Source organism: Lolium rigidum, chromosome 6 (assembly GCF_022539505.1).
Source record: "Lolium rigidum isolate FL_2022 chromosome 6, APGP_CSIRO_Lrig_0.1, whole genome shotgun sequence".
In the NCBI taxonomy this organism is placed as follows: Eukaryota; Viridiplantae; Streptophyta; class Magnoliopsida; order Poales; family Poaceae; genus Lolium; species Lolium rigidum.
In genome coordinates this window covers 181,079,746-181,151,834 of record NC_061513.1, presented here as the reverse complement: position 1 = coordinate 181,151,834, position 72,089 = coordinate 181,079,746, and the positions used below count along the sequence as shown (strand labels likewise).

Here is a 72,089-nt window from a genome sequence, read left to right as displayed (position 1 = left end):
CATGGTTAAGAATGTATGGGAAAGACCAGTATATGCCAGCAATCCGGTTCTAAGGTGGAATAAAAAAATGCGAGCTCTTCGCAAACACCTTTCTGGTTGGGCAAGTCATACTGCTGGTGTCCTTAAGAAGGAGAAGCTTCGCTTATCGAGCATCATTGATGAGCTAGAAGCGCTTGCTGAAGTAAGACCGTTAACGAGTATTGAATTGGATTTGAAAATACAATCCAATACTCAGATAGCGAGCCTTCTTCGGGAAGAAGAGTTGAAATGGTATCAACGTTCAAAAGCCCAATTCATTTTGGAAGGAGATTCTAATACGAGATATTTTCATGGGATTGCCAATGGCCGTCACAGGAGAAAACGTATTCAATCTCTCGGTACAAGAAGAGGGTTTAATTGAAGGCCATGAACAACTCAAATCCTACATCACTAATTATTATAAGAATCTATTTGGCCCTCCAAGTTGAGAGTTCTTTCACTCTCGATGAGTCTCAAATAGATGACATACCCCAAGTGTCTCAAGAGGAGAACGCTATCTTAACAGCCCCTTATACGGAGGAGGAAGTTAACAAAGCGGTCTTCCAAATGGAACATAATAAAGCACCGGGTCATGATGGTTTCCCTGCTGAATTTTATCAGATTTTTTGGGAAACCATTAAGGGGGATCTTCTAGAAATGTTCCGTGATTTACACGATGGACAACTAGAATTATTCCGTCTAAATTTTGGTGAGGTTATCTTGTTACCCAAAGTTAAAGAGGCGAACGGATTCAACAATATAGACCCATTTGCCTCTTAAATGTGAGTTTCAAGATATTCACGAAAGTGGCCACCATTAGACTGAATTCTGTGGCTGATCATGTGGTAAGGCCTTCGCAAACCGCTTTCATGCAAGGACGCAATATCCTAGATGGGGTTGTGATTCTACATGAGGCGGTTCACGAATTGCATACCAAAAGATGAATGGGGTAATCTTAAAACTCGATTTTGAGAAAGCTTATGATAAAGTGAACTGGTCTTTTCTTCATCAGACACTCCGGATGAAAGGTTTTTCACCGGAATGGAGAGCGTTGATCAATAATTTTGTGTATGGAGGAAGTGTTGCGATTCGGGTCAATGATGACACGGGACGTTTCTTCCAGACACGAAAAGGTTTACGCCAAGGCGATCCTCTATCACCACTTTTATTTAATATAGTGGCGGATATGCTCGCTATTCTGATTGAACGTGCTAAAACGGATGGCCAAATTGATGGAGTGATTCCACATCTTGTTGATGGTGGTTTATCAATCCTTCAATATGCCGATGATACAATTTTATTTATGGAGCATGATCTTGATAAAGCTCGAAATCTTAAGCTAATTTTGGCTGCTTTTGAGCAATTATCGGGACTCAAAATAAACTTCCATAAATCTGAATTGTTCTGTTTTGGCGATGCTCAGGACTCAATCGTCGAATATTCCGAGCTGTTTGGTTGTGGGCATGGACAGTTTCCTATCAACTATCTGGGTATCCCGATTCATTATCGGAGATTGACGATGGCTGAATGGAAACTAGTCGAAGAAAGACTTCAAAAGAGACTTAGTAGTTGGAAAGGTAAATTACTATCCCTTGGAGGAAGATTGGTTCTATTAATTCAGTACTCACCAATATGGTGTTGTATATGATTTCCTTCTTCATTCTACCAAAAGGTGTCTTACACAAACTCGATTATTATAGATCGAGATTCTTTTGGCAAGGGGATAGTGAAAAAAAGAAATATCGACTGGTCAAGTGGTCTGTTGTATGCCGACCTAAAGATATGGGTGGGTTAGGAGTTCATGACCTTGAGGTCAAGAACTCAGCCTTATTGGGAAGTGGCTATTTAAGCTACTTACCGAGGATGGCATATGGCAGACCATACTTAGAAGAAAGTACATAGGTCAAAAGGCGTTATCCCAGATCCTTTGGAAACCGGGAGATTCGCATTTTTGGGCTGGCCTAATGGCAACGAAGAAATTCTTCTTCAGATATGGTACTTTCATTATTAAGGATGGATCGCGGATACGGTTACGGGAGGACACATGGCTAGGGAATAGGCCTCTCTCAGAACAATATCCAGCGTTATTTAGCATTGTCCGTCGCAAAAGTGATACCATTGCTTCTGTTATGGCAACCTCACCTCCGAATGTGACGTTTAGACGAGATTTACTTGGTCCGAGACTTATTGCATGGAATGCCCTGCTGTTGCATTTGGCATCCGTTCAGTTGTCGGTAGGGCAAGATGAATTTCGATGGAACTTACAGTCCAACGGAAAGTTCTCTGTAAGTTCTTTGTACAATGCCATTCTCCAACCAGTCATACCAGTTGATAAGAACAAGAAAATTTGGAAGATGAAAATACCGCTTAAAATTAAGATTTTTTGCTGGTATTTACGTCGAGGAGTAATCCTAACCAAAGATAATCTTGTGAAACGGAATTGGCATGGGAGTACGCAGTGCGTTTTTGTCAACAAAAAGAGACGATTAAGCACTTGTTCTTCCAATGCCGCTTTGCCGGATCCATATGGTCATGCATCCAAATAGCTTCTGATCTGTATCCCCCGACTAGTGTGGCCAATATCTTTGGTAATTGGCTTCATGGTATCGATCACAGATTTAGAACGTTCATTAGGGTGGGAGCGTTTGCCTTGATATGGTCGCTATGGCTGTGTAGAAATGACAAAGTTTTTAATGATAAAGTTTGTTCTCTCCTGCAGGTTATCTACAGATGCACAGCTACTCTCCGTTCATGGTCTGCTCTACAGAAGGTGGAGAACCGAGACCTGTTTATGGAGGTCTGTACACGGTTGGAGGATACGGCGAGGGATACTTTTTCCCAACATGGGTGGCAGCATAATCTACGGATTGGCCCTCCACTTTCCTCCTAGGCGTTTTTACATTCACTCTGCTTGTTATGTAATTCGCCTCATTTTTATTCCCATCACTTTTGAGACTCGTTGAACGGCTGTGTGCATCTTAGTTATGCAGAGGTCGGGTGTAATTGCTTTTGAGTAATAAAGCGCCCATTATCTAAAAAAAATGCAGTCTAGATTATCTATTTTAATTTGTGTACTCATCTTTTATATCGATACGTCAGACCTCTATGCTGCACAAAGATACAATTATGCCAATTGAGAGGTGTATATATCTTATTGTACTCGGATTCCATTTAATGAAAATCACCATGACACCAGCTACTCTGTTTTTCCGCAGGTTCTCCACTCCTCATCAAACACTTTGTTGTGCTGATCAAACTTAGTTATACTAGCAAGCAGTCGCCTCAGCTTTGGTCACCCCTAATTGAAAGGTGAACGCGCCATCGTCTCCTACATGTCTTATGTGTATTTGTGTACATGTAACTTTGCATGTCTATGTTTTCTTGCCATATGTTATTTGGTCGCTGACAAATTTTGGGTTTTTGTATGCAGATAGGATTTGGTTCAAGGTCTAGGTGAGGAGGGGATGCATTGCCTGTCCAGTGTCAGCCCCTGAATATTACAAGCGAACCAACATGGCAGCGAAGTAATTACAGACTGCAACTTATGCCTTGCTTGGTACCAACGAGGCTAGGTATCTTCTCCATCTCAAGTACTCCGTCCCAATATGATTGTTGCATGCTAATTCTTCATGATGACCAAAGGTAGACAATAGCATAACTCTGTTTATTTTGCAATTTATCCTTTTTACCTCTTGGTTCGCAACTTTACTACAGGAAAAATGTCATTTTCTTCGCATTGTACATAACAAGATCTTTCCCTCTGACATCAGGCTAACTGTTGACCTGCTCCTGGATAGTTTTATCTGGTTGTGGCATGCCATGGCATATCCACAGCTGCTAATAGTTTGTGCTTACTTAGTTCAGTAGCTTATTTGATATTTATATTATGGAGTTTGCCTGGTGTTTTCTCTGTAAACAAATCATATTGAGTAATAAAGTACTAAAATACATTCATATTAGGGTCAATTAATATGAATTTGAGGAGTAATAGAATTACAGTTTAAGTTGCAGCTTACTATCCATTCACTACCTGCAGCGGAACACATATAAAGAAAAAGGCAATAGCCAGGTCAAACTCAAGATATATTTCAATCAAATAGGAGAAATATTTGTAGACCAAATTAGCATTGATTTTATAAGTTTTACAATTAGCAATGTGATGTATGCTCCAAGATACATACTGGTTTACTATCAACATACCAAGAAGTCAAAGGTATTTTTAGACCTATTACCCTCAAAGATACACATGTTCTGTAGACATCAAAATCAACTAAAGGGCGCGACGTGGTGTTTGTGGAAATAAGATGGTCGGTTCAATGCCTTGGATTCCATTTTACCGCATATCTTATCATCCATTGATTTAACATGATTTAAAGCATCCCTTATTCTTTAACTCTGGGCCAGCGCGGCGTGCCGCCGCGCCTATCCTTGCTAGTATGGGTATATGCTAACTAATCTGGCAATCTGTTGCGCTGCTTTCATACCATCTATATATTAGTCTGACTATTAGTTTCTTCTCTTCTTTTACGATGATAACTAACTAATCGGATTATTTAATTGATTTCTTTCCAGCTTTATATTAATCTAACTATTGCAGCGTGATCTCTTGCCCAATGAAAATTGATGGAAACCAATCAGGCGAATCGATATGTACATGTAATCGTTTTTTTGTGAACACACATGTAATTTGGGGAAAGGATACATGCATCGTGCTTGTTATGGTATAGAATTCGGTTTAACCGATTGTATCGGGCGAGCTGAAAATTTATATTAATGCAGGATTTGGTCCACTCGATTCAAGTTTTCACGGTTTGGCGCCAGCCTTGATCTACCCTTCCCGCCAATCCAATTAGCAGCGCTAAATTGCTCCAACGCCTCCTCTAGCATATAAATAGAAGAGGCCCGATGCTCTACCACCACCACTTGCCGCAGCTATGGCTCCCACCCTCCCACTCTTTAATCTTCGTGCCTTCTCTGACAACCTGATCCTCATCTCTGACGACATGGACGACCAATACCAATAAGTCATTGATCTCTCCGACGATGATGGCGACGTGATAATGGTCGAAGCTGAGGACCAAATCGTCGTTCTCTCTGACGACGAGGATGACGAGATGATCTCTAGCGACAGTGGCGGAGCTGGTATAGAATTTGAACCCAACGAATTTCATGAAACCCTCACTAGTTAGTAATTACACCACAATGATTTACTTCTTTCTCTAGCAATGTTGTCTCCATGGAGGAGCAACATTCTTCACTAGCTCATCGCGGCACCCGGGCTGTCCGTGCATGGACGCGGTAGTTAGAGAATTGGAAGGATGCACGACGGCGGGTTCCAGACCGATGCTTGGATGATGCCAAGGGTAAGAATGGCTACAGCTGACCGCTAAGTGCATATCACTGCCTTCTTCTGTTAAATCGCTTGAACACTCTTTAGTAGAGTTGCTAGCCACTTCAGTTTACTAGATTATCCTCGGTAATTAAATTGTCCATATCCTAAAGTAAGTTGTTTACTACTCATTTTTATTAAGTTTTGTTTTGATGCAATATCCATGCTATGTTTCACTTTAGTAGAGTTTCTAGTCACTTAATTAAGTTGATTATCCATGGTAGTTAAGTTTCTCATACCCTTAAGTAAGTTTTTTGCTGCTCATTTTTATCAAGCATCGACGCTACGTCTCAGGGATTTGCCGATTAGAGAGCAATTTTTGAGCTGAAATGTTGATGTCTATTACCTCTAGTAATTACTGATTCTTGGCAAAAATGTTGGGTGAATTGTTTATGTCCACTACCTTATTAGTACTGATTTTGGGGTACTCCCTCTGATCCATAGTAAATGTCATGGTTGTAGTTAAAATTTAACTAAAAATGAACTAAAACCACGACAATTATTATGGATTGGATGTCGTAAATGTGTTCTGCCTTATTAATGCCTATTTCAAAGAATGGTTTATTTGCTTACCGATTATGATCAAGTTGTTTTGTTAATATGATGATGTTTCTTATTAGTTTGTAATTAAGTTACTTTTTTTTTCTATATGCATCATCTTATAGTTTTTAGCTTGATGCTTAGCAACATCATTTTTAAGTTGCATATTGATTTCGGTTAAGTTGTTTATTCAACATGTGTAAGTTGGTTTTTGTTTTTAACTAAATTAATTTTTGTCATCATGTTTAAATTGATTTTTTCATGCTTACGTTTGAGTTACAAGAAAATTTCCCGAAGTAATATGCTGAATTCAGCCAAGTTACCTTTTTATTAGCTAGCTTTTTTAAAAATGGGGGAGTCCCAGCCTCGGCATCAAAGCGATGCATACGGCTTTTATTTCAACAATATGCTAAGTTGTTTTTCGACAAAATGAAATAAAATTTGACTTGGCTTCATTATTAAGTTGCATCTTGTTTTCGGACTAAGTTGCATCTGGGATACTTCTGTTTACTACACCTATATGCATGAAGGTGGGCATAAGGTCAAGTTAAGTTGAACTTCCCTCATGATTTAAGTTGTTTTTTTTCTAAATACCTAACTTGCATATGAGATAGCTGCTTTTAGTAAAGCTAATTCATAAAGGTGGGCACAAGGTCATTTTAAGTTGATTGCCATCATGAATATGTTAATTTTTGCTAAATACCTAAGTTGCATATAGGCCAGACTGTGGGGATTTTAGCTTGCGGTGCATATTCCCTACTCGTTTTTATGTTTACTCGGTCCCGTTCCTGCTGATTCGGCTATGTAGGATGTAGATGTCCTGTAAAAATCATCATAATGCCCACGATTTTGCTAGGTATTTGATCCTATAGTGCTATTGTCAAACGAAATCCTAGTGATAGTGAACATTCATGTGCACGATGTTGCCATGTATGACAAATTTCACTTGTGAGTAAGGGATGCCTGCCACATTAATCGCATTTCCATCCAGCTAGCACCTGTATCATTGAATCACTAGACACCAAGTGTTCCACTTATTTGCATTGTTGCAAACACGTCTAGCTGTAAGTACCACTTTACATCCATGACAGTTCATATATAGTATTGGTCTGACTGCAGAGTGTACATCTTATGTTTTTTTAGTTGTCACATCTTTGTATTTTGTAGGCAAAGTGAGTATTTTCACTACATGTATAGATGAATTGTTTTCTCAAGGATATCTCTATAGGAGAAGTGAGATGATTCTGCATAAATACAAAAGATATGTAAAGGGTGCCCGTGCTACTATATGTTCAGAATCCTATAAAATTGTCAACCGCTGAATTGACCCATTCTGCAATATCGGTCGTCTTGTTCTTCGCTGGTGGTCACCTGCTTGAGCTGTTGTTGCCCCCTCGAACTTAGGTGGTAAATTTTAAGTTGCTTTTTGACTAAATGGTTGAGTTGCTTCTGCTTTCAGTAAATTTGATTGTTCATCATGCTTAAGTTGGTTACAAAAAGTAACTATGTTCCTTTTTTGCTTTTTATGGTTCAACATGCTTAAGTTGCATATTGTTTTTCATCGAGTTGTTTGTTTAAGTTGTGTGCTGCATATAGATAAGTTTGATTTTCACATCATGGGTTTAAGTTGCCATGGGTTTTTTCCTATGAGGTATAAATCCACCTCTAGCTTTTCGAGACTTCTCCTTTTCATCAACATGCATAAGTTGGCTCATGGTTTTACTTAAGTTGTTTCAATTGTTATGGTTAAGTTGGTACTGAATTTGGTTAAGTTGATTCTTACAAAAAAAATTGTGCTTTATATTATATCTAGGTTTTTATTTCCCTCAGCCAAGATATACAAGTTGGCTCTTATTTTTAAGTTAGTTGCCTTTGTTAGTATGCTCAAGTTCAAAGATGAATGTTATTAAGTTGGTTTTCCTGTTAGTCATGTTTTTCCTTTTTTTAGTTTGTGCTTCACATTGTAGGTGGTTGGATACTATAGTTTACTGTGTTGCCTTGCCAGCATGCTTAAGTCGAGTAGTGAAATTAATTAACTTGATTCCTTCCGCATGCTTAAGTTGTTGGTTATTAGTACAGTCTATCTGGTTTTCGTTTTCGAGCGATATGTATAAGTTGGTCACTAGTCTAATTAAGTTGCCTTGTCAACATGCTTAAAGTTCTTATCTACGGCCGCACAATGAGTACCATCTCGAGCATGGTGGTGGAGGAGGCCATGGTGCCTACCTCGAGCAGGTGGCGACACCCATAAAGTCCAGCGTGAGCGCAAGCCTGCCATGGCCACTGACCAACGTAAGTATCTTTCCATCTAGTTAACTTACTGATGATTTGTTAAGTTAATTTCTTCTATGTTTAACTTGGATAAACATTGATGCAAGTTGCATTCTAGGTAGCTGCTAAGTTGCTCATTTTTTACTGTTAAGTTGTTGTACCAAGTAGCCGCTAAGTTCCTGGATCTACCATATCATTTATATCCAAGGTGCGTGTGGATGGATCTAATTTGCACACGCTTGCTTAATCTTGGTTGTTGTGTTTTAGGAATAGATTTATTCTAGAATCCTAGAGACATGCCGATCCTAACCTAAGAGTAAAAGAAGAAGATACATAAAGGGGCAATATGAGACGTTAGGTTACTTATGCTCTGTCCATCCTTTTATTTTACTAGATTTATTAAGCCTTGAATCATGCCAAATCCGGTGAATTGCAGGTTCAATGGAGATCTCCAAGAGAGGAAGAAGAGAAGACTGCTAGGAAGGTCGTCACGTGATCCTTGGCCGTGGTTGGCGCTTGCGAGCTAGAGGTAGACCATCACGTAAGGGATGGTCCAGGGTGGCGTTGGGAACCTGGTCAGCTACTGCCTACTGGGGTGAATATGTGTGTGTTTTTTTAGCGAGTGTTGGGTGGGACAAAAGAGCACCCGGATGTTGGGTTGAACAAAAGAGCACCCGGATGCTGGGATAGACAAACCAGCACCGGATGCTAAGCTAGCCACGTCCTTCTTTTAACTAGAGATATGCGCATTGCTTACACTAGCCACAATGGAAGTATCATAAGTAGTATCATGTATGCCATGTTGGTAAAAATCTGATGTGGCGCACCAATTAATGAGGTGAGCGATGAGAGTGGTATCATAATATGATACTGTATCATAGCACGTAAAACTAGAAAACTTAATGGCAAACACATGATGTACACTAATTTGCATTGAGATTCTACAAAATATTAAATATGATAATACTATGATACTATGCATTGTGGAGGTAGTATCATAAACTAGTATCATATGTATGATACTAGACGTGTGATACTATGAGTAGTCTTATAAATGGGGGCGGAGTAGAGTTATTTGGCTCCACGTGCTTAGTGGATTGGGCCGCCCTTCCTTGGCGCCCTCATCCTGGGACACGCTTGGCGTTTGGTGGCCATCGGTACTTGTAGACCAAACCCAAGCCCCAAGTGTGCTCTCTGTGTATGCTGGACTTGATTGATATGGATCGAGATCAACAACAGAATTTTCGAAAGCAAGACCAAGACAGAGGCGCTCGTGCTTGATGCCATTGTGGAAGAGGCCAATCGGTGGAAGCTAGTGGGTTTCTTCTTGTGAGATCGATCTACTCTTTCTACCTGAGTGAGGTAAGACGACCTCGCCGAGTCACCGTGCCCTTTTGCTTACCGGGAAGCTGTCGTGTCCGATCCGGCCATTTGAAACGAAGGATGTCACCGACGCCGTGACAGTCACGGTAGTCGCGCGCGGTCCAGACCAGAGTGGTGTTCATACAGTTGCGATCGGGTCGGCGCGCGCGTTCGTTGCATGCCACAATTTCCCACTTCACGGCAGACACGTCATACGTACACCGTGATAGTATTGTGATAATTTGAATGCTCCCAATCCATCCATGCATGCATGTACACAGTGCTGGTCGGCGACTTGGGTGCGTGTGCGCTAGATGTTGACCACTTGACCTCGTACACGCACAGTAATTAATCCATATAGTCCAATGTATCTATCCCTACTGCACCTTCGGTCCTACAGGCCGAGGCTGAGGCATTGCTGGCTGCAGCTAGGATTACTTCAGCACTTCATCTACGTGGCCACACCTTTCTAATGGACAGCATCATCCTCGCATCCGCAGCAGCAACAGACTTGAGAACACTTGAACAGGTTCCCTGGGAGATTAGAAGGATTATAGCAGAATACAAAAACTTGACCAGATTCTCTCCAGCTCCATCATATCACATTAAAAGAGATATCAATGGAGTAGCTCACAATTGTGCACATCAGGCTCTCAGGCAAACATTGTCTCAGCCTATCTTCAGTTGTTCTTCTTCGGCTCATAGATCGGTAGATTGTCCCATCCTATATGCAGTTCAACAGATGCAAAAGTCAAAGCTTGTATTACATGCTGTACACTGTCTATGAGTTGAATGAAAGTTTGGCACCTCCGGTGCCTCAAGTTGTTCAAAAAAAAAAAAAAAAAAAAAAAACATATAGTCCAATGTGTGTGATTAAAACGAAATCCACATGAATCCAATGTGTTAGTACATGCATATACTAGTAAGGGAGCTGTCTGATCATGACGGTGTCAACCCGGCGCCTGGAGAAGATCTTCGACTCCACGTGTTCCTTCCATGCCAATAAGAGCTTCATAATTAACTGATGCACGTCACTAGCGGACCCAAAATGGACAAGGGAGCCAACTTCTTTTTTCTACCCCTTTGTCGCTGATTTAGACATAGCGACCAACTAATGTGAAACGGAAGGAGTAGACAATAATAAAAATTCTAAGATGGTAATACTGTAGTACTATATAAAGAACTGAAAACTAGCAAGGATACATGCAAAATACATTCTTACGAGGTTATAAGAAGGGAAGTGCTAGACGTCGGTCGCCCAACAGGGAGTGGAAAAATTGGTTACTGTTTACACCATTAGATGATGATCGTACGTTCAACAGTAAATTACTCGCTCAGGTCGCTTTCCGGCTATCACGTCGCGTTCCCATCGCTTTCGTGTGCAAGTTGCTTTCCTGCTGCACGTCCCTATCGAAGCCCACCATCGTGTGTGCTACGGTTATGTGTTTACAAATTACAACACAAGTTATTCTCCAAAACGGGCTATTTACAACAACATTTCTTGATTATTTTAGCAAAAAGCATCTGTTTCAGCACAAAATAATTTTATGTGCCAAAATTATCTTTACAACAAACTAGCAATATATTTACAACAATAAATTATTAATAAAACCTACATTTTTTATTTGGATGTTCAAAGAGTTTCCATGCCAAAAATATATTTACAACAAATCGACAATATATTTACTACATTAATTAACAACAAAAACAACAACCAATTTAGGTGTTTACAACAATAGCCAGCAAAAAATTGACAGAAAAACAACACTTTCCATGCTAAAAATATATTTGCAACATTAATTAGTAGAAAAATAACAACTAATTTGGATATTTCCAACAATTGCCGGGAACAATGTTAGAAAAAAACAATAGTTTCCATGCCAAAATTATATTTACAATAAATTACCAATATATTTACAACAATAATTAACAATAAAAACAACAACAAAATTGCTACCGTACCAGCGCCCCACACTTCTTAATTTGGCCATCTCCACCGGTACCTCTGGCGTCGGCGACGGTGACGGCGACAACGCCTGCATCGACATAACCACAGTGGTACCTGCAATGGTCAGGGCGCTGCAGTACCGAAGCAGTAGAAGGTCCAGAGCGCGCTTGCCGCAGGGGGAAGGGGAGGGGGCGGGTAGGGCGCATCTGGACAGAGAGCAAAGGCCGTAGTCGCCGGGAGGAGCTGGAGGCGCTCGCCTGTGGAGGAGCAGGGCGGCGTGCTCTCCGGAAGAAGCGCTCGCTGGAGGAGGCGCTGGGCGGCGATGCGCTCACCTGGGGAGGAGCTGGGGCGACGCGCTCACCGGGGGAGAAGCTGGGGCGCCGACAGCTAGGGGAAGAGCTGGGGCGGCGACGTGCTCGCCGAGGAAGGAGATAGGGAGGCCGGAGGCGCGCTCGCCCGGGTAGGAACTGGAACGGGATGATGTGAGAGGAACACAAGTTTGTGTGGCCAGACTTAAGATAAGGAGAAGTGGGACCCACCCACGTGCGGAGCAGCAACCGATTTTCTAGCCATGATCGGTGGGCTGATCGGCAGCATTTTCCTTATAAGAAGCATATGAATTTTGATTGTACCTTTGATTATCAACCGATCAATACAGTGTTTGGAACGTGCTACGAAAAATACTTTTTTTAATCACGCACATAAGAACTATGGTACAGTATCAAGTTGCAGGCAAACAATTCACACCCTTGAAGACCACGTCCACGCAGTGGAGATGTACATGTACTCACGCAGCTAGGTCGTACCTACCAGCATCCATGGCAAAAATCCGCACGATCGAGCGTCAAAGCGTATGACATCTCTGAGGTATCCGCCCATTCTGGGAAGCGTCAGTGCGTCACTCTGCAATCAAGCGCACCAACATAGCGGAGATTACTTCTATAAATGTTGAAAGACTACCCAGCCATCCAGGGGGTCTGAGAGGGGCAAATGCATCTGGTTCGTTCGTTTGGCAATGCACAGTAAAACTCCAATACCGCTTTTCACTACAGCCGTCCGATCGGTGAATTCTTTTCTCACTTGCTGAGCTTCTCACTGAGTCAATGACGCCTGAGGCCAGCTACGTGCGGGGGCCAACGGTTAGAGACAGCCAGATACACTCGTTCGGGTCGCCTTCCGTCTCCATCCGCGGGACAGTGAAAACCTAGATCGAGAGGGGCAAAGCCGCTCCCCAATCCCCGCCCCTCCTCACCAATCCTCGTTTCACCTCCTCCCCAATCGGCGGAGTCCGGCGGCGCGCCGCCTCTCCCACGAGATCGAGCCGGTCGTGGGCATGATGAGGTGTTGCAGGAGCGCACATAGAGGAGGAGGGCGGCGGCGACGCCTCGTCCTCTCGTCTTCCTCCGTCCTTGATGTCCCACGGCTTGGGCGGCCCATTCGGGTGGTGTCGTCGGGGACGGTGGGTGGAGGCGAGGCGGGCGCGGCCGGAGACGGGCTGGTGCGGGGCGGATCCGCGGCAGCGGCGGCCGGAGGTGCCGGGCACGGCCGGAGACGGTCCGGCGCGGGGCGGATCCGCAGCCGCAGCGACCGGAGGGCGTGGCCGGAGAAGGGCGGCGCGGGGGCGGATCTGCGGCGGCAAGGCGGAGGAGGAATGGTCAAGAATCGCGGCGGGAGGGGCGGGATCCGGGGAGGACATGCGGGATCTGGTCATGCCGGTTCTCTTCTGCGTTGCTGCTTGCGGCTGCTCCCTCCTCCTCGTGGCTGCCTCGTCTCCCCCAGGTAGGAAATCAAAGGCTCCACTTCTTCTCTTTTGTTTTCTTGATTCTCAGATGGATTCATCGGGTCTGCAAACTTTCTTTGTAGGCTTTGGAAGATTTGGATGGAGCACAGGTCGGGATTGGTGGTGCACGGGCGAGCTTGGACAGGGGCATGCACGAGCGAGCTCCACCTACAGCGGGGAGCGCCACATCCCAATATCTTTCTACGGTTCCACAATTAAATATCGAATTATATTCGCTGCTTGGTTCTTATCTGCATAGGTCTGCTTGTTCTTGAATCATTGTCAGTAGATGTGAACCTGGGAATGACAAATGAATAAACTTGTTATGACTATGCTGAGCCTACATGCTAATTTAGTTCCTCTTCCTTTAACATGCTTAACCTCTGTTTTCAGAAAAGTTCATGTGAGAATTACTGTGACCAATTTATCGAGTTCAGGGAAGATGGTATTTGTTTCCTACAAATAATCATGCCAATGCGTGAGGTGTCCTCTAACTCTATGCATATGTACACATTCAATATTGAAAAGATAATGTCAATCCACGAATGTGTGCTTCCTATGCTGCAGAAATGTACACAAACTTAATGGCCTCAGAGGTATGTTGTTATTCTTTGGAAAAGGTAGAGTTTCTTCTATAATTTGAACGGAATTATGGTCCCGCATATCTTACATGTCTTACAAAGCTAGGAAGAATTTAATTTTTGGATAGTTGTGTTTCATCTCTGTACTATGATATTAGCAGTCTTACAAAGCTAGGAAGAATTTAATTTTTGGATATTTGTGTTTCATCTCTGTACTATGCTATTAGCAGTCTGTTTTGTGATAGCATTTCAGCCTCTATCTTGTATGCGTATGTTATTCTACATATTATAAGAAGACCTTAATCAAATTACATGTAGATATTCCTACTTACGGATAGTCTTTCCATCTAAGATTGACTATAGAATATACGCATTCTTTGTCACAGTATTTAACCTATTGTTTGTAGTTGCTTATCCTTACCACCTACATGCTTTAATTATTCTTCATTCTGGTTCATAGCTCTTTTATCCTCTACAGATGGCTATAAATAGGAGACAACCGTTGGAGTATCTATGTATCCGTCTCACTCTTGTGGCACCGTTTTGACAAAAGTTATATGTTTCAGCCAACAAGAAGTATGTTGAGTTATATGGTTCAGACAACAAATGATATATGGATTGACTGAGTGTGTTGATCCAGTCCACCTCTGTTGGACTCCTGCTTTTTTGAGTTACCTTTTATTCAGTGTTGTTACCAAGTAGAAATATTCCAGCCCTCTTCTTAATTGAAAACTTGACCTCGATGTGGTTTTCTTTGTGTTGGCTGATATTACTTGAGCTGCTTATATGTAGTGCATTTATTGCAACAATCCAAATATCATTGATGTATATTTCTGTAATGGCATAACGTATTTGTTTGCTGACCATTGACCAATGGTCATAACTATCTGTCATCTTGAAATGAGAGTGCTATTTTCTTAAGCTTATTTTTTTTACTATAGGCTGATATGGAAGTGGAATTACTTGGATAATGGTACTAAGCTCTTGTTTGTACTCAATGCATATATAGAAGGTTCTTGATGGATAGTGGTTCTGCACTGCACTTCGGTTAATAGGTTCAATTTTGTAGAATTTATTAGCATACCATATAATGGATGGTTGAAGCACATCTAGAAACAAATGCTATATGCGCTGCCGACCTTATATCTTTTATCTTTGTGGAAGGGTGTGGAAAAGATGAATTTCCAGTATTCTTGTTTTCGATTAGTCTCTTAGATGGCATAATTTAAGCACACGAAAGGGCCACGGGCTCTAACCATACTTAGAGGGGAATAAAATTGTTACAGAAGATGAGCATATATTTTACTTGATGCATTTGTTTTTTTGTACTCCCTCCGATCCATATTAGTTGATGCTAAAATAGATGTATTTACAACTAAAATATGTCTAGATACATCTATATTAACATCAACTAATATGAGTCGGAGGGAGTACATTAATTGGTTAGTAGTAATACTAATCGTACTATTTCTACGCACAACTATTCTGAACTTATTGAATCAGTAGTATTCCATTCCAATGAAAGCTGAGATACATCATTGTTGTATAAATTTATCATGCTCAATTCATTTATGCCTCTTAGGTTCTTTTAATAGTAGCCACTTGCAGACCTGCTTCATTCCTCTCTCTATTTTCATTATTTTAGTCAGCCCAACACGTTGAACTGATCTTAGTGGCATATTGTTGTCCCTATCATTGTACAATTCCTGAATTATTTATTAATCAATTTAGTGTACTACGGAAATAAAATTCAGAATGTGCTATGTAAGGTATTTTCGAGATCAACTTTTGGATTTTACTATGTATTGAGTGAGGTATAGCTAGCCTAGAGAAAGCTGCTTTGCTTAACAAGCATGGGTTTCTAAGGCTTCGATGGTGGCAATCATTTGCTTTAGTGCCAAATCATAGGTACTTTGTTGGTCGTGTTAAAAGGGTCATTTGATGTTGATTTCATGCATGTTTGCCAAAATAAACATCTATTGAGGACATCTAAACTGCTCTATTTTGTTGGTACACATAACGTGAGCACATGCATGACTTCGGTTCTGGATTGGTAGCTTAAATTTAGTCCTTTTAAGAGGATTCTAGGATAGATTTCTTGTATCGACCTCATAAGAAATGTATTATGCCTTTGATCCTAATTGACACTTTCTATGTTGGATAATTTCAGCTTGCGCTGTTCCAAGATACATTTTCTACTTGGAATACGTAACTTTGCTAGCATTCGGAAAATGATTGCTCGAACATTAACGAGTTAGTGATCTGGATATGTGCCTCACCCAAAATGTTATTTCCCTGTTTGGTTTCAAGATCAGTCGAGTATTTTAGATATGCAATGTGCTATGGTGCCACGAAGGTTTCAAGATTAGTATCTTAGTTTCACCCCAAATGTTACGTCACTTGGATCAACAAGATTAAATTATGTTATACTGTACTATGGTGATTATCCCTTAACAAATTTCATTACCACAATATCTATGTTCTTCCCAGACTCGGTTTCAGGAAGTTTCTCAGGGTGTTCTCCGTATGGCTCTCTTGCTAATGCTTAAGCTCACATTTGCAGCAATTTCTTCAGCTTGATGGGTGCTACTGCTTAAGGGTCTATTCAGGCTTTGGATATGATAATAAGTTCCAGAACGTGGCTGCGTATGTCGGGCTTGCGGTTGTTACATATAATTATAGTTTTGTCTTCAAATGTTGCTTTCTAAGGTTATCGGCGCTCGAAGAATTGGTATAACGGAATTCGGTGTCAAGCTTGCTGCTTGTTATATTTGTGAGTAAAAATATTTCGTGAGTTTACGGCCATTGATATTTTCAGCATGTTTAGTTTAGATTTTTGTTCACCACATGCCTCTTCGTCATAACATTTCCTGGCTGGTTTAATTTCGGTCTCAAATATTGCTTATATAATCTTGCAACTATTTTTTATGCTCAAATATTTTGGAAAGCTTTATCATGACATCAATATTAATTTCACCTTACTGCCATGCAATGCGAGAGGTTGGATGGAGCATCGAGCATTTCTTCCTTGAGATGATTAACGGATCGTCATGTGCATTACTTGTCCACAGCTTTACTCTAAATTGGTTACCCTTTGAGCACTAAAGTGCATCCTTCATATTTTCTCCGAGGTTCATTTTCTTGGATAACCATGTGTATGCTTACGAACTTTTTCTTGGTACTTGGACTCTTTAAACATAATAAATTATCAGTAGTGTACTAATGACAATTGACAATATGCTTTACCACCCATTTGAAATGCAAATGCTCGTGTCTTATTTTCTACAATAGTATCCGATGTAGGCCTCTTAATATGGTAGTAGTATCATATAAATATTTATTTACACAATTTATGCTTCGTTTGTTCTTGGATAACACGATAATAACATGATATACCTCTTAATTTATAGGAAATTCGGTCTTTGCGCTATCCGATTCTTCCTGGATGTTTCTCCTATGTTGCAATGTCCATGGCTGTGCAGATTATTGTGTTACTTTTGTTGAGTTGTGCGGGTATTGTCCGTGTGCAGCTAGCTTTTAGTAGACTCATGCCTAGCCTAGGATACAGACATTTGTAAATTTTGGGCCTGGTGGCGTTGTCCAATTATTCGTAAGAATGTTTAGATGTCTTTGTTGAATGCTTTAGTTCCTTCATTCTTGTGTAACCATACCCGTCGTTCATGATCATCTTGGTTTCCTTTGTCTCGGAATGAAAAAAAAAACCATATTTCCATATATTCCAAACTGATTACAGCTAACTTTTGTTTATTAAGTTTGCCTTTTCATAGTTAACGAATTTTCCACGTGAGTTGTCATTGTTTCGCATATAAGAAGAATCTACGACTGAGGTACATTTTCATAAAATTTATTTCATCCGCCTCGCTTTTACCGGCTTATTAATTTATCTTCTCATTTATGGCGACGTTTTTATGGTGCGAGCACCTATTACCACCACGTTTCCTTTGTAGTTGTGTTTCATTTTTGGTGGTGAAAGCACATATTACATCCACGGTTCCTTTGAGTCGTAGCCTTTGAAGACCATGTTGCGACAATGTCCGGAGACAGATTGTGTAAATGTTGTTATCCCTATCTTGTGCTTCGTTTCATCTTAGCGACATCGTTTTGTAAAGCCTAAGAAATGAATTATCATATTAGCACTTATTTTTTATCGTCCTTATACAAAATAAACAAAGGCTGAAGCTTCACGGGATAAGTGCTTCATGTCGTTTATCTTAACCACTTTGGTGGACAAGACCACGTTAACAAAATTTGGAACAATCTTCTTAACTTTAAAGACATAGGATTTAGGCTTAATTATGCGGGTGCCGTCCTGGAAAAAATGGAGAAGATGAAAAAGGATTATTTCTATCAAATTCGTCACCAAGGTACATGAGTGCAACTTTATTGCATTTAACATGAATTAGTCTTCTACTTTTGTTGTCTCATTCGTTTAACTCCTAATTTAGTATTGGTTCATGGTGATGCAAACCCTAATTAGATATTTAAAGACCATGCCGTTGGATTCTAATGGAGCTTAGCCTGGATGGCCAGCCAACCCAGCGGCCCTCCCTTCACCATGGCGGTGGCGATAGGGGCAGAGCTCCGCTCCGAGCCTAAGCTGATCCTTATGGTTTAAATTCTGACTTCATTATGCCTGCGCGATAGCGCAGCGGGTCATCTAGTGTGAAGAAAGAGCGCCAAACCTGCAGCAAGCTCAGAAAAAGAAAACACCAACAATGGGACAAACGAAACATACCGATCAGTTGTCACTTGTCACCACAGCGGCATTCAATCTACGGTAACCACTCAAAGAAGCCGCTCAAATCCACAACAGTATTATCAGATGACCAATACAAACAACCGATCAAACATTGGATAAAAAGATTATAGGAAGAAAATGCAGAGAAGAAATATTGGAAGAACGTAACCACCCGTAGCCGCCGACCATATCAAAGAACGCCCGCCGACGAATTAACCCAACCACATTGGCAACCCATGCAGCGCTGCCCTGCTGGCCACATGAACTGGAGCTTCAATCTTGTTTAGATTGCTAACAGTGGCAGCTGAGGGAACCATTTTTTTTAGATAAAAGGCACCAGGTGCCCGACTTTAAATTAATAAAGCCTTGACGTTTAGCAAGTCATACAAACCACAATAAGAAGCTTAAGGACAACATGCTGCGGCATACAGCTTAGCCAAAAAACTAGTAACGACGCACAAAAGCAAGACTAGATAAGGCGATAAACAGCGGTCCCGGCGCTGAAGATGGCCACCGCGAGAGGGGGAGGACTCAAGGCTTCGCCTTCGACTTCAGTTTCTTGGCCTCATAGATGCGTAAAGCTCCCGTAGCTGATCCGCCATCCACGCGAGTCCCTCCTTGTCCCTTCCTTTGAACCTGGAGCTCCAAAGCTGCAAAAGGATCACAGTTTTATATAAAACATCAGCGGGGTGGTTAATGATCTTCCTCTCGATGGTGAGCTTATTACGGATCAGCCATAAGGCCCACGATTGCGCAAGGAAGAAGACCCAAAGTAACCTACGAGAAAGACCCGAAAAGCTACTAAGGATAGCATGAAATTGCGCAAAATTAGCAGGGCACCAATTGCAGCCTAAGACTTGTCTGAGCGCGCTCCAGGCAAACTTGGCAAGCGAGCAGCTAAAGAAAGCATGAGCAGCGTCCTCTGTGGCCCCACACAGGGAGCATGCACCGTTGGATGGACCGTGTCTGGTTGCAATTTGGCTGCAGGTTGGAAGCTTGTCCATGGCCAACTGCCAGGAAAAGATCTTGACTTTTAACGGCACCTACGTGCCCCACATATCTTTGAAGTGAGCAACCGTGGTACCTTGCGAGAGTTTCAGATACATGGACTTGACAGAGTATTTGCCTGATGGTTCTAGGTGCCAACGAATAATATCAAGCCCATCGCTCAGCTGAACATGATCCACACAAGTCTGCAGCGCCCTCCATTGCCTCATGTCCGTGATGTCCAAGGAGCGACGGAAGCGAATGTTTAGGCCCTCCTGGTGGCAGGCCACCGCAACAGAAACCTCAGGGTTGTCACAAATCGCGAACAGATGAGGGAAGGAGTCTTTGAGAGGGGCGTCCCCAAGCCACCAATCAGACCAGAAGCTTGTACGGAGCCCATTCCGCACCTCATGTTTGGCCCCTGCTTTAAATAGGTGCTTGATCTTGTGCAGAGCTTTCCAGAATTGCGAGCCCCCTTGACCCTCACCAGTGAAGATATTATCAGCGTCAACATATTTCGCCCTGATGAGGTTTGCCCAAATAGAGTCGTCTTGTTGATAAAGTTTCCAGACCCATTTCAGGAGCAGGGCCATATTCATCTTTTTAGTATTTAGCAGGTCTAAACCCCCCCAAAGGTTTAGGCATGCACACCGTCGGCCAGTTAACCATGTGATACTTACGTTTGGGGCCTGCTCCTTCCCAGAAGAATTTTGATCTGATTGAGTCAAACTTCGCATGAATGCCGTCATGAAGCAAGAAGAGGCCCATGGCGAACAAAGGCAAATTATCCAAACAGGAATTGGTTAGGACGAGGCGTCCACCCGAGGACAGCAGCCTTCCCATCCAAGGATCTAATTTAGCGGCTAAGCGGCGCACCAGGAACAACCATTGTTCCAGGGAGAGTTTCCTGTCAGAGATAGGGAGGCCAAGGTACATAAAAGGGAAGGCACCCTGCTTGCAGTTGAACTTGTTTGCAATGCTAGCTTGTTCCTCTGCTTGGGCATCCAACACTATTACTTCGCTCTTGTGGAAATTAATCTTGAGACCGGACATATCCTCAAAGCACATGAGAAGGAATTTGAGGTTAATGATGCTTTGCTCTTCATTCTGGATCAGAATAAGCGTGTCATCTGCGTATTGGAGGTGGGAAAGTCCCCCTGGGATTAAGTGTGGCACTACCCCATGTATGTGCCCTGCCTCCATCGCAGCCGTGAGCAAGCCAGACAAAGCTTCCCCAATGAAGTTGAACAGCAGTGGAGATAGGGGGTCCCCTTGACGAACTCCACGTTTGTTCCGGAAGAACGGGCCAATCTCCCCATTAATGGAGATTGCGGTATGCCCCCCAGAGACTAGCTGAAGAATGCGGTGGATGTATGCCTCATTGAAGCCTTTGCATCTGAGCACCTCGGCGAGAAAGTCCCAATTCACGCGGTCCTATGCTTTCTCAAAGTCAAGTTTCAGGAGGATTCCCCCTAGCTTCTTGGATCGTAGCTCATGGATGACCTCAATTAAGGCCAACGGACCTTCTAAAATGTTCCTTCCTTTGATGAACGCTGTTTGGTAGGGACTAATCACTCGGTTAGCAATAGGGTCTAACCGCGTAGCATAAGCTCTGGAGATGATTTTGAAGATAACGTTGATGAGAGCTATCGGGCGAAACTGGGTGATAAGGTCGGCGCCCGGGACTTTAGGGATAAGGGACAGGACTCCAAAATTGAGTCTGGCAATGTCAATGCGCCCCAGCACAAAGTCATTCAAAATGTGGAGGACCCCGTGTTTAACCAAGTTCCAGAACTTCTTGAAGAAAAGGACGGGAAAGCCGTCAGGACCAGGATCCGTGTCGGATTTCATATCTTTTACAACTGCCTCAAGCTCTTCTTCAGAAAAGGTGATGAGGATACCAATGTTCTCCTCCTCAGTGACGCGCCTAACTCCCTCCCAGATATTGGGGGCCAGCCCGCACAACCTGTGCACAGAGGTGCCGAGAAGCTCTCTATAAAAGTTGTAGACGTGCTCTTGGATTTGTCTTGGTTCAGAAATCGGCCCCGATTCGTTCCTGAGAGCAGTGATGTTACACTTGCGGCGTCTGCCATTTGCCACAGCGTGGAAATATGCCGTGTTGGCATCTCCCTGGAGTGCCCACTTCACCCTACCACGCTGTCCCTTTTCCGTCTCATTTACATTGCTAACATGCCCAACTGAACAAACCTAGCTTCAGCATTCTTGAGAACACCATTATTAGAAGAAACATTGGTAATGACAGCCATGGAACTGCACTGGCAGACCACACTTGGTAAGGTAGATGCTACGGTTTCCTTAATCTTACTGCATGTATGATTCTCTGCATAACTACATGATGATTTTAGAGGATGAGCATCGCCTTTAGTGATATGATTGACACTTTCACTGAACTTAGCACAGAAAAAAATCGGTGACCCTAGAGGATCTCCTCAGTCTGCGCAGTCCCGGCGCCCTCCACCTTGCGGGGCGTGTCTCCGAGAAGCCTCCCCGCCTCCGGAGCAGCCAAGGTTGGCTCATCCTCTTTCTCTTTTTCGGATTGCAATTCTTGACTCCACTGACGACTTCACCCAATCTTTTCTGTTCGCAGAAGCTTCCCCTCCATGGACGCTTCCTGCCGCCCCACGGAGGCGTCGACGGATGGTTTCGGCGATTCGGACCCTCCAAATTTGGGACTGGTACGTGCCTTGCTCGATGACGCCCGAGTATAATTACTGCTTAAACGAATCTACGGGCCGCAGCCTCGTCACGTGCTTTGCCTAGGGTTCCAAACTCGTGCCCAACTTTATTCTGATGCAGCATGAATTGGATTTCAAGCATCCATAGCTGTGCTAGGTTTTGATCCGATGTGTAGCTACAAGCTTCTAGTGTCACACGAAAAGATCATCATTAATCTGAAATTGGAATTTTGAACCCAATTTTTCGTGGCATGACAGGATGGAGCAAATAAAGAAACTTTAAGCCATTCATAACATTGCAATTGGAACTTTAAACATGCTAATTTGAGCAACATTGCACGAATACATGATGTAACGAAGAGGTTGTACTTCTGAGAAAATTATTACTCTTAGATCTTCAGCATGCTGGATTTGTCTTGAAAGAAATAAAGCGGATTTGGTTGAATTTAACTTTCCTAGGCTCTAATTTGCTACCTTTGGACCTTTGTAATTTGACATGGGATCTATGGATCCTTGTGTGCACTTTTTCAGGGTAGTGTAGCATCCTGTTCTCACAAGCATGATTACAAAAGTAAACTGTGTTCTGAAAATTCATCAATTTGAAGCACACTTCCAATTATGTCCACAAGTCATTATCAATATGCTTCCTTCAAAACTTGTCGTCTTTTTCTTCTATCATCAAATAATGCATTAGTGATGTCTCATCAATGTGAAATAGGTAAGAACAGAAGAGGAAGAATACGTGGAATCCTTTGTAAGGGTTTCACTTCTGCTGGCCAGTGAGGATTTGCGCAAGGTTCAGGATCATGGGTCTAAGATGCTTAAGGTCCTTCTTAATGCGTTGCTTCATCATAGTGCTTCATGTACTTACTCTGAGATGGTTGAGACTCCTAATTGTTTTGTTTATTTGCATTTTAAATTTGCAGCATCTCCTGAAACACAGGAGTGAAAAAATTAGCAGTACTGATCTTCTAAAGCTGAAGTTACAGCTGGTTAAACTCAATACTGATTCAGCTGTGGACAGCGCAGAAGCCATTTCAGAGGAAACAGTGCCCAAAATAGAAAAAGCAAAACATAAGCATAATACCAGTCTACTTGTATTAGCTGCGAGGAATAATTTGAGAAGTCAGGAAACAGGTGAAGCAGACGGAGTCTCTGCTAGCTCCACCCCAGGATCATCTTGTCAATCAATTTCTTTAGATTCGGGAAAGAGGCCTCTTGTCTCTGGAGATGAAAGAGTGGACTTATCTCTTGCACTTGACCCTAGCTTTCACTCTGGTGAAACAGTATCTCCCTCAATGCCCTTGAAAAATTTAGGACAACTGATTTGGGTTTCAGAAGATGAAATAATCGACCTAACCATTGACCAAACCCTTCAACAAATAAAGTCATCATGTAGTTTCCCACAAGATGCCCACCTCCACTCCCTTCCTTTCCCTGTAGATCACCCTATTCCTATCTCTTCGGGCACACTGCCAGACTACAGCGACACACCAAAGAGGCTGGTTCTTAGTCTAGAATCTGACGGGAGAAGCAATGGCAGCAATGGTTTTGCCAGTACTGGAAACAGAAATAGCTGCAGCCCTGGTGAAATAGATGGTAGCATCCTGAGTAAATCAGATGGGAGCAGCCCGGAAAAATCTGATGGGAGTAATGATAGCAGCGGCATCATGTCAGATAAAAAAACCCAGAGCAGTGATTGGAGCGTGAAAGCTATGGTATTATTGTCTTTGCATTAAGTTTTTTGTATGTCCTCTTATGATATGTCTTGCTTTGTTCAGACATTTAAATGTGTGATAATTGCTTTTACCAAGTGGTGCACGTTTTGTCTTTCAAGATGTGCTCTCACTATCATATACTTTTTTTTTTCTGTTCTTGACAGTACTTTGTTGATGGTACAGGGAGTCGATGAAACAATATCTCTAAATCAGGGAGTGGGATGCCTTCTCCTTACAGAGCATAATTTATTGTGTGAGGCATTTGTTATTGTAACATCTTGTCCAGGGTATAATTTTCTTCCATTAAATTGAGCTGCCTTGCATCCAACTTTATCTAATACCCACTTCTCCATAAATGAATTACATTTAGAAGCCCACATTCCTTTTTTTTTCTTTTCAAAATGAACTTCTATATGAACACAATTACTTGGTTTGGCAAGAGAGATGTAGGGTAGGCCAGGAGCAGTATATCAAATGCTTTAGATGTGCATAGTTCCCACACATTAACTGTGTCATATGACTGCTGTATAAGCGGGTTTGTGCATATGTACAACATTTGTATGTATATGTACTTGGCCTCATGGGAATACAAGTTGCTGTTCATCGCATTAAATATCAAATTTCGTAGTTGAGACCTAGCACGACTATTGCTAGAAGGATTCTATAAATTTATTTATGAATTTACGATCATGTTATTAGTACAGATTACGGGTTAATTTGTACCTTGCAAACCATGGCAAGTAAAAACTATCACTTATTGAAGAGCAGAGTAGGTACTGTTAAAATACAACTGATTAACTTCTAAATATCTTACAGGATTCAGCAATATGCAATCATGCTTCCATGTCTACTTAATTCTCTCAATAGAATATGGACCCAGAGGGAGTGGAATGATAAATATGTGGATACTGTGTCTGGATTGAGCAATCTATTTTCTGATGGTCAATTTTTAAAGATGTCTTATCATATTGTCAAATTCTGTGAAGAAAAGCTTACGGGGAGCGTAAAAAATGAGTATGGTGCTTGTGATGTTTTCCCCGTAGCCCTTCTGCAATCAATCATTCCTCTATTCTTACGGGTAATTGGCCCTTTAAGCTCTCAGTCATCCTCAAACCATTCGTTGGTACAAAACAGGTTTTAGGTTACACATATCTGTGTGTTTACATTCTATTTGTTTCCAGCTGCTCCGTTGTATACATGCACTTTGGAGCGTGGAAATTGGTATTGGCTGGTTGCCTCAAGAAGTTGATATGGCTAAAAGCTTGAGCTGTAATGAGCTTGGCTGTTTGCTTGAAATTTCTGATGGACTGTATACCATTGACAGCGATGAATCATTCCGTGAGAATGAGACAAGAGCACTGCTAGAGGGCACTCGGCAGAGAGTGTAAGTACATTCCTTTAGCGGTTCAGATATACCGTTTCTGTTTTTGTACTTTCTTAATCGACTGACACTGGAGTACTTCGAAACTATGAAAGTCAAATATATGCAATGATATTTTTCTCGAGTGGCATGAACTTAAATTCTACATTGATGTTTATTATGATAACCATGTTGTTTACTGCGTATGTTCTTCCCCCAAATAACAGTTTATATCATGCTATAGGTACAATTTTATAGGTCAATGTACAACCGTTGAGGAGGCATTCTCTAAGTTATTGGATAGTCTATCTGTTAGTAATGCCTTCATGGAAGCGCTGGAGTGTATGGAATTCAGGCATTTAGGGAAGCTTATCCATCTTGTAGCTGTTCCTCTGGTCAAGCATTGCCCCAGTGAACTCTGGGAGGAGTGGACAGTCAACTTCTTAGAGCCCATACTATTGCAGTGTGAGCATAGGCTTCATGCTGCTTGGTTTTATCATCTGTATGAAAACCAAGCTGACAGCCTGTTCAACTATGGTAATCTTGTTGGAGAAGATGAAGAAATAAAAAGTTTGGGATATATGCTATTGCTAGAGTTTACTCGAAAACTGTCGGGTTTGCTTGAAGCCTTAGCACTTATGGAACAGACTAGTGTACGTCTACATGAAGATGTTAAACCTATCTGCAACAAGGATACCGTTTCTTCACAAGATTTGAACTCTGTGTCACCATCTTCTCTCTTCAGGTACAATATTAGGCAATGTTACCTCTGCAATTCTATGACTATTTATTGAAGTCACAAATAGAATATGAAAAGAGGCATGTTAAAGGTAGTAAATTCTTAACAGGTTTCTTCTGCGTCATGATTGCTTTGGAAAGTTGAGGATGGGCCTCTTTGGATACTTTGTGGATGATGAAGCAGCAAGGAAGGCTCTTCAGTTTTGCCGTTGTCTGATTCGGCTTGCAGTTTCTACAAATGATGGGAGGCTTCGGCTTTTGATTGTAGACGATCTACTTCCATGTCTAACTCGGCGTCTAGACAATGATCTCCAATGTGCAGTCCAAGACGTAATGCGCCCTTTGAGGTCCAGTACAACTTCCAGTGTGGACCAAGAGCTGCTTGTTCTTTGCAAAGACTTATATGTTAATCTGGTAAAGGTAAGTTATTTATGTGGGGGACTCACTAAAATGCATGGGAACTTTCAGCACGGGATACACCCACTCACTAAGATGTACTCCCTCCCTGCCACAATGTAGTGCTTATAATTTTTTTGCATAAGTCAAGCGAGCTAATGTTTGACCATGCTTATTGAGAAAATTATCCATATCTATAATAAAAAATATATACCATATGAAAATATACATTATGATGAATCCTCCTCGAAATAGGCTTTCGCCCCGCTATATTAATATAGCAACCGATCGATACAACAAGCATGCTGGGGCCGCAGCACAACCATTATGATGAATCTAATGGTACCAATTTGGTATTCTAGATGTTGATGTTTTATTCTAAATTCAATATATAGAATATATACTTGGTCAAACTTTACCTTGTTTGACTTTTTAAATTTCTTATACGCACTACATTTTGGCAAGGAGGGAGTATGATTTATGCACTTCAAATAAATTTAAGATCTGTAATCTACGAAATTCACTATGTACATGCCTTTTGTTGCTGAGATAGAACAAGACGTGCCACAACTTGTTTGTCTCAATTGTCTCGCTGGTCCCAAAAAATTTGCTTGTGCTTTGCTTCAGCCATGAAAATGGGTCTTCTTTGCCATGAAACTGTGGGAACTCGTGCTTAGCATACTTTAGGGATCTTGAGAAAAGAGCTTACATTGAGGTTGTTGGAAGGGGAGGTGGTGGATAGGACGGTATTTAGTCGTGATAGATAGTATGGTTATATGATGAAGTGTGCAGGGGGAAGCGGCGATAACTGGATTTGCTTGGGAGTTGATGGACACAATGTTAGTGTTGACTGCCAAAACCCACCGGCGGGCAGCGGCCTTGTCAACACTGTAGAGCCGGGGGGAGCCTAGAGCTGCGGCTGGCTGAGACCCCTCCGAGCGACGGCCCGCAATGCTCTTCTGGTCACACGCGGCGTTGCGAAGTGCAAGGGCGTGCCACCGACCTATACCTGGTCGGGAAGGTGATGAGATTGCCTCGCTTAGTTTCTGCGAGGCATACATGTAAACGTTAAATACGAGCCTCGATCGGCTCTCGGGTTATCCTGTGAATCGGCTCAAAGAGCCGATCCACCCATGATCCGTACGGGGTGTACGAATACTTGGTGGTCTCGCTTGATCAAGATGAAGCTAATGAGATCTACGACGATTTAGGGTTTTCACCACATAATCGGATCATCCTACTCCGAGGTTGGGCCGGATGGCCACGCACGGTGCTCGTAAGCCGATCCTAAACGAGGCCAAAAAACCAACATGAAGTTGATCCTAGGAACATCCCGTTTAGGACTTGCGAACGCCACCCTACGTGCCACGGGATCCTCACCCTTTGTAAGGCCAAACTATTGCGGATATTAAACTAATCCTTGTAGAACAAGGAGCAATCGTAATAGATCAGATCTACTAAATAATGATCAAGCGGGGTGCCGCCCCACACTCTGAGATAGGCGTGAGGACGGCTAGATATGCAAGGGTTGCACTACGTAAGCATGCTTAAACGAAGAACAATGCTAACCCTAACACATCTAATGATAACTACGTTGCTCGCCATCAAAAGCGCTTCGGTACGAGCAACGCATGAACAACGTGGGGCTTGTGCTTGCCTAGATCGCAAGATGCGATCTAGGCGACATGTCGCTTACTCGATAGAAACCCTCGAGACGAAGGAGTTGGCGATGCGCCGAGATTGGTTTGTTTTTGGGGTTGAACGTGAGTTGTTGTTTATTCCATAAACCCTAGGTACATATTTATAGTCCAGGGGACTTTCTAATGAGGGCGTGCACTAAACCGTGCACGACCAAGATTCTATCTCTTAACTAAAATACGATCTAATATATTACAGATACACGGGCAATTAAGCCCAACTTGGTATAAAAGGCCGATCCACATACTTCTTCTATATATTTCTTCACACCCATCTTCGATCGCGGCCCACCTCCGACTTGGTCAAATTCCGGTGATAACACATGCCCTCCTGGTTTTGGAAATAATATTTCCAAAATCATTACGTTTTTCTTTCGTCGGGTCATGTCATGGCGGAGCGAGAACCATTGCAGCATTTTTCGTCAAGTCGTGTCATGGCGAGAGCGAACAATTGCTCCGCACAATTTGACCGTTGTCTTTGAGTACGCCTCCTCGAAAACTACTGTGGTATTGAATTTTCTCACCGTGGCCCTCTTTATTTAACCGCTCCGAGCGGTTCGCCATTTCACCATCACTGCTCTGTTCGGCCATCGGCACCCAAAAAACCCCCAAACTCCCACGGCCATGTCTTCCTCCTCTTCTTCCCTCGTCGGTCTTCCACGACTCTTCCTCCGAGCTTTCCTACGGGTCTTCCTCCTCCCGCGAGACGCCACCGGATATCCGCGCCCCAGAAGCATGGGACCTGGAAGACCATGCCTCTTCTGTCTGGTCCGAGGACGACCAGTCCCTAACCAGTGGGGACGGAGATCTTCAGTTTCTCGCCGTCGGGGAACTGGAGTCGGAGAGCGAGGACGACCAGTTCCCCTGGGACGGCTGCCCCACCTCTGAAGAAGAGGAAGAAGAAGACGACGATGACGACGACTCACTCGAGGGTTATCCGCCAGCGAAGCGTCTCCGTATGTGGTGGGACGACGACAGCAGCGACGATGAAGACGAAGACGAAGCTCCCGTAGAGGGTTACGGAAGCGACGACGAGGAACCCATCGGCGATAGTGCCGATGAGAGTTCCGAGGACGACGACGAAGGAAGCGACGGCCCGTAGATTAAGATCTACTAATATAGGCCTAGCAATAGTAGATTGGTCAATAGACCCTTCTTTTGTTCTTCCTTCCCAAGCAATCGGCTCTTTCTTTGTAAGGAATCCCCTCATCAATGAAGAAAATCCCTCAACTAATTTCGCCCACTTGTCGATTGCCGAATGGAGTTGTCGTGCGGGAGCCGATGGCAAAATATCGGCTCATCTTGTCGTCCGAGGCCAAGCTGCGTATAAACTTATTTTGCTAAAGTCGATATCGGCGTACCGGCTCTGTTTTCGAAGTCGATGCCCGTGCATCGATCTGTACTTGCAAGCTGTTAATCTCCATATGTTTTCTCAAGTCGATGCTTGTGCATCGGCTACGATGTATATATTTTCTTTTTCTGCGCCGATTCCGGAATCGGCCCCACATCTTACTCGTCCATCATCCCACATGCTTGGGAAATATTTCTTGAGGTGTTGACCATTAACGGCCACGGGGAACTTTTCGCCGCTCAATTCCTCCGAGCATGTACGCATTACCCTTCAAGGCCTGGACCACTTTGTACGGGCCGTGCCAATTAGGAGACCATTTGCCATATGCCTTATCCCTCGGTTCCCAATGGCAACACGACTTCCCACACAAGATCACCAACTTGGAACTCCTTTGGTCTAACCTTTTTGTTGTAAGCACGAGCCACCACGGCTTTGTTTTCCTTAATCTTCTCCAACGACCAAAGCCTGAGTTCCGTTGCGTCCTCAATAGTGTCGCTCATCAAAGCCGCATATTCTTCGACTGTCGGATCATTCCGAAACGTGACGCGTCTTGATCCAGCCGTAATTTCCCGGGGCAATACGGCCTCCTGTCCATATACAAGCCGAGTACGGCGAGGTCTTTATAGCTCCATGACACGACATGCGGTAGGCCCATAACGCTTCGATAGCTTCTCGTGCCAATCCCGAGGGTTCTCGTCAATTTTCCTCTTGATCGGCTTGATCGGGCTTTGATTGGACGCCTCGGCCTGTCCGTTAGCTTGAGCATAGTAGGGGATGATCGGATCAGCTTAATCCCGACATCATCACGGAACTTCCCGAATTCTTTAGAAGTGAAGACCGAACCTCCATCGGTCGTGATAGTGGGGGGATCCCAAACCTATGAATGACGTGTTCTTTCACAAACTTGATCACGTCCTCTGATGTTACTTTTTTCATAGGGACGGCCTCCACCCACTTGGTGAAGTAATCTGTGATAACCAAAATCCATTCATGTTTTTTACCTGATGCCGGATGGATTTTGCCGATCATATCCATGCCCCACCCCGGAACGGCCAAGGTTTGATGATGGGGTTCATCGCCGACGCCGGCACCATCTGAATTTTTCCAAACATCCGACATGCTTGGCACTCCTGTAATAAGCGAAGCAATCTTCAAGCATAGTGGGCCAATAAAACCCCGATCGCCCGATCAACCACTTCATCTTATGAGCCGACCGATGTGTTCCACGAGCGCCTTCATGCACCTCATGTAAGAGCCGATTTGACTCGATCGGTCCTAGGCACTTGAGTAACAACCCTTCTAATGTCCTGTAGAACATTTCGTCTCCTATAAGGACATACTTCATGGCTCCGTATCTCACCCGTTTAGGTGCCCCCGAGCCGAATCTTTCAAATAATCGAAGATCTCGGCTCTCCAATCATTACGTTCCGGGAATTGTATCCGAACTCTCGCTCCGTCGGCTATATCTATGTAGCTCGACGCCATTTGTGCGAGATTGTTGGCATCGGTATTCGGGACCTCGGGATCCAATTGAAGTTAATGTACTGAAACCGTGTCATCAACTCACGGCATTCCACCCAATATGGGAACGGCGATTCACTTTCGCAACTATATTCCTCCGTGAGCTGGTTAATTACCAACTTTGAGTCCCCGAAGAGCTCTACGGCTTCGGCTCCAGCTTCCAATAACAATTCCATTCCTTTACGTATTGCCTCATATTCGCTACGTTATTAGTGCAAGGGGTAGATAACTCGATGGAGAAGGAGTATTCCGCCCCCGAGGTGATACGAGTAGAATGCCGATGCCGCATCCACCGTCACAAACCGATCCATCGAAGAACATAGCCCATGCGCGAATGGATAGTGTCTGCTATATTGGTGCTGATCCGTTCGGCGATGAGATCGGCTAACGCTTGGCCCTTAACGCGCCTCGCGGTCGGTACCGGAGATCAAATTCGACGGCGCAAGCATCCATTTACCGAGTCGGCCTTTCAAAACGAGGGCCGACAACATGTGTTTGACGACGTCGATTTACGAGATGACGATGATCTCCGCCGTCGGAAGGATGTGATGGAGCTTGGTGCGAGTGAAGAATAAACAGAGGCAAAGTTTCTCGACCTCGGGGTATCTTGTCTCCGCGTCCGAGCATCCTCCTGCCGAGGTAGAAAACGACTCTCTCAACGCCGTCGTAGAGTTGCACCACTACCGAAGCGATGGACGTATCGGCCTACCGACGGGTAGATGTAGAATGGCTCGTCTTGCTGTGGGCGGAACTAGCACGAGCGGCGTTGTCGGATATCGCTTAATTTCATCAAACGCTCGTTCGTTCTCGCCCCCGATGAAACTCGTCGTCGGACTTGGTCTTCACCAACGCCATGAACGGCTCGATTCGTCTCCGACGGATTAGAGATGAACCGCCGGACGAAATTGATCTTGCCGATGAGGCGTTGAAGCTCCTTTTCGTGGTCGGCGGTTGCATGGTACGTACCGCCTCCCGACTTTTCGAGGCCGATCTCAATTCCCCGTTCATGAACCGAGAAAACCCGGGAATTGACCGGTACCGTCACGCCAAAGGCACACTTCTTCGGGTTCATCCTCGGCCCGAATTTCCGAGTCCGTTCTAGGACGCGCCGTAGATCGTCCAAGTGCCCCTCCATGGATACCGATTTGACCACCACGTCGTCGATATAGATCTCCACCAACTTGCCGATCGGATCATGAAATATATAATTCATGGCTCGTCGGTACGTTGCACCGGCATTCTTCAACCCGAAGGTCATGACCACGTATTCGAACAAGCCTACCGCCCCTGGTACTGCGAATGCGGTCTTGTGTATGTCTTCCGGAGCCATGAAAATCTGATTATAACCGGCGTTGCCATCCATGAAGCTCAACACCTTGTGGCCGGCAGCGGCGTTTATCAATGTTTCGCCACGGGCATCGGATATTCGTCCTTTGGGGTAGCTCGTTAAGATCTCGGAAATCGATGGCCACGCGCCATCGGCCGTCTTTCTTCTCCACCGGAACTATACCGGAGATCCACTCGGCATACCCGCATGGCTCGATGAATCCGGCGGCCAACATTTTCTCAATCTCCTTCTTGACTTCTTCCGGAATCTCGGCCCTCATCCGACGTGCTCGTTGTTGGAACGGCCGAAATCCTTTCTTCGGGGGAGGCGATGCTCAATGATGCTCCTGTCCAAACCGGGCATCTCTCGTATAATCCCATGCAAAGCAATCCGGGTATTCCTTCAACAGGGCTATCATCCGTCCCCCGAGCTGCGGATCTAGCTTCTTGCCGATAAAAGTAGGTCGAGGCTTATCCCCGGGACCAATGTCAACTTCCTCTAGCTCATCGACTGATGTGAACCCGTACCCCAGCTTCCCGTCACCCGTAAGGTCGACTCCGCATACTGGGAGAGCGGGCGATACGGATACAGCGGGCCGATTACTAGCGTCGGCTTCTACCTTGATCATCACCAGGATGTTTCGGCGGTGTCGGGGCCGATCACATGGAGCAACTTCTTCCTTGTCTTTGCCATAAGAGCAGTTGCCCTCGCCCTTATCTTCATCAAGGGGGCGCCCCAGTTCTATCATGTTGATGTTGAATGGATGTCTCGGTTGGCACCTCCGGGGGTGAGTACCGTTAACCTCGTCAACGGCACGCGCGGGTGAATTACGCGTTCTCGGTCTCGCCGATGTGCGCGACAACGGCAAGCGGGGCCGGAGTGACACTTTCCCTTGGTAGGTCCCGAGAGCCGACTCCAACGAAGAGTGCGGATTCTTCATGACCTGCCCGATCATCCGAACGGCGACATGCTCCAAAGTATTCACCGAGGCTCTCGGAATGGAGGCGCAACGAGTGAGCCACCATGCCACCAATCTCGTGGCGTACGGCCCCGGTACGTTCTTCTGACGGGACAGATAGGTCCACTTCGTCGAGTGCGCCTTCCGGTGAGAAATCCTTCCGCGTGACGCCATGCGGACGGGTCCTGTGATACGAGCCGATGAGGTCGGCTTCGAGGGTAGCCTTGATCTCGTTGTATTGCTTCTTGAGGTCGTCAGGCAGATCCTCGTAGGTGACTGGCGTGCCGTCCGCCATCTCAGATGTAGATGGCGATGTGGTTGATGCGGACGATTGTCCCACCGGGCGTGCCGGAATGTGTTGACCGCCAAAACCCACCGGCGGGCAGCGGCCTTGTCAACACCGTAGAGCCGGGGAGCCTAGAGCTGCGGCTGGCTGAGACCCCTCCGAGCGACGGCCCGCAATGCTCTTCCGGTCACACGCGGCGTTGCGAAGTGCAAGGGCGTGCCACCCGACCTATACCTGGTCGGGAAGGTGATGAGATTGCCTCGCTTAGTTTCCTGCGGGGCATACATGTAAACGTTAAATACGAGCCTCGATCGGCTCTCGGGTTATCCTGTGAATCGGCTCAAAGAGCCGATCCACCCATGATCCGTACGGGGTGTACGAATACTTGGTGGTCCTGCTTGATCAAGATGAAGCTAATGAGATCTACGACGATTTAGGGTTTTCACCACATAATCGGATCATCCTACTCCGAGGTTGGGCCGGATGGCCACGCACGGTGCTCGTAAGCCGATCCTAAACGAGGCCAAAAAACCAACATGAAGTTGATCCTAGGAACATCCCGTTTAGGACTTGCGAACGCCACCCTACGTGCCACAGGATCCTCCCCCTTTGTAAGGCCAAACTATTGCAGATATTAAACTAATCCTTGTAGAACAAGGAGCAATCGTAATAGATCAGATCTACTAAATAATGATCAAGCGGGGTGCCGCCCCCACACCTGAGATAGGCGTGAGGACGGCTAGATATGCAAGGGTTGCACTACGTAAGCATGCTTAAACGAAGAACAATGCTAACCCTAACACATCTAATGATAACTACGTTGCTCGCCATCAAAAGCGCTTCGATACGAGCAACGCATGAACAACGTGGGGCTTGTGCTGCCTAGATCGCAAGATGCGATCTAGGCAGCATGTCGCTTACCCGATAGAAACCCTCGAGACGAAGGAGTTGGCGATGCGCCGAGATTGGTTTGTTTTTGGGGTTGAACGTGAGTTGTTGTTTATTCCATAAACCCTAGGTACATATTTATAGTCCAGGGGACTTTCTAATGAGGGCGTGCACTAAACCGTGCACGACCAAGATTCTATCTCTTAACTAAAATACGATCTAATATATTACAGATACACGGGCAATTAAGCCCAACTTGGTATAAAAGGCCGATCCACATACTTCTTCTATATATTTCTTCACACCCATCTTCGATCGCGGCCCACCTCTGACTTGGTCAAATTCTGGTGATAACAGTTAGCCAGACTGATCTGCGGCTTGATGGTGGCGAGCGGAGGTGGTGTGCTGGAGGGCATGTTGTCGTAAGGTGGGCAGGAAGGTTTGGTGGGTATGGGATCAGGAGAGTGGTTGATGCGACGGTGGAGGTGTATGGTTGGGGTTGATGGCCAAGGGCTAGAGTGGGGGAGGGAAGTGCCTATCGGCGGGCGTGAGGGTCAACGATGTGTGTGCTGCGGTTGCTTTCTCTAGAGTAGGGAAGTGGGTTCAGACTTCATGGAGGAGCTGCGGCACTGTTACCGAGTTCCTGACTTCCTTCTGCCAATTCTCTGGTATCGTCGGCAGGAGGGTGGTCTATGTTGCAGCTCGGTCTGAACAGTCAGATACAGCCAGGATCTGTGATAAGGTTGATGCCATGCCCAACTGTGTTGTAATGGTTTGCTGCTTTGCAGGGAAGGGTAACGGGGGGTATGATAGAGAGAAGAGGGATTGGGGCTACGAATTTGTTAATTGATAGCCCACTCAACCAACTGTGTCTGTGTCTGCTTCATTATATAGAGGATGGCCTTACAAACCTATTTGATAGCTAATTGCATCCAGATTTGGCTGAAAAATGCACCACAAGGATTTTCCTACGTATTCAAACCCAACTTAAACTCCTAATTTGTTGTTGCTACACTTCTGCAGAAATTTGCTTGCCTGCTGGGCTCCATGTTACTATATGGATTCCACACATAACATACTCGTTCATTCATGTATCTGTAGTAGGATTCTGATGGAAAAGATAAGGACAGCGACTCTGATGAAAACAATTTTGAATCCTGGTTGACGAAGGAAAAGGGAAATCTTCGAGTAAAGGCATGTTCTGCTGCGAAGGAACTCCCAGATGGATCTGACTGGAATTGGGAAGTATGTTCATTTTTAGTTCTTTAGATTTTGAACCTTCGAGGTTCATTACTTGATTTGTGGTTGATAATCATTCTTCATTACAACTTCCTCCTTCATGTCAACCAGTTCGAAGATGAATTTCAGAGATACCTTCCTGCTTATATGGAAATGTTGCAACAAGTGGATTCCATTGATGCCTGTGAAGTGGTAATAGTTTGTTGGACCTGTTACTGCTTTGGACAATCATTTTCTTTTGATAGAATAGTACAATAACTATATTATGTTTCTATGGAGAGGTTTCTGCAGTTTTTTATATTTATAAAAAACAGTTTTGCAGGCAGGTGGAAGTTGTGTTTTTGATCATCTGCATTTTTTGTGTGGCAAGGTGGAGAACTTGAATTGGTCCATGTTTATCAAATATATAAATAAATAAATGTGGCATCTGCTGCATTGATTTACTCTATGGTAAACTATGTGAGACCAAGATAAAATCTGTAACAAACTGCATAGTGATTATTAATAAATGAGATCCCTCTACCTGGCTTCTGTAAATCTAGAAATCATTTTTCGCTGCTAACACATTAAATCCAACTCGGTCTTCAAAAACAATATCTTCGGACCCGAGCTCCACTTTGGGGTTAGTGGAAGAAACCGGCTCAATGAAGTTCTCGAAATCAGCATGGGAGGAGCGTGGAAGCCATGCAACTGGACCCGCGGGAACGGAAACTAGTTGGCTTCACCTCTTTTCTAAAATTAGTACTTGAACTAGAGAGGCGAAGCATGAGACGGGCAGCCTAACAATTGTCTTATCATTGGCCAAAATCTGGAGAAGAACAAAATAGAATGGTTCCGCTTAAGCTGAACCAACATCTTAGAAATTATTTTTCTTGTATTGCGTAAAACGAGATTGTAGAGAAAAATGTTTTCTTTATAAGACATTAATTTTGTTTAAACATATACATCATTACATTTTGTGGAGGGTACTTTGAAAGCCTTGTTTCTGATTTTAAGGCCAATACAATTTCTCTGATTATATACGCTTTGCAGTATGATCATTTGGAAGAAGAAGCTCTCCTTCAGAAATTGGGGACAAATTTCAGATCTAAGTATGGCATCAACAGCCGAGAACACCCTTATATGTTGACCATCTCATCTTTGTGGCAGGTAAGCAGTTTTCTATACTTCTCACTTTGAGGCACATAAATTTTGTTTGACGGATTCTTTTTGTTGTCCTTGTAGCGACAATGTTATTCAATGAGTGGCATTTTATACCAACGGAAAAAAATCAAATGTATTAGTGAATTACTCAAACTCAAGCCTCACATCAAGGTATTAATCTGATGTGCTCCATTGCGCGGTAGTATAGTTGTAGCATCACAGTTCATGTATTGATGATTTGCAGGTCTTCAATTGTTCTTCTGCTACTATTTCTCGTCTCCAAGAAAAAATTGAGATAAATTTTGAAGATCCTGAGTGTGCTATGTTACCATCCCTTGATGTGAGTATTTTGTTTGTTTGTAGAATTAGTAAATTATTAGTAAAAGCAGTCTATTTGAGGATTTATCTGAACATTTTCTATCTTTATAGCTTCTGGATGATCTATTATCTCTTTGGGAACCTGTATATCATCCTCTGATACGCGAGGTGACTTGTGGAAGTTTCAAAGCCCTGTGCCTTTCTTTGAGATAAATAACATTCTACCCTTCTTTTGCTGAACTGTTTATCGGCTGCAAGTAATTAACTTTTTGTTGTTGTTAGAGCCACATGGACATACTATTGCGGAAAGTTGATCAATATATCAAGGCGACTGAAAGAGAACACTGCCAGGTATGTCCTTGCATCAATTTTTTCTGACCTCTTAGTACTTTGGTGTGACTAGGTGTCCTTTTCGTTTTCTCTTTGCAGCAAGTCGTACCAGCGACACTTGATTTTGAGGTGCATTTGCAGCCCTATGCAGACGCTTTTTTGAGAATAAGCTTAAAGAGAACATGGTATGCAACTGAACACATTAGGTTATTGGGTTGCTTCAAAATTTCAGCTCCATTGTCAACAACTTCTTTCATTTCTTGTAGTGCTGCATACAATGTATTTGTCTCATGCAGGGTAGGGCTATGCAGAATAGCCCTAACCCAAGGCGTAACAGTGCCTCTGCTGGCTCACAGGGCATGGATTGGAATGTAGATTGATAATTTCTTGCTTGCTTAAATCAAAGCATGTAGACTTATGTAGGAGAGGCTTCCTCCTAACACAAGTAGCCAGCCTTCCTGAGTCGCAGATCCTTCCCAGCCCGGAATACGCTCGTTCTATAATTCCACTTATTCATAACAATAAATACTAATTCGTAGTGGTGGGTACTTTAGGCAACACAACCAGGTATTCACAACATTTAGTTCCTTATCTTCTGTCATGGCGATACATGTAAACTATGTCATGTGTGCCTTCCATCTTCTGATTCTTGAATCAATTGAGCACAACAATTACAGAAATTGAACAAAATGCAATGATTCATAAAAACCAACACGACAACTCAGATTAACTGGTATGTCTACTGGGTGGAGCATGAAAAAAAACACATCAGGAAAATCTTATATCAACTAGAATTGAGGGCACACTTGATAATTATGAGGTCAATTAGAACTGCAACACCATAACTTACTCTGGACAAGATCAGCGATAGTTCAGTTCATGCGCTTCAGCTGAAAAAAATTGCAAGGCAGTGCTAAGTTCTAATCAGCACTAATACATTGCGGTACAAGCTGGTCGCCATCGTCCGGGTTGCTCATGTGCCGCGTAGCATGTCAGCGTGACTCAGCACATGGGTAACGTCAGCGTGTGCATAACCTTGCACGCCGCGATGCCGCGTTTGCATCGGTGCTCGCAGGGGGTGCTGGACCACACACTAGATCTGGAGAATCTCTGGCTAGCCCATGATGTGTTGTTTGCCGAAATAGGAGCTGCTGAGGTGGCAGCCATGACACGTGGAGTCAATCACTCCGACGGCTAGAGCAATCAGAATTTCATATATTTTGACAGATGCAAGCAAGCCCTCCGCCCCCAACCCTCTGCCCCCAACCCTAACCCTCCGCCCCCAACCCTCCGCCGCCGCCGCCGCCGGCAGCGCCGCCGGGGCAAAGTCCCTCGGGGCGTGGCGGCGGCGGGGGCCTTCCTCGTCGCCGCGTGGAGATCGGCGGCCGGATCCCCACCTCCTCGATGCTTGGCGGAGCAGACGCGCGTGGGATGGGCGACGGCGGCGGCGGCCTCCTCCCGTCGGCTGTCCATGGACCGGTCGGCGCGGGTGGGATGGGCGGCGCTGCGGTCTCCCTCTTCTCGTCGGCTTCCCGCAGCACTCCGGCAGGGGTTGGTGGTGGGCGGCGGCCGGACCCTCGCTCCGCGCCATGCCATCCACCCCCGCCTCTCGTTGGTGCGTGGAGGCGATCTCGGGCATCTTCCGCGACACGAGGGCGCCCGGGGCAGCAGCCTTGGGTTTGACGGAGGAGGTGGCCTCTTCTTCGCCGGAGAGGGTCGGCCTGCGGTTGGTGGTGGTGGATTTTTGATCTATCATCACCATCCGGCGGTGAGATGGAGGTGCATGGAAGGCGGCGATGGTGTCGCCGGTGGAGGGTTGGGTTGGCCAGCCCGGGATGGTCGCCGACGTGGGGGTCCGGCCTGAATAAAGGCGGCGGTCCTAGGGCCTCTCTTGCGTGAAGAGGAGGACCTACCGGAGGCTCTGGACTCGTGATCCGGCCGGAGGGTTGAGTTCCGGAAGGCTCCGCCGGCGAATGTAACGGTGCTTTGCACGGAGTTTCGCCGGATCGGAGGTATTCGGTCGTGCGCACCCATGCGTTTATTCCGACCGTTTGGTTCCGGAGGGAGCGGCGCGAAGCTCTTTTTCCGTGTTGACATCAAGTGACTATGGATCCATGATGAAAGTCGGAAGAAGAGAATTTCATGAAGGCCGGAGGGAGGACTAGCTAAGGGAGGTTCAAGTCTCCGCGTTGTTGAGGGGCTTGCTTGGTGTCCGGGCTTCACGGCAGCGGTATGAAAGTGGGGCGACAACACATGTGAAGCGCGAGTCCTACCTTTCGGGGTGAAAACCCAAGGTCTGGCCTTAACCGGTTGTGCCCGGCGGTGACCTTGGTGGAGGCATTGTTTTGAGAGTGGGGACTATCTTCGGGGTGAAAACCTAAGATCTTTGATCGGGCGACGACGGTGTTGGAGCACTGTTCCCTTCTTGGAGGCGTCGTTTTTTGGAGAGTCTGCAATTCAGGTGTTGTCATGGTGGTGGATGTATTGCTGTGTTTAGGTCCGTGATACTGTAGCGGGACTTTTGTTTCTTAGTTTTCTTTTCCCTTTTTTGGCTGTGTGCATCCGTAGTGCCATTAGGGTGGTGCGTTGTTGCAGAGGCTGGGTGTAATTGGTATCTCTCGATATTAATATATTCCCTTTATCGAAAAAATTGAACCACCCAACAAAAATATCACAACCAGTCACATTTAGGGGACCAACATATCCTGTACCAAACGTGGGTCACCAACACACGCCATATTGTGAAACAGCTGCAAGCCCGCTGTCAACATGTGCGGCCTCTATGTATGGACCTCAATGCATATCTCTTTATAGTTTTTGTATACCCACAAAATGACCTCATTACTGCATCATGACACCCTTCTGCGCCGCCCACATTATGGTACCAGCCGAGCCCGATAGCATCAAATCGGGATCCGTCTTATCTCCTTCCTAGCTTGTCATTCGTGGTCTTAAACCTTTAACTGCATGCTGAAGCCATGATTTCTATTTCCTTTATGAGGCCGGCCTTCACAAAATGTCAAGTTGATAACTTGTCTATTGCATGTCTATACTTGCTAAGGAACCCCTGTTGAATCTTATTACGAAAGTGACATCTTATGCTGATATACCTTTTGAAGTAATCAATTGATCATTTTTAATCAAGTTCTTCTGTGAAAGGAAACTCATACTCTTGATTTTCCCATTGATTCCACAGTTCACAATATATACTCTGCCAAGTCACTTCTTTTCGCTTGATTCTGTAAAGTTCACTCCATTGTTACAAGAATAACGTTGTTCAATAAGTATCACGTTTCATGCCTTATTTTGTGGATTTGGTATCTTCATATTGCATGTAGATTTTATACGTGGCCTAGTCTGGAATAGCACAGTTTTAAAACTCATTGAAATCCTGGAACTAGGTTGACAACAGGGAAAAAAGTCAGGCAATGGAAACTAAAACAATTTAGTATGGTAACTCGGATTAATTGAAAATTTTGATCAAAGTCCTTGGGTATTTGTTACCGACTACCAGTGGTTTCCAATTACCACATGCACTGCAATTGTAAATTAAAATCGGAATCATGAAAGTTCAAAACTTGACTTTTCTCTGAATATTCATGTATTGGTCCTTTATTCCTTACTTTGATCAGCTTAAAGTTTGTAATGAAATTTTCTTTTCCAGTATTTTAGAGCAATAGATCAAATACACCTGCATAATGAGTTTGATAGACAGTTGGCTTCCGGTGGGCTAGATCATCTTGTGGATGAATGTATTTCTTCTAAGGTAATTATTTGCATCCATAAAGTAGCACAAAGAACTTCTATACATTATATGTAACTTTGTTGTGACTTGCAGGATGACTTTGTAAAGAATCTTCTTGTCAAAGATGAAGTGGCGAAGATGAAGTTTCAAGATTTGGATCATGATCTCATAAAGTTGTCTCTCGAGGTGTTAATTGTTCATGTACTATTCATAACTTTGTTACTTCTCTAATGAGTATTTCCTAAACAAGTTTCTTCCCTTCATAGTGGATATCTGAGCTTGTGGAAATCCGTCATCAAGTTCGCACTTATTCTGGTTCTTTACGGATCCTGTTTAAGGATAAGTCGGTATGAACACATCTCAATGCAATATCATATCTTTCCTTCTTTTTAATGCACTAGTTTTTTTGACTTAATTTATAAATTCTCAGCTTTGACAATAGATGAAGGTGACTAAGGGTGCTGTATTTTGATCTTTTCTCATGGTTCTGGTCAAAGATTAGGCTAGTTTTTGGCAAAACTAGTCTTTTATATCGCACCAAACAAATACCTTTGCTTAGCAAGGCTATATAACTAAATTTTCTTGGGATCCAAACGCATCAAAGTGGATTCTTTTACAATACTTAATTTGTTTAGTACAATCTTGTACTTCAAATTGCAAAGTTTTGTGGGGAAATATCTAATATAAATATTCTGTTATTGTCATTTCTAATTCCATAGCAGTATCAAAGTATGGTAGGAAAAGAGTAACTCAAAGGTGCATCAGAGCATGGGTTTTCCCAGTTGGAAAAACTAGGTTTCAGATGTAAAAAATAATAATAAAAAAGAAACATGTAAATTCTCTAGTGCCTTATGTACTTGTATATATTTTTTGCGCTCTGTTGAAATATCAAATTACTTTGGAAGGTAATTATTTTATAGCACTAAATTTGTTTCTTAACTGTTCAAGCAAAACAGATCTTTACTCCAAGAATCAAGAAATGTACATGCATGTACATAATTCAAACATTTGCATGTATATTTATCCAGGACTTTATTTCTCTTATTTTACTGTGCACCACGTTAACATATGATATCAGTAGCCATTTCGCTGCTCCCATGGTGACGGACTATGTGAATAGGTACATCCATTTTCATTTACTTACAGAAGAATTGGTGAACTGGATTCAGAAGAAGTTACAAGTATTTCTAGCTGAGCCCAGTAAATAGAATTTCTTCTATATACCCTGGTTTAGCACCAGCTTCTTGGTTTGATATTCTCTCTCTACAACTTTTGGATGAGAAGACTAGACATTTCACCGAATAGAGATGCTGCACCTATGAAACATATCAAATGACATTTATTTCTTATTTTCTTATGGCATTCTCATAACTGGCTTCTTAAATCATGTCAAAACAAAGGTGATCCTTGTTCCTTTCATTCAAACGACTGGTATATGTCTAAAATGTGGCTATCCCTATCCAACCTGTGATAACCACTAAACTAAACAAACCCTATGTATCCAATTATTTTTTCTTTATTAGTTTTAGTCCTTTCGATATGTGTTGGAAATGTACCGGGCATGTATTGGCAACATTGATGTATCACATATGTATATCCAATATATGGAGACGCTAGGTTTTGCAAGTATTGGTGTTGCCTGAATAGAGCTTTCTTTTACAGTTTAAGTCTTCTTAGGATACTGTAATGTTGGGACTAAACTAGTGGAGATATAAACTTTTTGACTGAAAATGTTGCGACCTTTTGAGATATAAAATTCATTTTTGTCCATGAATGAGGAATAGGGAAATTGTTTGTTGATTCTAGGTAGAGAGCCTGAGAGGACGGCGTGTATGTTATATTGATCCGCTCATAGTCGTTTGATAGGTAACTTTGATCAACCTGGGTCTGTTGGATCTGTTATGCAAATCTTGAAACATCGGTAGGTTCATGATCTTAAAAACTGGTACTATAATCCCACTGGATGTTTTGGATCTGCTTGGCGAATTTCTACTTGCCTTCTCTTTTATTCCTTCTCCCTCAGCTGGTACTTTTCAAGTTCTGCAGTTCATAGTATTCCATTGTTAACTTATAATAAGGTGTATTTTCTGTTCTTATTGTAAAGAGCATGGTAGGGGTAAGAGAATTTGACATGTTAATTGTGTTTTTGTTCCTAAAGTGTGCATACGATTTTCTCAAAGGTCACGGATTATTCTTGATTGGTTCCTGAGATCCGGCATTAGTTTATTAAATTCCTAATTCTTCTAATATGCTATCACGTAGGCTTCTCCCACTTATATTGATACCACAATATGAATTGGATCATCATGTTGCTAGGAATCTGTATACTGCATCATACTGACATTTCAGAGCTAGAAGAATCTATGCTTTTCTTAGCTAGACAAATCAGCAATATCTTGGCTACCAAGTACCAACTTTTGTGCATAGCTTAGGTTTTTGTGCAGGATAGAAATCGGTATCATCATACATCCTTAGTGCTGAACATGTCCGACAGCCTGCACTAATTTCATTTAATATGTTTTTCTCACAATCTACCTGATACAAGTGTGTCAGCTGCCAAGTATAATTATACAGTGTCTCCTCTGCTTTTGATATTTTTTTATTAATCTCCACTAAATTCTAAATGTATAAAAATTCAGCTACAAGGTGATATCGAAGTGTTGATGAATGAACTGGAGTTAGGAGGCTTTTTCGACACTGATAATGATTCTGTCAATTGGGTACTTTCCTATAACTAAGATTTTGTGTTCCCATTTGTGTGTTAGCATGCGCTGATTGTTTGTTTGTTATATGAGAAGGAGAGCTTTTCAGAACTTGTGAATCAATTTGGTAGCAAAGTTTTTGCTGGACATTCCCTTCCGAGACATTATGTGGTCAGAGGAATCATGGTATAACCTTGTACGACAACTTTACTCCTGTATCTTGGATTAGGGATGCTGAATTCTACTTGCAACTGATGTCAGGATTACGGGTCGGTGTGGAAGGCTAGCTCTGATGTGGATGCTCTCAAAGCGGTAAGATATTTCGTGTTCCACACTTCCACAGTTCAATAATGTAATATATCTTTTGATGAACTGTATAACATATTGTTTGCTTCTATTAGGTTGCTCTTAAAGTATGTGACAGGTGGATTGAAAGCTGTGAACAGGTATGGACTTACATACATGTACAAGTATACCAATGCCCGAAATAATGATGGGATGAGTGGTGGAAGGTGGTCTTTTGTATGAAGTGCATTATCTAAAAACATTTGTATGATTATTTTCTTATTTGTCATGTATGTTTCTCCAGTTCTGGATGGACACAAGATACTATGAGCATACCTACTATAACATTGTTAGGCGACCCCTGCAACAGGTTAGTGTCCTTAATCTTCATGAGAACTCTTCATACTACTAGCTACTCCTCTGTAGAGGTTGCAAACACTTGCGCTGCCAAGATCCATGGACTGACTGTGAGGCCGACTGTAAGAATATAGACGATATTAATGCATGGATGTTTTAATTAATTTTATGGTGTTGCATTGTGTAAGGAGAATGAGCCAAGTAAATTTAGGGTATTAGTTTGGTCGAAATTATCGATGCAATTATATGCTATTCTTGAGGCTGTAGCTTATATGTGAACAACTGCCTGAATCACACTGCAGTATTATGTTTTGAAATTAAATTGTATGGTCTGATATTGCATTGCACCTAACTGTTTGTTCGTCTCATATCTGTGTAGGTCTTCCTGAAATAAGAGATTCAGACTAGAAGCTACATTGTTCATGTTGGCTGAACTTTACTGCAATAGGCTCATCAGGATGCTTAGACTAACGTGTAAATCTCACAACATCAAAGATTATAGTTTTTTCATAAAATTAACACAATACCATCCTGAACTGGGAACACTTTAGCGTATATAACCTTGTTATCCTTGGAGAAAACTAGGGGTGCCAAAACGAAATCTCCCATTTGGCCACCTCACCCCCATTGTCTGAACTCTGAAGGTTCGCTTTGTTGGAGATCTGTTGTGCTTCATGCGTCAAAAACTACAAAATTGACCCTCGGGCAAAAGTATGACACAAAATGAGAGGACAAATGGAGGCCGAGCTACATGTAGCTCTTTATTTTCAAAAATTTGAAAATCATATTTTTAAGTTTCAAAAAAAAATTGATTTTTTTTATGTAGCCAATGATGGAATTTACAAACATGTAAAATCTCAATGTGAAATTCTTAGTACTTTAGGCCAATGTGTGGATCTGAGAATAGTGAATAGTGCATATTTTAAAACTATAAAACCTGTCATATTTTGTCATTTTTGGTAGTCTACAATTCAAAGAATTTCACACTGAAATTTTACACGTTTGTATATTTCATCATTGTCTACATCGATATTTTTTCAGATTTTTTTGAAACTCAAAACTATGATTTCCGAATTTTTGAAAATAAAGGGCTACATGTAGCTACTACCTCTGCCAGCACGGCCTAAGGGTTGGCTAGGTGGAGCCTAAGGCTTGGTTAGGTAGCGCCAGGCCGAGGGGTGCTACGATGTTAGGGCATCTCCAGTGACCTGACATATTTCGGTCACTACACGGAGCAATGCCTACTGGGTGTTTAGTTGTCGCTGGTGAGGTCGACGATCTCTCTGGCATCTTCCGTGGCACTGGTGGCGGCAGCAGACGAGGAGGAAGGGGAGATCTCTGGCAGCTCCCATGGCCAGTTTGGCACTAGTGGCGGTGGCAGACGAGGAGGAAGGGGGGCCAATGCTGCTGGCTCAAGCCATGGATCCCACGGCACAAGAGGAGCAAGAGACGGGCCTCGCGCGCGTATGTGTTACCGGCCTCCTCTGCGCCAGTGTATACCCACGAAGCCGGACGGCTAGGCCATCCCACTGCGTGAGCTGGTCAAGCTTGTTGTGGGCAATGTCGAGCTCGATGGAGTCGTCCTCGTTGAGATCCAACGACTGGTGCTCCAGATCCCACACTGTGCCGCCGTTGTCGTAGTACTCGTCATCGTGGTCGTTGTCTCTGCCTTCGATGCGGTCGTCGTGGTTGTTGTCTCCGGCCTCGTAGTTGTCATCCTCCTCCTCGTTGTCGTCCTCCTCGTCACCGCGCTCCTCGTCGTTGTCCTCCTCGTCACTGCGCTCCTCGTCGTCGTTGGTGAGGCTGTCCATGAGTTCCTAGTTGAAGAACTCGACGTGGCCTAGGTATCCCGCTCGGCGGCGCGGGTCAAACTCCCATGCTCCGAATGTGATCCAATTATACGAGTTGAGGTGAACGCCGGATCTTACCAGCCTCCTCCTGGTAGATTGGCATCCGACCATGGCACCGCCGGTTCTCCTCCCACAGTTGGCGCGCAAACTCCACCGAGGCGTAGTGGCGCTGACGCCGCTTCTTGCCGCCATGCAACGAGTCGACCTCGTTGTCGTGCTTCACCTTGCGGAAGCTTTTGCCCATGGCGTAGGTTTGGAGAAGACAGGTGGTGAGGAATAGTTCGATGGCAGGGACGTGTGCGAGAAAATGGCCGCCGCTAGTGCCCCTTAAAAAGGCGGGGCTGCTGCCTCGCCTTCAATGCCCTGGTGCTGAACCCACATCGACGCCGCCAGCGCTGGCGTGCGGAAGGCGAGGTGCGCCATTACGGCGACGTGCCGCCCGCTAGTACTAGCGGAGAAGGCGAAGCATCCGCGGTCGCTGGTGGACGGGCCTAAGTATGAAGCGCGCAGAGGCGTGCGTTGACCGTGCTGTGTCCACACAGACACATTCAGGATGCAAATTTAAGCTACGTTTGCAGCCCGCAAACAGCCTGACTAATTTGCGTCGGACAACTAAACTAGGTGGGGTATCACTAGCTAAAGACCGACCTTTACGAAGGGAAATACCAAAATACCACCCCGCGTACCGCACCAGCGTCGAACACGTGTCAGTCGTCCGCGCGGCGAGTAAATTCCCGCGAACCGTGGTGCGTCTCCGTGAACGAGTACAACCTCGTATGATTGTACCCACGTGCTCCCCGCGACCGAGTCCAACCTCCCCTGCGCGAGTACACCCACGTGACCGCACGTCCCTGGATCAACGAAAGCTAATCCATGCACGAAGGCGTACAACCTCCGCACATGCACGAGTACACCACGCGCGAGGCACCCATCAGCTAGCTATCCATTGATAATATGCATCAATTCATCCGCACAGTCAGCTAGCTCTTTGTTCCGTATAAATTCGAGTACACCGAATTACAACACGAGTACACTTATGTACAATACATGAGTACAGTTGCACAGTCGGACGAGTACAAATACAGCCGCGCACACGAGTAGGTACAGTCGCGTATAAGAGCATGTACAATCACGCACAAGAGCAGGTACAGTCGCGCATAAGAGCAGGTACAATCACGCACAAAAGCAGGTACAGCCACGCACACGAGCAGGTACAGTTACGCACAAGAGCAGGTACAGTCACACACACAAGCAAGTACAAATACAATCGCTAGTATAGAAGTACAGTCGCGCACACGAGGAAGTACTGAGACAAAAACACAGGCACAGTAGCGCACACGAGTAAGTATATTTACTGTGTAAAGGGAAAAACTGCATCAAATACACTGCAAACAGAAGTACTTATCAGTTGAAGCACGAGTACAGTTAGGTACACACCACGATTACAACCATACTAGTATTGGAAGTACGAAAAAAAAGTATTTCGAAACCCATCAACATGGGATCTAGTTTTGAAGATCTCGACACGAGGATCTCAAAAATGAAAACGGATCGTAATTTGGACTTACGGTTCTCAAGATATTTCATTTTGAAAAAACGAATCTAGAAAAATAAAGGGAAAAGCTGATACAACGTAGCCCCATCTGCCTTCTCTCTCCTCTCTCATCCCCACCTTGCTTCCCCTTGCGACACGTGGCGAGCAAGGAGACCACTTCCCACCATAGCGCGCCACTTGTCGCGTGCGGAGCAAGTTGCCTTCCCTTCGTGAAGGTCGGCCTTTTTCTAACGATTTCGAACTAGGTGCAGACCTGTTTTTTAAACACGCGAACCGTTTATCGGGCCGTCAAAGATACCCTTAGAGCATCTCTAGCAGAGCTCGTAAAACTGGCCGAAATCGAAAAACTCCGGCGGAAATACGGGTTCATGCCGAAACTGGGCCAGAACGGAGCCCGAACTCGCGGCCTGACCCGTATAACGAGTTCGGGGGCCCGAGAAACTCGGCGGCCGCCCGAATTAAAACGGTCCACGGAGGGGAGTTCGGTTTCTAAACCCTACTCCCCTCCGCCGCTACCACTTCTGCCGCCGCCGCTCCCGCTCCTCTCCGGCGAGCAATTATGTCGCCGCTCCGCCGCTGCCGCCACCACCCCTCTGTCCGCAATGGGCCGGCGCAAGACACGTAGGTAGGGGAAGGGGCCGAATTGGTGGCGGGAAGCCAGCTCCGCGTCTGCCGGCTGTACGGTCGGAGGCGGAGCGCGCGAGGCGGGTGCGCTCCGATGGCGCCTTGGAAGCGGGCGGCACGAAAGTGGCCGCGTGCTTTCGCGCGCCAGGTAGCGCGCGAAGGAGAAGCCGAGGAGGCGCCCTCCGCCGGCTCGTGCAGCCCGCCGCTGCCGGTGCTTCCCCTGCGCGGCGATGGCAATGACGACGACGACGCAGCCGGGCCGCCTCTAGCCCGCGGGAGCTCGGCGGAGGCGGCGACGTTCGAGGTGGTCGCGCTCATCGTGGCGTAGGTGTCGCCGGCGCGGAAAACCCTCCGCCGCCGCAAGAATTGCCCCGGTGGGCATCAATCTAGTAGTTTAGGTCTCAAATTATTGAATGTAGCTAGAACTGCTACCTATTTTGGCAAGTTTAATGTAAATTATTGACGAATGTAGCTCGATCGGAGCAAAATCGGTTCAATCTCGCAAAATCGTCGCATCACATTTTCCCGCGTCGTTTGATTTTAGGTTTTCAGTTCGCGTTTTCGGTTTCTAATCTACGTCGTGACAAAATATAACTAAACTAAACAGTTTAGGAGACCAAACTCCAGATTTTCAGTTTGAAGATATACGAACTCTGCTAGAGATGCTCTTAGCCACTGCCCATAGCTCAACGCCCTTGAGAGGGGAGCTCCCTGTTTGATCGGGAATAACCAACTGAGGGCCCTAGCCACCTAGTCAAACCTGACCACGGATAGAGGAGGGAAAGGTACTAGGCTGTCCGAATGGATCCATCGAGCCGCGCGATCCAAATAAAGAGTCAATATACACTTTGGTACCATAACTTATATCAAATGTGCCGTTTAGTCGTGGTATCATAACTTGTATCAAGAGAGCAAATAGATACCAAACCATTCTAGCGTGGTAAATTTTGCATAAACAACCCTGTATTTTTCTCTATCATACGTCACCTTGAGGATGCCTTACCAGGCGGGTCCACAAGAATACCTAATGCTGCACAAGAATTAAAAACAAATGAACAAAGATGGATTTGATCAAGACCTAATGCTGCCGAGCTTCACAAGAATACCACGAGAAAGCACAATCATTTGTGCTAAATACTAGCCCGTCTTAGGGCAACTTCAACACGGGCGCTATCAGTCGACGCTAGGATGAAAATCTCGGCCAATCGACAGTTACGTTGCTAAATCCCGGGAGCAGGCTTAGCATCGACGCAAAAGTTTACGTCGGGCGCTTGCCTAGTTTTTTTCACAACAAACTGCTTCTCTTTTCTCCTTCAACGCCCTTAAATTAGCGATTTAGCATTGGGGACATAACTTCTTTTCCCGATGCTAGGTGAGCCTGCATCGGTTATGTAAGCTTAAGCACCTATATAAGAGTCCATGCATTGTACATACTAGATTTAGATGTGCGCCTTGGCGCACGATCCCGTGGAACTCATGCCGATGCACACTTTGTATAACACTACTAAAATTTAGGTGAAAATGATAATTTGTTTATTAGCTTTCAGAAAAAAGTCAATAGAATAATCTCAAGCACAGAAATTACAAACAAAGTAGGAAACATTCATATACAACCAGGGAAACAAAAGAAAATAATATATTATAGTATCAAATAATCGATGGCTATGTCAAGAGCGGAAGGAACAACAAAAGCAACATCACACAAGTTGGGCCATCTACAAAAGGAAATAAATTATGTTCTTCATTAAAATCGAGTTAATAAAATCCACAAGAGCAATGCCATCAGGATCCTTCTCCCATGTTCGATCTGGGATTTCCATCCACAATTCCACCACATTACTTCTCCTGTGTTGACACCAAACATAGGCTTCGAATCGACCTCTCTTTCGCACCGAGCCTAAGTTACAGAACGCATCAATGAATATATATATATATTGGTGTCAAAAAGAATTCAAATCTCACTGAACAAAAGTTGAATACCAGAGCTTTGGGACATAGCCTAGCAACAATAAACCATTGATTATCCCGCATTCTACTGTAGTTACAAAAATTTGCTAGAAGTTACACAGTTTATCTTCAATGGATGTTGCTAGTTCTAGAGTGACAAAAGTAGGATGACTTACAACGTCGCAGAACAAGTGATAACATTACCATGCATAATATTCTTTCCATTGATTATTATGCCATAGAGCAAATCAACTCACTTAATGAAGTTTTCCACAGTAATCATCGTTGCAAAATAAGGCCTTTTCTGTCAAAGTTTTACCTTGTCACTGGATGACAGAGTTTCGGCCTTGTCAGTCTTGATACTGAAGATATATTACAGAAATGCATTGTCCTGTAAAGAAAAGAAAGCCAGATCGCGCGACTCATTGCAAGCCATACTCCTATTTAGGTTGTGCACTACAAATAGATTTCTCGTGCTATATGCAGTAGTATATCCATATAAATAGGAGAACATGCAACCAATACCCAAACGTAACGACAATGAATACACTATAGAGAAATCCAAAATGAGAACCTACAAAAGATATTGTTTCAAGAAGATTTGGATAAAAAGCAAGAGGTTCCAAGCAAAGCAAACAGGTAAATTAATAAGGTCACTTCATACGAAGTATAACATTCATTTTTTTTCAATTCCAGTTTAAAATGAGCTTCAAACTATCAGGCAAAGTTCAATATGAAAAGCTACATATATAACTACATGATCAGTTTCATAACGTACCACAAACTTTGATATTTGTCGACAAACCTATCGCTGAAGTCCCATATAATGCAAGTAGTTTCACGGACAGAGAACACCTTAGACCTTTTTCATTTACCTCCGACTACCCACATCCATAGGTAAAGAAGAAAGCAGATGCTCGAGAGATGAACCACATTTGGATACTCCGAGACGAACCTCAGCCCAGCATCATGGGCTGCATAAACCAAGGACAGTCTGAAACAAAACATTAAGCACGTAGAGAACAATGTACCAGAAAGAACAACCTGACACTGCATGAAAGAAGCTAGTTTAATCGGTATTGCATGGCTACTCCAAGACGATTAAAAAGAAACAAAAATGTCTTGCTACAGTCCCCTAGTTACGTCGGGGATACATAAACAAGAAAATGCAAGTCTTCCCACCCTACTGAACTACTAAGGAATTCTTGAGGATCCTTTTGCTCTACTCAATTTCGTTTGACTGCAAAAAATAACTCATATGTAAGCAACTTGAAAAGCACGGTATTCTAAAAAAGAGGTAGTTTGTTTATATGAAAATCATACTAACATAATCTGGTAAAAGAAAAGAAATTCAAGACCTGAAAATTCTAAAAACCATCTCACCATACACCCATCCATATGCTTTATCCTCAATATAACATAAAATTCCTTTATGCCTTTTCTCTTTATATGAAAACTGTACTAACACAATCTGATAAAAGAAAAGGAATCCAAGACCTGAAAATCTAAAAACCCTCTGACCATACACCCGTCCATATGTTTTATCCTCAATATAACATAAAATGCCTATGCTTTTTCCCTTCGTATTCCCTGCGAGGATGTAAGCAATCCAATAATTATCGAAGATATGAAATATTATACAGTGAGCAATCACAAAATCAATAGCCACATATGCATACAAATTCACCTCATGACCGTTCAACTGAATTAATAGAACACCTGACCTAAAGACGACAATCAACACATGCATGATACATCACGGATATGATAGCAACAATAATCTGATCAAAGAAACAAAAAAGAGTAGTGGTCTGACACACACGTGACTACCTCTTTGATATAGACTGGAAGAGTGCAATTAATGAAGCATGAAAATAAAAGCACATCCAAGTCAGAGGCTAGGGGATAGAAATCTGGATACAAATGTGACCTTATTCGAATCCACTTTCAGATTTGAAAGTATAGAGATGGTAAACCTAGAGGGGGGGGGGGTGAATAGGTTTCTACAAATTTTAATTCTTTCTTTGCAATGTTAGGCTTTGCGGAATATAAAGATGAGCCTAATGCAAACTAGGTGAAGCAACCTATATGAGGATACAACTAACTCAAGCACGAAGGCTCTCACGAAGCGGTTAAGTCACAAGTAAGGAGTTCGGTTAGAGATAACCGATAGCACGCGGAGACGAGGATGTATTCCCGTGTTCCCTTGCTTTGCAACAAGGTACGTCACGTTTGGAGGAGTGGAGGTCCCACGAAGGATTCCCGCGCCACGAAGGCTCACCCTATTCTCCGGAGCCTATCCCACGAAGGAATAGCTCACTCACTTGTGGTAGACTTTGAGGTAGCCTCCAAACCTTCACAATCTTGCCCGGAGCAAATCCACAGCCCGGATGCTTCCGGACTCCTTCTTGCCCACCTAGGGTTTCCAAGGAACCCTAGGAAGCAAGCTTCTCAATGAATACAAGGGGGAATGAGATTTGGCTTGGTAGAACGGTAGATCGGGTCCTCCTCTAGTGATTCCCGGAGGGATTTGAGTTTGGGTGGAGGAGGAGGGAGATCTGAGGCTTTTGGTGTTTCTAGCAATGGAGTAAGAGAGAGAGAGCTCAAGAACAGTTTATAGTATGTTGCCTAACCCTTCCAAGGTAGAAGAAGGGGTATTTATAGTGTTCTCAAAAACTGGCCGTTGGTCACTTGCCACATTAGCAGATTCGTCGAGAAACCCGGTCGACCGGATTTGGCGCCGGGCAGGCCGGTCCACAGCCCGGTCAGACCGGGCCACAGACCGGGCCGGCCGGTTTCCAACCGGAGCTGGGACCGGGTCTTGACCGGGCAGGCTTCGAGCTACTTGGATGGCGCCGGATGTCACGGGCGCGAGTCCGGTGGCTGACCGGGCCGCTCGGTCGCGGTGCCCGGTCAGACCGGGCCATGGACCGGAGCAGCCGGTCCGAAACCGGGCTGGTGACCGGAGGGCTCGCCTTCTTTACTGGATCTTGCCCGGATGGCACCGGTTGAGGGTCCGGTTGGCGACCGGGCTGTCCGGTGCCAGGGCCGGTCCGACCGGATCTGGGACCGGCCAGGCTCTGAAACTCTTGCTGATATTCCGTCGAATTGGGGGGTCTCCCGTTGCCTTTTTGTTCCATTGCTACACCATCCTACCTCTTTGGCTAATACCTGAAAGTCATCTTGTAGACATGTATTAGTCCAAATACTCTAGCACGGTGTCATAGATACCAAAATAATGGATAAGGGTAAAATACCCTTACAATCTCCCCCTTTTTGGTATACGATGACAAACCGAGCTAGAGTAACATATAGATATTATGATAAGCTCTAAACCTTAATTCCATATAAGATATTACGACAGCTCCCCCATAATGTGTGCACTTGGAGAATTTGCGTTTGAATGCAAACTGCACCATTTGTGGAATATGAGAAGCTCCCCCAATATCTTTAGGAAACAAGCATGGTATGGACAAGTATATCAAGATATATAAGCATAAATCATGATCATCCATAAAGCATGATTATCCTAACATAGAGTAGCACACATAATAGTCGTCCATACATATCCATACATGAATTATTCAAAGTAGCAAATGGTTCTTGAGAAATCAAAGCAAATACGCACAAGCCATATAAAATCCAAATAAAGCAACTCCCATGGCTTGTGACAATCAAGGAACCCCGTAATTCTAGACTCTACTCTCTTCTCCCCCTTTGGCATCGGAACACCAAAAAGGCGAAGAAAAAGAGGAGAGGTGCTAGCGTCCCATCAATAGAACTCGTGCCCCGCGGATGGAGAGCTGCCATCACCATCCTCATCGTCATCCTCTTCATCATCATCCTCGCCATTGTCATCCTCATCACCTTCATCCTCTTCATCATCAGCAGGAGGTGCACGAGCATATCTAGGAGGAGGACCAGCAAAGTACAGGGAAGGATCAAGGTTCTGGAACATCTCATCAGAAAGAAGAGGCATCTCCCAGTTTGGTGCGTGGACAGGCTCCAACTCAGGGCCAGGAGGAGGGACAGGTACATTCCTAGTATCCATGAACTCATTTTGGCGCCTCCTTGTCTCTTGGTTCAAAGAAAGACTTTGATGTGCAACATCATTGGTATTTTTGCACATCTGCCATAAGCTAGAGAAGAACCGTGAGACACCACGCTGTGGGCGCCTAGAGGAGCTGGAGCTAGCATGGTCATGGCGTTCCTTGGACCGGCGCTCAGAAGGCATCATCTCAGGAACATCCGGTCTATCACCTTGGGCAGGTACCTTGAAAGCATCCAAGGCTTCACAGAAGTCAAGATAGTTGCAAGAGTATTTCTGTTTGCCAGTCATCGAAGTCATAGTCCGAGCTGCATCATCATGGAAGAAGACTGTGCAGTGAAACTGTCTCACCAAGATTGGACAATAGCACCCATCAGTAGGTGTCAAGCACATAAGATCATACAACCCCATCCGCCGCAAGGTCGCAACCACAAAGCGAAACTTGGTAGCTTCATACATTCCAATGACATCCTTGATGGCCTTGGGCATAACAATGGTGCCTTTCTTCATGTGCTCGTGGCAGTCATAGTATTCATTCCACAGGACTTGCTGTGTCTTGGTCCGAAAAACTGATCTCCCCTCGTGTAAGTGGGTTCCTCAAAGCGATAGGGGTTGGACTCTCGGAGTCTTCTCCATGCACCAATATGTACATCACCAACATGGAACTGCAGTACCTCATCACCATCCTGTGCAGCATGCTTATCTTTCCTCTTATTGGCAGATGTCTTGGTTCGCCCCCTAGATGAGCTGCCACCAGTGGGCTGAGATGCATGACCACTAGTACGGCGTGGTGGTTGTCCTGCATGCCTCCCTCTCTTGGCAGTGGTGTCACGGTCCTCACCGCTCCAGTCTCCTGTGAATAAGCAATATAGGGCGAGGAGAGCAATGAGGTAAGTGTACATGTCATCAGCATATATGAGGAAGCCAAAAGCATAGCCTATATCCAAGTGTTTCGACGAGATTATGCGAAAAAAGCTGGGCGAGCCGGCGCAGGGGCCGGTCCGACCGGACGACAGACCGGACGAGCCGGTCGGCCATCCGGTTGACCGGACGGTGCGCCGGACCAGCCGGTCGAGAGGCCGGTCGACCGGGCTGTAAACCGGGTCGTGCTGAGTTGTGATGTTTGCCCAGAAATTCGACACAAAATCATGCAAAAACTCACAAACTTGAACATAGATTATACCAGGAGAGTGAACAATGTGCATAGGAGGGGTGTGACACTCTAGGTGGCATGAGGACTTACTAACCCTAACCCTAACCCTAACTTTTCTCAACTTTCCTCAAAAATGAGCAATGTGAGAGGGAAAGCAAGAGGGAGAGGGATAGGGAGAAAGATTTACCCGAAGACATCGTCCTCTTTGCCCAAGTGAGCAAGAAGAACTCGTGAAGAAGCCTTGAGGACCAAATCCCCAAGATCTCCCAAAATAGCTTGAGAGGGACCAAATCCTTGGGTGAAGATGCTTGAGAGGTCCCGATCTATGTTTGTGTGAAGTTTGAGGAGAAGCTAGTGGTGGGAAGTGCCTAGGACGTGGTGGAGATGGTGGAGGCGGCGGCCATGGAGGTTTCAGAGGTGGGGGATAATGAGGAAGAAGATCCCCAAGGGGTATCCTCTCCAAAACATAACAGCCCGCACGGCCGGTCGGGCGCCCGGTCGACCGGGCCTGGCGCCGGACGACCCGGCGGAGAGGCCGGTCCGACCGGGCCAGTGACCGGCCAGAGTCAATTTGCCCAAAATGTGTCATTTTGCCTCGTTTTGCCCCTATTCTTTGTATAAATGTGTGTGAGTGCTCAGATGATGACATGTACATATAGATAGATAGATGATGATGAGATGAGCATAGACATGGGGTTGGAAACACAAAGTTCTCTAGGCATAACCATTGGAGAGAAAATCCAAACAAGATGTGAATAGCAACAATGGGCATGATTCGAAGTGTATATCAAGAGTCATAAGTCATGATTTTTGCAATAAGATCATGTGGCCTTATATAGTCAAATCAAGTTGTAATGAAGGCTCAATGAGGGGCGGGGGATTACTCCCCCTATGTGAAAGCGCAAATGTCATGAGACCTCGAAGAGACATGCTTGGGTCCATATAATGACATTGGGTCTATTTATGTTGCACACATAGGTATGCATCATACCAAGACATGGTAAGATGACTATCCCCATATGTGCTATGCCTCTAAGCTAGATAGCAAGATAAATGCAAGAATATAGTGCAAGAAGTTAATCAATCCAAGTTTTTAGGATCAAGAATACCAAGTTCTCCTCTCAAGTTAACAAAGCGGGCTTCATCCAAAGGCTTAGTGAAAATATCCGCCAATTGGTAGGTTGTTCCCACATGAGTGAGATCAATATCCTTATTGGCAACATGATCACGTAGGAAGTGATGGCGAATGTCAATATGTTTGGTGCGACAATGTTGAATCGGGTTGTTGGCGATCTTTATTGCACTTTCATTGTCACAAAGAAGAGGCACTGTACCAAGAGACACACCATAGTCTTTCAAGGTTTGCTTCATCCATAACAATTGAGTGCAACAAGATGCCGCGGATATGTATTCGGCTTCGGCGGTGGATAGGGCGGTGGAGTTTTGTTTCTTGGATGACCAACTCACCAATGACCGGCCAATAAATTGGCAAGCCCCGGAGGTAGACTTCCGATCAACCTTATCACCGGCCCAATCGGAATCCGAATAGCCAATGAGTTCAAAGGTTGACCCCTTTGGATACCATAGCCCGAGAGTAGGAGTGAGAACAAGGTATCTTAGTATCCGTTTGACCGCCACTAAATGGCTCTCCTTGGGAGCGGATTGAAAACGAGCACACATCCCTACACTTAGCATGATATCCGGCCTAGAGGCACAAAGGTAGAGCAAGGATCCTATCATGGAGCGGTATACCTTTATGTCCACATCCTTCTCACCGTCACATGAACCAAGTTGCCCCTTTACGGGCATGGGTGTCTTCATTGGACTCGCATTGGTCATGTTGAATTTCTTGAGCATGTCCTTCACATATTTTTCTTGAGAGATGAAGGTGCCTTTTGCAAGTTGCCTCACTTGGAAGCCTAGAAAGAACTTCAACTCTCCCATCATGGACATCTCAAATTTCCTAGTCATCAATAGCTCAAAAGCTTTGTTATGATTGGGGTTAGTTCCACCAAAGATAATATCATCAACATATATTTGACATATAAAGAGGCCACCCCTTTAACCCGCTTGGTGAAAAGGGTGGAATCGACCGTACCCATGCAAAACCCATCATGTAGTAAGAAATCCCTAAGGAACTCATACCAAGCACGTGGAGCTTGCTTGAGACCGTAGAGTGCCTTATGGAGTAAATACACGTGGTTGGGTCGGCATGGGTCTTCGAAACCCGGGGGTTGTGCCACATATGCGGTTTCTTTTAGGGGACCATTCAAAAATGCACTTTTCACATCCATTTGATATAATTTGAATTTGTGGAAGGATGCAAATGCAAGCAAAAGACGAATAGCTTCAAGACGGGCTACCGGCGCAAAGGTATCCTCAAAATCCATACCTTCTATTTGGGCAAACCCTTGCGCCACTAACCTTGCTTTGTTTCGTATAACAATGCCATTCTCATCTTGCTTGTTCTTGAATACCCATTTGGTCCCAATGACATTGATGCGATGATCCTTGGGTCTCTCAACTAGAGACCATACTTCATTGCGAGTGAAACACTCCAATTCTTCTTGCATGGCAATTACCCAATCCGGATCAACCAAGGCTTCATGTACCTTGAGTGGTTCAAAACTAGACACAAAAGCATGATGTTGACAATAAGTGATAAGTAATGCATGGTGTCTACGAGTTACCACTCCTCTTGAGATGCTACCAAGGACTTGATCCACTTTCATGTCGCTTTCCCTTGTAGCAGCCTTGATCTTCCGAACGGTTCCTTCATGATCAATGAATTCATCTCTTGCTAGTACTTGATCATGAGGGACCATTTGAGCTTGATCATGAGTTGAGGATGTTTCTTGATCGTCATCATGATCTTGCTCCATGGAATGAGGATCTTCTTCTTGTTCTTCGGATTGAGACTCATCTTGAGTAGAGGATGGTTCTTGAGTTGCACTTGATGGTTCGGCTTGAGTTGAGCTAGGCTCCACTTGTGGCGTGCTTGAAACATCTACTCCATCATCTTGATCATCATTATGAACCTCCATGGGCCGGATGTGTCCAATGCCCATATGCTTGATGGCACTAGATGGATCATCATCATTACCCGCAACACATGGAACAACTTGCTCCACTTGGGAGCCATTATCCTCCCGTAACACCACGTCACAAGATACTTCAATAGTCCCGGAGGACCGGTTGTAGTATCTATAGGCGTGAGAGTTCTCCGCATATCCAACAAATATACCCTCTATGGTTCTAGTTTCAAATTTACCGAGCTTTCCTTTGTTGTTCTTAACAAGGCATTTGCATCCAAAGACACGAATATACGTGACATTAGGCTTGTTACCGGTAAGGAGATCGTATGGGGTTTTGTTGTGGAGGGGACGGAGGAAGAGCCGGTTGGAGTAGTGGACGGCAGTAGAGATGGCTTCTCCCCAAAAGTTGTGGGGTGAGTTGAATTCACTCAACATGGTTCTTGCCATCTCAATGATAGTCCGGTTCTTCCTTTCAACAACGCCGTTTTGTTGAGGGGTGTATGGCGCCGAAAACTCATGCTTGATGCCCTCATCATCAACAAACTCTTGCATAGTGTAGTTCTTGAACTCGGTGCCATTGTCGGTCCTAATTGCCTTGATCTCGGATTCATACATACGTTGAGCTTTCTTGGCGAAGGTGATGAACTCTCTATGGGTCTCGTCCTTAGTCTTGAGGAGAAAGACCCAAGAGTATCTTGAGTAATCATCAACAATGACAAGTCCATACTTGCTCCCACCAAGAGTATCATAATGTGATGGCCCAAAGAGATCCAAATGAAGGAGCTCCAAAGGCCTAGATGTGGAAACAATACTCTTGATGGGATGCTTCTTCTTGAGTTGCTTTCCGGCTACACATGCACTACAAACACGATCTTTCTCAAAAGAAACGACGATTAGTCCCACAATATGCTCACCCTTTAGGAGTTGTTTAAGATTCCTCATGTTAACATGACCAAGGCGGCGATGCCACAACCAACCTTCGTCATGCTTGGCCGCCATTAGACATGTGGAGAAGGAGGGGCTCTCTTTCGAGAGGTCAACCACGTAAAGGTTGTTCTCCACATATCCAACAAGGACCAATTTGAGATTGTCGCTCCTAAAGACTTGCACATAATATTTAGTGAAATATGAATTGTAACCGGCATCGGCAAGATGATATATAGAAAGTAAGTTATAGCCAAGGTGTTCAACAAGCATAACCGTCTCAAGACACAAGTCCTTAGAGATTGCTACCTTGCCATACCCAAGTACCTTTCCCTTTGAGTTGTCACCAAAGGTAATGCTTGACTTCTTGTTGATATCTTCAATGAATTGATCAAGCACACCTTTTCCTCCGGTCATATGATTGGTGCATCCACTATCAAACACCCATTTTGGACCACCGGAGGAATACCCCTACAAAATCAAGTAGAGGATTTAGGAACCCATCGATTAATGGGTTCCTTTGCAATGGCAACAATATCTTTTGGTACCCAAATTGAGTACCCTCTATAAGCATAGCCATTAGGAGGGCCAACATAGTTAGCATAGACATCACCATAATAATCAACAAATAATGCATAGTGATCGTTTGGCCCCGTGCGGTCACCACTAGTGGCTTTGCCCTTTGAGGCTTTGCCATTGTTAGTGACCTTCTTGTTCTTATCTTGAGCGGGTTTCTCCTTCTTGTAGTTGTTCTTCTTGTGAGACTTGGGAACATATCCAAGTCCATACTTTTGATTGTTTGACCTTTGCTTACTCAAGAGGTCATCCAATCCCATCTTGTTCTTGGCGGTGGTGAACTTTGCAAGTTCCTTTGTTAACCTAACATTTTCCTCAAGAATAGATGCATGCTCACAAGAGGATTCATTAGGATGATAGTCGAGACCATATTTAGTCACCAAGGATTCAAGATATGCATTGGTCTCAACATGCAAAGAGAGTTCCTCTTGTAAACGAACATGTTCCTCAACAAGCTTAGCATGCTCACTAGTAAAAGATGTAGAGGGACTAGCATGCTTTTCAACAACAATGGGATCCTTCATTGATTCAAGTGCTTTCATGTAGGTTTCTTGGAGTAGGTCATGGTTCTCTCCAAGTTTCTTGAGCTCATCCTTTACAAGCTTGTTAGCTCTTTCAAGGTGGTCAAGATCCCTAGTGAGAGAAGCATGAGCAACTTCAAGTTCCTCTTTTGAGGTATGGAGCACTTGAGTCAAAGATTGAGCCCTATCAATAGTTTCTAGGTCCTTAACTTTATCAAGTTCATAGGTTTCAATTTGTTGCTTAAGGCCTTGAGATATGCACCTTTCGGTTTTTAGCTCTTGTCTTAGGAGATTGAATCTCCGTTCCTTTTCATTCAATTGATATTCTAATTCCTCAATGGACTCATCCTTTTCTTTGAGAGAGTCCATCAAGAAATCAAACTTGACAAGAGCATCACCACGAAGGGTGCATCTAACATTGTAAAGTTCCTTAAGCACAATTAGTTCATCTTGATTTTCATTTTCATCATCAAGAACACTAGATAGGGAAGGTGGAGATTCCATTACCTTGGTTTCCCTTGCCATAAGACAAGAGCCAACGAGTGTAGAGGGGGAAGAGTCATCGGAGTCATCATCTTGAGTGATTCTTGCCATGAAGGAGGAACCAACATCATTCTCCGTGGAGTAGTCCTTGGAGTAGTCATATGTGAAGAGTGACCCGGGCTTGGAGAAAGCCAAACCGGCCACCCCGGCCTCCTTCTCCTCATCTTCATCTTCATCATTGGACAAGTACTCGGCTCCAACAAAAGCTCTTCCCTTGTTCTTCTTGAATCGATCGTTGCTTGGGTTTGGCTTCAATCTTGGCTTGACCCCTTTGATGAATCTTGGCTTGTCTACCCTTTTCTCATAAGGGCACTCATTTGCAAAGTGGCTATCTTCATCACAATTGTAGCAAGTTCTCTTCTTCTTCTTGTCATTGAGGAGCATTGGAAACTTTGCCTTGTATTTCTTGGCAAAGAAAGCAAAGTCGGTAGCCATGTCACTAGTTGAAGTCATCTCTTCTTCTTCTTCAATTTCATAGTCTTCTTTGCTTTCATGGTCGGCTCTAGCTTTGAGAGCAAGGTTGTGTGACGCTTCATGGTTGTGTGAGGCTTCATCAACACGGTTCATTGCCTTGAGCCTCTTTCCGGCTTTGGCCATGCTTTCATTGGCGGCCACATAGGAGACTAAATCATCGGAGTTGAGATCGGCACTCTTGGTCATGATTTGCAAGTTGAGTCCAAGGTTGGTGTCTTCTTGTTTGACGGCAATCATAGCAATGACCTTGGATTTTATGAAGGCTTCGTTCATCTCGAATCCGTCATTGTACTTCTCAGCACCAAGTCCCTTGACCCTTACTTTCAGAGCACCAAGCCTAGCATAGGCATCGAATACGGTTTCTCCATCTCGAATCATGAACTGGTAGGCTTCTTGCTTTGCGGTCTCATAGAGAGCTGATTGGATCAAATCGGTTCCCTCTTGGAGTACTACGATCCGATCCCACAACTCTTTAGCGGAGACAATGTCATCGACTTGATCAAGAAGCTTGCGGTTGATGCCACTTCTAATCTTGTCACGTGCGGATGCATTGAGTTGACGGTTGTAGAACTCGGTGGAGGTCAACCGAGTAGGATCTTGTGGCTCCCGATGTCCATGAACAATGAGCTCCCATAGCTCCACACTCGCAGCTGCGAATATGAGATTCCATAGCAGATTTCCAATGTGGAAAGTGAGTTCCATCGTAATGGGGAACGGTCCCACTATGGTTTATATGAGGCATGGGTGAAGTGTTTCGGGATAGTCATGGTTAACATCATGGTAGGATTCCTTAGAGACCGAAGCCCCACTAGGAGCTCCACCCGCGAGTTAGGTTCTTAAGCATGGCGAGTCATTTCGTCATTTGGTTTTGTAGCTCATCCTCCTTTTTCTTCTTCTCGGCATCATATGCCAAGAGTCTAGATTTCATCTCTTTAACCGAAAGGTTAGAGTCGTCATCTAGACCCTCGAAGAGTTTATCCATCTCACTCTTAAGGCGGTGAAGCCCTTAATAAGAGTCCAGGCTCTGATACCAATTGAAAGTATAGAGATGGTAAACCTAGAGGGGGGGTGAATAGGTTTCTACAAATTTTAATTCTTTCTTTGCAATGTTAGGCTTTGCGGAATATAAAGATGAGCCTAATGCAAACTAGGTGAAGCAACCTATATGAGGATACAACTAACTCAAGCACGAAGGCTCTCACAGGCAGTTAAGTCACAAGTAAGGAGTTCGGTTAGAGATAACCGATAGCACGCGGAGACGAGGATGTATTCCCGTGTTCCCTTGCTTTGCAACAAGGTACGTCACGTTTGGAGGAGTGGAGGTCCCACGAAGGATTCCCCGCGCCACGAAGGCTCACCCTATTCTCCGGAGCCTATCCCACGAAGGAATAGCTCACTCACTTGTGGTAGACTTTGAGGTAGCCTCCAAACCTTCACAATCTTGCCCGGAGCAAATCCACGAGCCCGGATGCTTCCGGACTCCTCTTGCCCACCTAGGGTTTCCAAGGAACCCTAGGAAGCAAGCTTCTCAATGAATACAAGGGGGAATGAGATTTGGCTTGGTAGAACGGTAGATCGGGTCCTCCTCTAGTGATTCCCGGAGGGATTTGAGTTTGGGTGGAGGAGGAGGGAGATCCGAGGCTTTTGGTGTTTCTAGCAATGGAGTAAGGAGAGAGAGCTCAAGAACGAGTTTATAGTATGTTGCCTAACCCTTCCAAGGTAGAAGAAGGGGTATTTATAGTGTTCTCAAAAACTGGCCGTTGGTCACTTGCCACATCAGCAGATTCGTCGAGAAACCCGGTCGACCGGATTTGGCGCCGGACAGGCCGGTCCACAGCCCGGTCAGACCGGGCCACAGACCGGGCCGGCCGGTTTCCAACCGGAGCCGGGACCGGGTCTTGACCGGCAGAGCTTCGAGCTTACTGGATGGCGCCCGGATGTCACAGGCGCAGAGTCCGGTGGCTGACCGGGCCGCTCGGTCTGGTGCCCGGTCAGACCGGGCCATGGACCGGAGCAGCCGGTCCGAAACCGGGCTGGTGACCGGAGGGCTCGCCTTCTTTACTGGATCTTGCCCGGATGGCACCGGTTGAGGGTCCGGTTGGCGACCGGGCTGTCCGGTGCCAGGGCCGGTCCGACCGGATCCGGGACCGGCTGGGCTGCGAAACTCTTGCTGATATTCCGTCGAATTGGGGGTCTCCCGTTGCCTTTTTGTTCCATTGCTACACCATCCTACCTCTTTGGCTAATACCTGAAAGTCATCTTGTAGACATGTATTAGTCCAAATACTCTAGCACGGTGTCATAGATACCAAAATAATGGATAAGGGTAAAATACCCTTACAAGATTAGAAACACTAAACAATTGAAGCAGTAATCCTAGTGAACATATAACTTTTTTGTGTACGGCTTTGCCTCGTTTCTGTACCCTCCTTAATAGCCAGGTTGTGCAAAACCCAAAATAAATAGGAGGCATCATTTTATTAGTATTTTAAATTAACATGTACTCCCCATATCAAGCATAAAAAAGGATGAGCAGATTCTAAAAACTTATAAGAAAATCAGCAACTCTGCAATAATTTTAATAACAATGTAACTATAAATTTTGATATCTGAGACCAACTTTTCAACTCGTCTATGATTTTTCTTCCACAGGCATGTAATAGAAACAATGGTATATGCAAGACTGCAGAGATGGTATTGAAGCAGAATTCACAGATCAGTGATGGAAAGGTAAAATACAGCTTAGAAGTGCTCAATTAGAGTGAGCACATAGTAAACTGAGAGGCCCATGAATTTGATTTAGGCACTAACATTTTTAAGACAGTGAGAAGCTTGGCAGTGAGAATTACTTGCTACGGGGCAAAAAAAAAGAAGGTGAAACGCATGTCACTATGTGTGAGATTTACTTGCTGCTGAAAGTGATGAGGACATCCCTACTACACCACTACCTCCGTCATTGATAAATGAAGATGAACCTGCTGTGAAGCTCAAGTTCAATGAAGTTCGGATTGGACCAATTACAAGGGCTCGTGCGAAGCTACTTAAACAACAGGTGAACTTGTTTCTAAATGGTACTTTGATTGATGAGAACTTTATACTGCCTAAATCCTATTACTTATGTATCATCAGGTATCAAGAGGAGACAAGCGTCGCACGAGGAGTAGAGGAGCAGCTGCACATGAAGACGGACGTCAAGATGGACGTGAAGCTGGACATGGAGCTGGACATGAAGATATCTCATGGTCGCGCGAGGGAGGAGCGGGAGGCATGCGCGAGAGTAGAAGACGACGTCCAGGCCGGTCCAGAACCCGGTCAGACCGGCCCCCAGACCGGCCAGCCCGGTCCCAGTCCCGGTCGACCAGTCGCCAACCGGCCGCCAACCGGATGAGATTTCTCGTACCGGGCACAAACCGGAAAGTTGCAAAGTTTCCGGTTGCCGCCCGGTTGACCGGACGCCAGACCGGCCGACCCGGTCCCTGGCCCGGTTGACCGGATTCCAGACCGGATTCGTCCGAGTCTGTCTCGACCAGATCTATTCTGGGTCGGTTTTTCTTGTATCTTTTCGACCAGAACTCGTCCCGGACACCTATATAAGTGCCCAGGACGCCCCCTAGCTGCTTTAGACCACGTTTAAGATAAACCCTAGTTCTTAGTTGTTTGCTCTAGCAAAACTATTGAATCCCTACACCATATTGCTTGATATTGTGTAGATCCTGAAAAAGTCTTGTGTGATCTGTTGTTCCATTGGGAATTAGACGGTTGCAACTTACCGCTTCGTGGTCGGCGGCTACGTGCGCAAGTGTGTGGAGTTGCGAATATCTTGCAGGGTTGAGAGCTGTTGCATTGGCGACAGGGACCAATCGAGAGATCTCATTGCGTCATACAAGTTATCATCCACTTCATCGTCGTGTATCTCCGCTGCCATCACCCCGTGATAATCATCACCACCGTTGCTTACTGAGAAGATCGGGCTACCGTTGCCGGGGAGCATAGCTTTATTTGGAAGTTCACTTGGATTTATATTGTTCGCTGCAAATTCTCCATCATGGGTAAAACTCGCGATCCTAAAGTCGCCATATTACCATCCACTACAAGAAAAGGTACAACTCTGAGTACCTCTGCTGCTCTTGATTCACCATACTGTGATTGATAGACTTGTTTCACCACCACATGCTTCACATGCTGGTACTTCTGCTGAATCTGAAAACTCTCATAATATTGATAATATTTCTGCTGTGCTTGATGATAGTAGTTCATTGGGATCCTTTCTAGATGCTACAATTGCTAGGTCTAGACAAATTGAAAATGCTGAAACTCCTGATTCTACTACACCTGTTAATTCACCTGAACTTGATTATTCTAGTGATGATCCTGATGAAGATTATGTGGAGCTTAATGATGATCTTATTAATAGATGCAATGCTACTGCTGATGCAAGTAAAATTAAAAAGTTTCTCACACAATATCTCGTTAGACATAAGTTATCTCCCCTGATCCTAAATTTGCCACATCTCCTATATGCATTAAGGATAAAGATTATGATTTTTCTCTTGATCTATCTCATATAGCTATTGTAGAGAAAGCACCCTTTTGTGGTACTGAAAAAGAAAGTGCTGTAGAACACATGATTGAACTTTCTTCTATGAGTAGCTTGTTTTCTGATGATATCAAGATGCTTACTTATTTTGTCGCTAAAATTTTTCCTTTCTCATTAAAGGATGATGCTAAAACTTGGTATAATAATTTGCCTCCTGGTTCTATTAAAAATCCAACTGATTTGCGTGATGTTTTCTTTCGAAAATACTTTCCTGCTAGTGCTCAACATGTTGCTTTACAGAGGGAGATGAAGAGAAATTGCCTGAGGCTTGGGCAAGATTTTGTTCTCTTATCAGAGCTCGACCTGGACATGATTTAGAAAAGAATGATTTACTTGATATATTTTATAGTGGACTAACCATTGAGTCTAGGGCATACCTGGATAGTTGTGCTGGTTGTGTTTTCGGGAAAAGAACTCCGGACGAAGTCTGAAGAATTATTGGCTAAAATAGGCCGGAATCATGATGATTGGACTACGCTCGAACCAATTCCAACGCCAATATTGAAGAAGAGGGGTTTAATTAAATTGAATGATGAAGATATGAGGGAAGCCAAGAAGTCTCTCAAGGAGAAAGGTATTAAATCTGAAGATGTGAAGAATCTGCCTCCCATAGAAGACATATGTGAGATAATTCCCCCTTCATCCATGATTGAGGTAAATTCCCTAAAGCGCTTTACTAGGGAAGATATTCCGTATTCAAAACCTCCTGCTCAATGCTTAGATGAGTTTGATAATTATATTGTTAAGCAAGAAAATTTTAATATGAGAGTAGAAAACCAGCTAATGGAAAATTCTCAAGCTATTAGCAATTTGCATGATATTGTGGAGAGAACCTCCAATGATGTTAAGATGCTTGTTAAACATTTTCAAATGGTTCAAACTCAAATTGATCAACTCACTAAAGTGCAAAATGACTTATTACAAAATAATTCTAAAGAGAAACATGCTTATGAAGTAACAACTAGAGGTGGTGTCTCTACCCAGGATCCTCTATATCTTGAAGGGCATCCCAAAAGAATTGAACAAGATTCGCAACGCATTGAACCTAGAGCTCCTGCCAAGAAAAAGAAGAAGAAACATAAAAATGTTGTAGAATCATCTGAACCTGTTAATGATCCTAATAGTATTTCTATTTCCGATGCTGAAACTGAAAGTGGTAATGAACATGATAATAATAATGGTAATGATAAGAATGATGCTTCTGATAAAGAAGAGGTTGAAGATGAACCTGAAAAGCAAGATAAAAATAAAAAGTATACTAAAGAAGATTTTATTGCTAAGAAACATGGTAATGAAAGGGAACCTTGGGTGCAAAAGCAAATGCCTTTCCCTGCTAAGAAACTAAAATCAAAGGAAGAAAAACACTATAATAAATTTTGTGATTGGATGAAACCTTTATTCTTGCAAATCCCTTTAACTGATGCTATTAAATTGCCTCCTTATTCAAAGTATATGAAAGATATTGTTACTAAAAAAGGAAAATCCCCAATGAGGAAATTTCCACTATGCTTGCTAATTACTCTTTCAATGGCAAAGTTCCAAAGAAGTTGGGCGACCCAGGTATACCTACTATTCCTTGTTCTATTAAGAATAATTATGTTAAAACTGCTCTATGTGACTTGGGAGCCGGTGTTAGTGTTATGCCTTTTTCTCTTTATATGAGACTTTACTTAGATAAGTTGATACCTACTGATATATCTTTGCAAATGGCTGATAAATCTACTTGCTATTCCTGTTGGTATATGTGAGGATGTTCCTGTTCAAGTTACTAATAAGCTGCTTGATATTAACTGATTTTTTGTGTTGGAAATGCCTGAAGATGATAATATGTCTATTATTCTTGGGAGACCTTTTCTTAACACCGCAGGGGCTGTTATTGATTGCAATAAAGGAAAGGTTACTTTCAATGTTGATGATAGGGAGCACACCGTCTATTTCCCCAAGAGGATTGAAAAAGCATGTGGAGTTAATACAATTTCTAATGTGAGAACTATCAAGGTGGGAACTATCGATTGTCCAATATATGAGCCTAAAGAAGAATATCAAACTCTTATGATTGGATCCATATCAATACAATTCAAGGTAACATGATTGATTTGAGGTTTATTTCTTCTTATGCTATGTAAAATTTATTTGGTGGCAAGACTTGATCAACCTTGTTAACAAATACTTTTTATATGCATAGAGGAGGTAAACAACATCTCTTTCTTCCTCCACTTGCTCTAGTTGTTGTAGCACTTTTATTTTGCAAAGTTCCTTAGTTAATTAGAGATTTCAAAAATTTTCCTGGCCAGTAATAATAAATTTAATACCCAGAAATGTGCATTTTTCAAAGTTTTCAAAAATTCACAAAAATTATACTGTTGGTCCTATTTTTCGACGAGGCACCTGGGAGCACCTGGGGTGACCAGTGGGGCACCCCGTGGTGGCACCCACAGGCTGGCGCGGCCAGCAAGGGGGCGCGCCACCCTGGTGTGTGGGCCCCCCTTTACCCCACTTTAGCATCTCTTCCTCCCACACTCTTCTCTCTCCCGAAAAAATCGACACTAGCTTCCTCTCACTCGTGTTTTTGCTCAAGAACTCCAGATTTCTCGATCTCTTTGGTCAGCCCAGATTTCTGTCTGAAATTTGGCACATTTGCTCTTCGGTATGTGACTCCTTCGATTATCCAAGTAGAATTTTGTTTGGTGAAGTATATCTTAAATATTTTGCTGCTGTAGGTAACATGTTTAGTGAGCTTGCATGCTTGTTCTAAGTGGTAGAAACTAGTTTTGATGCATGATTAGTACTCTAGCAAGTTCCTATGGTAGTTTCCCTCAATTATATGTCACCAAATCAAGTTTATATTGTTTGTTGAAAAATTTCAGAAAATGGAAGGGAGTAGGCACCAACTCAACCAACAGGAATTGGAGGTGCAACAGGTCATGAGAGTTCACCGAGAAGAAGGAGTATATCCCGCTTACTACTCGTGCGTGGATTTTATGAGAAGTGCAGGGATCTTGCAGGATGTTCAAAGTTTAATCTCTCGTGCAGGGTTGGATGATTTTGTTGATGGTGAACCATGCCAATATGCAAAACTGACTATGTCAGTAGTGCGGGATTTTAAATTCAATTGGTCACGATCTAACCCCATGGTTCAGTACAAAATTTATAATAAAACTGTCAACTTGCCATTCAATGATTTTTGTGCAGCAATCAGAGTGCCGCAGTGGGGATCATGCGAGAAGATAAAGGGATCGCCGCAAGAGTTCTTGGACCTCTTCAAGATGATTTGTCATGGAAGAAGCTTCTCAGAGGATGGTGGTAAAATCAGTAGCATTCATCTCCCAGCTATTCGTTACTTTGCTTATTTCATTACCAAGTGCGTTCTACCAAGAAAGAATGGAAGTAAAATATCTATCCAGGATCTAGCCTTTCTAGCTGCTGCATTACAAGGTAATAGGACTTATAACTTGGGTGCTTTGATAGCCAACAGACTTGCTACTAACCGTGAGAAGGGAGGAATTTGTGGAGGTCTCATCGCCTCTCGCTTATTAGCTATGCATAATGTAGAACCTCACCATCTTGATATTCAGCTCCCCATAGAGAAACTTGACATAGTCTCCATGATTAAGCATGAATTTGTTTCGATTCGTCTAATTTGAGCAACCTGTCTTACGAATAACATTTTACAAGAAATCTTGGAGAATAACTAAGAAAACTGAAAAATTAGTAGGATTGCCTGCACCTGCTCTGTTTAACCTTGATTCCAGGGGGGACTGGTCAGTCACAGAAGGAGAACTGAAGGCATGCATAGAGAGAGATGGCCATCATGCAAGGGACAACACGGAGGAGGTCGAGGAACACCTCTACTCGTCATCAGATGCAGCAAGTTCTTCGCATCAACAAGTTGGGCATGAGGAGCCTCCATGCTTTTCTTCTGCATCGGTACCTTATTATGACTACGCCATGTATGATCCACCGGCGTGGAACCCAGACCCTCGTTGGGGTTGATCTCCACTTAGGCCAAAAGCCTAAGCTTGGGGCGAGGTATACCGGCATCAGTCATTCTTTGCATATTATGGTTGCTGGATACTTGTACATACTTGTTTAGTTTCTTTGAGTGGTTTTCTAATGAGAGGAAGATGATATTTGGGGAAGTGCTGCCTGAAAACAGATTCTGGACTGTTACTAAAAAAATTCGTTCGCACAGCCAGAACGTTATTTTGAGCTGCCAATTTTTGTGCATGTTCCCCAGGTTGTTATCTAACTTTCATTAGTTGAACACTATTCGAGCTGAGCAATGGAAGATTTTTGTAAAAATCGATTTGCATGTCTGCTGTCAGGTTTTGGCAGATTTCTGCCATCTTGTTTTTCTGTGTTTCTTTTAGTTTTCATTTTCTTGTTCTTGCGTTGTTTCTTTCCTAAAACACAAAATGACCAAAAATATTTCTGTTGTTTCTCTTCACCATTTGTTTATTTTGATTCTTGCATTTGTTTCGCTTTATTTGCTATTGCTAGTTTGCTATAAGAAAACCCAAAAAGATTTTGCTTTGTTTGCTTGTTTCCTTTTGTTCTTGTTTCCAAATTCGAAAACACCAAAAATATTTGCTGTTCTTCTTTGGTTTTGTAAAGTTCATTATAAGTTCAATGGTCTTCGGTGGCTGGAGCGTGGTTTTCATTTCATATTATCCAAGCTACACAAGTGAAAGGCAATGATGACGATATTCGACAATCTGATTGAGGTGAGAGGCTGGTATGAACTCTATTTGTTTTCATTTTTGTACATATACTCATCCATGTGAGCATGCTTAGTTGGTTCATGTGAGGTATATGTCATTTAAGAAAGTCTAGTAGTTCATGATCTCTCATGTTTAGCTCCAATTTATTAATATGAGTAGCATGTCATGGATGTTTGCTTGCATTGTTTTATTCATAGATAGGTATGATATTGTGGTATCCTCCTCTGAATAATTCGTTTGAATTAACTTGGCACATGCTCACGCATGCATATGACTGAACAAGAGTCAATTAAGCCTCAATGATTTACATTGCTTGAGTTACGGTATCACTTTTATGCCTCGGTTAATTTATTTTGCCGCAAGCATGATTATGACGATTCTTGCTCTCTTGATTTGTCGCTCCCTAGTCTTTTGCTAGCCTTCACTTGTATGCGAGCGGGAACGCTACTCGTGCTTCCAAACACATGAAAACCAAGTCATTCCAGAGTTTCCACCATAAATACCTAAGCATGGCATTTCAAACTATTCCAAGTAAATTCTCATGCGCTACCTTTAAACCTTCAAAATGCTTCTCAATTTGTGTTAATGTTTCATAGCTCATGAGGAAGTATGTGGTGTTTAACTTTCAACCTTGTCATTTATTCTTGACGGACTTTCATATGGACTAGTGGCACATCCGCTTATCAATAATTTTGCAAAAAGAGCTGGCAATGGGGTTCCAGCCCCGATTAATCAACTTTCACTAATAATTCTCTTCACATGTTTTGCTCCGATTCATCGGTAAGCAACTTAATTTTGCAAATAGACACTCCTCCATGGTATGTGATTGATG

The 72,089-nt window shown here is 44.0% G+C and overlaps 1 protein-coding gene and 1 long non-coding RNA gene across 3 annotated transcripts; both read left to right on the top strand.

Moving 5' to 3' along the window:
• Positions 1-21,827: 21,827 nt before the first annotated feature.
• Positions 21,828-44,235, top strand: LOC124661368. Of its 2 annotated transcripts, XR_006990155.1 has the most exons (23): positions 21,829-21,933; positions 22,057-22,163; positions 22,244-22,331; positions 23,050-23,157; positions 23,258-24,049; positions 24,233-24,336; positions 24,866-25,127; positions 25,231-25,433; positions 25,654-26,154; positions 26,258-26,567; positions 35,676-35,816; positions 35,922-36,002; positions 36,843-36,959; positions 37,035-37,124; positions 37,198-37,293; positions 37,383-37,439; positions 37,554-37,622; positions 37,701-37,786; positions 41,266-41,367; positions 41,440-41,532; positions 41,613-41,693; positions 43,986-44,066; positions 44,145-44,235. XR_006990155.1 is itself a non-coding variant. In XM_047199228.1 (19 exons), the coding sequence occupies exons 1-19, from the start codon at positions 21,892-21,894 to the stop codon at positions 37,974-37,976; spliced, it is 3,363 nt and encodes a 1,120-aa protein (XP_047055184.1). In that variant the 5' UTR covers positions 21,828-21,891; the 3' UTR covers positions 37,977-38,485. The 2 variants fall into 2 exon arrangements, 1 of the variants encoding a protein (XP_047055184.1); XM_047199228.1 differs by lacking the exons at positions 41,266-41,367; positions 41,440-41,532; positions 41,613-41,693; positions 43,986-44,066; positions 44,145-44,235 and adding an exon at positions 37,868-38,485 and having other exon boundaries at positions 21,828-21,933.
• An 82-nt stretch (positions 44,236-44,317) lies between these two features.
• LOC124668694 lies at positions 44,318-45,349 on the top strand. Its single transcript, XR_006991796.1, has 4 exons — positions 44,318-44,360; positions 44,450-44,494; positions 44,638-44,703; positions 45,070-45,349. It is a non-coding gene; the product is annotated as an uncharacterized LOC124668694 (long non-coding RNA).
• The last annotated feature ends 26,740 nt before the right edge of the window (positions 45,350-72,089 follow it).

What these genes read in the sequence shown, in the direction of transcription:
- LOC124661368 (XM_047199228.1), top strand. Translation starts at nt 21,892, where the DNA reads ATGACAGCCATGGAACTGCACTGGCAGACCACACTTGGTAAG. An exon ending in ATTGGAGCGTGAAAGCTATG is followed by an intron (nt 24,050 to 24,232) that starts GTATTATTGTCT and finishes TTGATGGTACAG; the next exon opens with GGAGTCGATGAAACAATATC. An exon ending in ATCATCCTCTGATACGCGAG is followed by an intron (nt 37,440 to 37,553) that starts GTGACTTGTGGA and finishes TGTTGTTGTTAG; the next exon opens with AGCCACATGGACATACTATT.